Raw genomic sequence first — 72089 nt, 5'->3', positions numbered from 1 at the left:
TTTATTATTGCTTAAAATTGATTAGAAAAAATTTTACAGTCTTCTGAACTTTTTACATTCAAAAACACCTATGCTTGCTTTCGTCAATGTATAATCCATACGTTTTAGCACTCTTACACAAACAATTCTTGACTAAAACAGTTAAAACTTTGCAAACATGTTGTTTAATGTATTGGCTACGACACGCTTTTTTTATTTTTGCTTAAAATTGTTTATAAAAAATTTTACAGTCTTCTGAACTTCATACTAGTCAATGTATAAATCCTACGTTTTAGCACTCTTACACAAAAAATTCTTGACTAAAACAGTTAAAACTTTGCAAACATGTTGTTTAATGTATTGGCTACGACACGCTTTTTTTATTTTTGCTTAAAATTGTTTAAAAATATTTTACAGTCTTCTGAACTTTTTACTAGTCAATGTATAATCCATACGTTTTAGCACTCTTACACAAACAATTCTTGACTAAAACAGTTAAAACTTTGCAAATATGTTGTTTAATGTACTGGCTACGACACGCTTTTTTTATTTTTGCTTAAAATTGTTTAGAAAAAATTTTACAGTCTTCTGAACTTTTTACTAGTCAATGTATAATCCATACGTTTTAGCACTCTTACACAAACAATTCTTGACTAAAACAGTTAAAACTTTGCAAACATGTTGTTTAATGTATTGGCTACGACACGCTTTTTTTATTTTTGCTTAAAATTGTTTAGAAAAAATTTTACAGCCTTCTGAACTTTTTACATTAAAAAACACCTATGCTTGCTTTCGTCAATGTATAATCCATACGTTTTAGCACTCTTACACAAACAATTCTTGACTAAAACAGTTAAAACTTTGCAAACATGTTGTTTAATGTATTGGCTACGACACGCTTTTTTTATTTTTGCTTAAAATTTTTTATAAAAAATTTTACAGTCTTCTGAACTTTTTACTAGTCAATGTATAATCCATACGTTTTAGCACTCTTACACAAAAAATTCTTGACTAAAACAGTTAAAACTTTGCAAACATGTTGTTTAATGTATTGGCTACGACACGCTTTTTTTATTTTTGCTTAAAATTGATTAAAAATATTTTACAGTCTTCTGAACTTTTTACTAGTCAATGTATAATCCATACGTTTTAGCACTCTTACACAAACAATTCTTGACTAAAACAGTTAAAACTTTGCAAATATGTTGTTTAATGTATTGGCTAAGACACGCTTTTTTTATTTTTGCTTAAAATTGTTTAGAAAAAATTTTACAGTCTTCTGAACTTTTTACTAGTCAATGTATAATCCATACGTTTTAGCACTCTTACACAAACAATTCTTGACTAAAACAGTTAAAACTTTGCAAACATGTTGTTTAATGTATTGGCAACGACACGCTTTTTTTATTTTTGCTTAAAATTGATTAGAAAAAATTTTACAGCCTTCTGAACTTTTTACATTAAAAAACACCTATGCTTGCTTTCGTCAATGTATAATCCATACGTTTTAGCACTCTTACACAACAATTCTTGACTAAAACAGTTAAAACTTTGCAAACATGTTGTTTAATGTATTGGCTACGACACGCTTTTTTTATTTTTGCTTAAAATTGTTTAGAAAAAATTTTACAGTCTTCTGAACTTTTTACTAGTCAATGTATAATCCATACGTTTTAGCACTCTTACACAAACAATTCTTGACTAAAACAGTTAAAACTTTGCAAATATGTTGTTTAATGTATTGGCTACGACACGCTTTTTTTATTTTTGCTTAAAATTGTTTAGAAAAAATTTTACAGTCTTCTGAACTTTTTACATTAAAAAACACCTATGCAGGCTTTCGTCAATGTATAATCCATACGTTTTAGCACTCTTACACAAACAATTCTTGACTAAAACAGTTAAAACTTTGCAAATATGTTGTTTAATGTATTGGCTACGACACGCTTTTTTTATTTTTGCTTAAAATTGTTTAGAAAAAATTTTACAGTCTTCTGAACTTTTTACTAGTCAATGTATAATCCATACGTTTTAGCACTCTTACACAAACAATTCTTGACTAAAACAGTTAAAACTTTGCAAACATGTTGTTTAATGTATTGGCTACGACACGCTTTTTTTATTTTTGCTTAAAATTGTTTAGAAAAAATTTTACAGTCTTCTGAACTTTTTACTAGTCAATCTTTAATCCATACGTTTTAGCACTCTTACACAAACAATTCTTGACTAAAACAGTTAAAACTTTGCAAACATGTTGTTTAATGTATTGGCTTCGACACGCTTTTTTTATTTTTGCTTAAAATTGTTTAAAAAAAATTTTACAGTCTTCTGAACTTTTTACTAGTCAATGTATAATCCATACGTTTTAGCACTCTTACACAAACAATTCTTGACTAAAACAGTTAAAACTTTACAAATATGTTGTTTAATGTATTGGCTACGACACGCTTTTTTTATTTTTGCTTAAAATTGTTTAGAAAAAATTTTACAGTCTTCTGAACTTTTTACTAGTCAATCTTTAATCCATACGTTTTAGCACTCTTACACAAACAATTCTTGACTAAAACAGTTAAAACTTTGCAAACATGTTGTTTAATGTATTGGCTTCGACACGCTTTTTTTATTTTTGCTTAAAATTGTTTAAAAAAAATTTTACAGTCTTCTGAACTTTTTACTAGTCAATGTATAATCCATACGTTTTAGCACTCTTACACAAACAATTCTTGACTAAAACAGTTAAAACTTTGCAAATATGTTGTTTAATGTATTGGCTACGACACGCTTTTTTTATTTTTGCTTAAAATTGTTTAGAAAAAATTTTACAGTCTTCTGAACTTTTTACATTAAAAAACACCTATGCTTGCTTTCGTCAATGTATAATCCATACGTTTTAGCACTCTTACACAAACAATTCTTGACTAAAACAGTTAAAACTTTGCAAATATGTTGTTTAATGTATTGGCTACGACACGCTTTTTTTATTTTTGCTTAAAATTGTTTAGAAAAAATTTTACAGTCTTCTGAACTTTTTACTAGTCAATGTATAATCCATACGTTTTAGCACTCTTACACAAACAATTCTTGACTAAAACAGTTAAAACTTTGCAACTATGTTGTTTAATGTATTGGCTACGACATGCTTTTTTTATTTTTGCTTAAAATTGTTTAGAAAAAATATTACAGTCTTCTGAACTTTTTACATTAAAAAACACCTATTCTTGCTTTCGTCAATGTATAATCCATACGTTTTAGCACTCTTACACAAACAATTCTTGACTAAAACAGTTAAAACTTTGCAAACATGTTGTTTAATGTATTGGCTACGACATGCTTTTTTATTATTGCTTAAAATTGATTAGAAAAAATTTTACAGTCTTCTGAACTTTTTACATTCAAAAACACCTATGCTTGCTTTCGTCAATGTATAATCCATACGTTTTAGCACTCTTACACAAACAATTCTTGACTAAAACAGTTAAAACTTTGCAAACATGTTGTTTAATGTATTGGCTACGACACGCTTTTTTTATTTTTGCTTAAAATTGTTTATAAAAAATTTTACAGTCTTCTGAACTTCATACTAGTCAATGTATAAATCCTACGTTTTAGCACTCTTACACAAAAAATTCTTGACTAAAACAGTTAAAACTTTGCAAACATGTTGTTTAATGTATTGGCTACGACACGCTTTTTTTATTTTTGCTTAAAATTGTTTAAAAATATTTTACAGTCTTCTGAACTTTTTACTAGTCAATGTATAATCCATACGTTTTAGCACTCTTACACAAACAATTCTTGACTAAAACAGTTAAAACTTTGCAAATATGTTGTTTAATGTACTGGCTACGACACGCTTTTTTTATTTTTGCTTAAAATTGTTTAGAAAAAATTTTACAGTCTTCTGAACTTTTTACTAGTCAATGTATAATCCATACGTTTTAGCACTCTTACACAAACAATTCTTGACTAAAACAGTTAAAACTTTGCAAACATGTTGTTTAATGTATTGGCTACGACACGCTTTTTTTATTTTTGCTTAAAATTGTTTAGAAAAAATTTTACAGCCTTCTGAACTTTTTACATTAAAAAACACCTATGCTTGCTTTCGTCAATGTATAATCCATACGTTTTAGCACTCTTACACAAACAATTCTTGACTAAAACAGTTAAAACTTTGCAAACATGTTGTTTAATGTATTGGCTACGACACGCTTTTTTTATTTTTGCTTAAAATTTTTTATAAAAAATTTTACAGTCTTCTGAACTTTTTACTAGTCAATGTATAATCCATACGTTTTAGCACTCTTACACAAAAAATTCTTGACTAAAACAGTTAAAACTTTGCAAACATGTTGTTTAATGTATTGGCTACGACACGCTTTTTTTATTTTTGCTTAAAATTGATTAAAAATATTTTACAGTCTTCTGAACTTTTTACTAGTCAATGTATAATCCATACGTTTTAGCACTCTTACACAAACAATTCTTGACTAAAACAGTTAAAACTTTGCAAATATGTTGTTTAATGTATTGGCTAAGACACGCTTTTTTTATTTTTGCTTAAAATTGTTTAGAAAAAATTTTACAGTCTTCTGAACTTTTTACTAGTCAATGTATAATCCATACGTTTTAGCACTCTTACACAAACAATTCTTGACTAAAACAGTTAAAACTTTGCAAACATGTTGTTTAATGTATTGGCTACGACACGCTTTTTTTATTTTTGCTTAAAATTGTTTAGAAAAAAATTTTACAGCCTTCTGAACTTTTTACATTAAAAACACCTATGCTTGCTTTCGTCAATGTATAATCCATACGTTTTAGCACTCTTACACAAACAATTCTTGACTAAAACAGTTAAAACTTTGCAAACATGTTGTTTAATGTATTGGCTACGACACGCTTTTTTTATTTTTGCTTAAAATTGTTTAGAAAAAAATTTACAGTCTTCTGATTTTTTTACTAGTCAATGTATAATCCATACGTTTTAGCACTCTTACACAAACAATTCTTGACTAAAACAGTTAAAACTTTGCAAACATGTTGTTTAATGTATTGGCTACGACACGCTTTTTTTATTTTTGCTTAAAATTGATTAGAAAAAATTTTACAGTCTTCTGAACTTTTTACATTAAAAAACACCTATGCTTGCTTTCGTCAATGTATAATCCATACGTTTTAGCACTCTTACACAAACAATTCTTGACTAAAACAGTTAAAACTTTGCAAACATGTTGTTTAATGTATTGGCTACGACACGCTTTTTTTATTTTTGCTTAAAATTGTTTAGAAAAAATTTTACAGTCTTCTGAACTTTTTACTAGTCAATGTATAATCCATACGTTTTAGCACTCTTACACAAACAATTCTTGACTAAAACAGTTAAAACTTTGCAAACATGTTGTTTAATGTATTGGCTACGACACGCTTTTTTTATTTTTGCTAAATATTGTTTAAAAGAAATTTTACAGTCTTCTGAACTTTTTACTAGTCAATGTATAATCCATACGTTTTAGCACTCTTACACAAACAATTCTTGACTAAAACAGTTAAAACTTTGCAACTATGTTGTTTAATGTATTGGCTACGACACGCTTTTTTTATTTTTGCTTAAAATTGTTTAGAAAAAATTTTACAGTCTTCTGAGCTTTTTACATTAAAAAAACACCTATGCTTGCTTTCGTCAATGTATAATCCATACGTTTTAGCACTCTTACACAAACAATTCTTGACTAAAACAGTTAAAACTTTGCAAACATGTTGTTTAATGTATTGGCTACGACACGCTTTTTTTATTTTTGCTTTAAATTGTTTAGAAAAAATTTTACAGTCTTCTGAACTTTTTACTAGTCAATGTATAATCCATACGTTTTAGCACTCTTACACAAACAATTCTTGACTAAAACAGTTAAAACTTTGCAAACATGTTGTTTAATGTATTGGCAACGACACGCTTTTTTTATTTTTGCTTAAAATTGATTAGAAAAAATTTTACAGCCTTCTGAACTTTTTACATTAAAAAACACCTATGCTTGCTTTCGTCAATGTATAATCCATACGTTTTAGCACTCTTACACAACAATTCTTGACTAAAACAGTTAAAACTTTGCAAACATGTTGTTTAATGTATTGGCTACGACACGCTTTTTTTATTTTTGCTTAAAATTGTTTAGAAAAAATTTTACAGTCTTCTGAACTTTTTACTAGTCAATGTATAATCCATACGTTTTAGCACTCTTACACAAACAATTCTTGACTAAAACAGTTAAAACTTTGCAAATATGTTGTTTAATGTATTGGCTACGACACGCTTTTTTTATTTTTGCTTAAAATTGTTTAGAAAAAATTTTACAGTCTTCTGAACTTTTTACATTAAAAAACACCTATGCAGGCTTTCGTCAATGTATAATCCATACGTTTTAGCACTCTTACACAAACAATTCTTGACTAAAACAGTTAAAACTTTGCAAATATGTTGTTTAATGTATTGGCTACGACACGCTTTTTTTATTTTTGCTTAAAATTGTTTAGAAAAAATTTTACAGTCTTCTGAACTTTTTACTAGTCAATGTATAATCCATACGTTTTAGCACTCTTACACAAACAATTCTTGACTAAAACAGTTAAAACTTTGCAAACATGTTGTTTAATGTATTGGCTACGACACGCTTTTTTTATTTTTGCTTAAAATTGATTAGAAAAAATTTTACAGCCTTCTGAACTTTTTACATTAAAAAACACCTATGCTTGCTTTCGTCAATGTATAATCCATACGTTTTAGCACTCTTACACAAACAATTCTTGACTAAAACAGTTAAAACTTTGCAAACATGTTGTTTAATGTATTGGCTACGACACGCTTTTTTTATTTCTGCTTAAAATTGTTTAGAAAAAATTTTACAGTCTTCTGAACTTTTTACTAGTCAATGTATAATCCATACGTTTTAGCACTCTTACACAAACAATTCTTGACTAAAACAGTTAAAACTTTGCAAACATGTTGTTTAATGTATTGGCTTCGACACGCTTTTTTTATTTTTGCTTAAAATTGTTTAAAAAAAATTTTACAGTCTTCTGAACTTTTTACTAGTCAATGTATAATCCATACGTTTTAGCACTCTTACACAAACAATTCTTGACTAAAACAGTTAAAACTTTACAAATATGTTGTTTAATGTATTGGCTACGACACTCTTTTTTTATTTTTGCTTAAAATTGTTTAGAAAAAATTTTACAGTCTTCTGAACTTTTTACTAGTCAATCTTTAATCCATACGTTTTAGCACTCTTACACAAACAATTCTTGACTAAAACAGTTAAAACTTTGCAAACATGTTGTTTAATGTATTGGCTTCGACACGCTTTTTTTATTTTTGCTTAAAATTGTTTAAAAAAAATTTTACAGTCTTCTGAACTTTTTACTAGTCAATGTATAATCCATACGTTTTAGCACTCTTACACAAACAATTCTTGACTAAAACAGTTAAAACTTTGCAAATATGTTGTTTAATGTATTGGCTACGACACGCTTTTTTTATTTTTGCTTAAAATTGTTTAGAAAAAATTTTACAGTCTTCTGAACTTTTTACATTAAAAAACACCTATGCTTGCTTTCGTCAATGTATAATCCATACGTTTTAGCACTCTTACACAAACAATTCTTGACTAAAACAGTTAAAACTTTGCAAATATGTTGTTTAATGTATTGGCTACGACACGCTTTTTTTATTTTTGCTTAAAATTGTTTAGAAAAAATTTTACAGTCTTCTGAACTTTTTACTAGTCAATGTATAATCCATACGTTTTAGCACTCTTACACAAACAATTCTTGACTAAAACAGTTAAAACTTTGCAACTATGTTGTTTAATGTATTGGCTACGACACGCTTTTTTTATTTTTGCTTAAAATTGTTTAGAAAAAATTTTACAGTCTTCTGAACTTTTTACATTAAAAAACACCTATGCTTGCTTTCGTCAATGTGTAATCCATACGTTTTAGCACTCTTACACAAACAATTCTTGACTAAAACAGTTAAAACTTTGCAACTATGTTGTTTAATGTATTGGCTACGACACGCTTTTTTTATTTTTGCTTAAAATTGTTTAGAAAAATTTTACAGTCTTCTGAACTTTTTACATTAAAAAAACACCTATGCTTGCTTTCGTCAATGTATAATCCATACGTTTTAGCACTCTTACACAAACAATTCTTGACTAAAACAGTTAAAACTTTGCAAACATGTTGTTTAATGTATTGGCTACGACACGCTTTTTTTATTTTTGCTTAAAATTGTTTAAAAAAAATTTTACAGTCTTCTGAACTTTTTACTAGTCAATGTATAATCCATACGTTTTAGCACTCTTACACAAACAATTCTTGACTAAAACAGTTAAAACTTTGCAAATATGTTGTTTAATGTATTGGCTACGACACGCTTTTTTTATTTTTGCTTAAAATTGTTTAGAAAAAATTTTACAGTCTTCTGAACTTTTTACATTAAAAAACACCTATGCTTGCTTTCGTCAATGTATAATCCATACGTTTTAGCACTCTTACACAAACAATTCTTGACTAAAACAGTTAAAACTTTGCAAATATGTTGTTTAATGTATTGGCTACGACACGCTTTTTTTATTTTTGCTTAAAATTGTTTAGAAAAAATTTTACAGTCTTCTGAACTTTTTACTAGTCAATGTATAATCCATACGTTTTAGCACTCTTACACAAACAATTCTTAACTAAAACACGTAAAACTCTGCAAACATGTTGTTTAATGTATTGGCTACGACACGCTTTTTTTATTTTTGCTTAAAATTGTTTAAAAGAAATTTTACAGTCTTCTGAACTTTTTACTAGTCAATGTATAATCCATACGTTTTAGCACTCTTACACAAACAATTCTTGACTAAAACAGTTAAAACTCTGAACTATGTTGTTTAATGTATTGGCTACGACACGCTTTTTTTATTTTTGCTTAAAATTGTTTAGAAAAAATTTTACAGCCTTCTGAACTTTTTACATTAAAAAACACCTATGCTTGCTTTCGTCAATGTACAATCCATACGTTTTAGCACTCTTACACAAACAATTCTTGACTAAAACAGTTAAAACTTTGCAAACATGTTGTTTAATGTATTGGCTACGACACGCTTTTTTTATTTTTGCTTAAAATTGTTTAGAAAAAAATTTACAGTCTTCTGATTTTTTTACTAGTCAATGTATAATCCATACTTTTTAGCACTCTTACACAAACAATTCTTGACTAAAACAGTTAAAACTTTGCAAACATGTTGTTTAATGTATTGGCTACGACACGCTTTTTTTATTTTTGCTTAAAATTGATTAGAAAAAATTTTACAGTCTTCTGAACTTTTTACATTAAAAAACACCTATGCTTGCTTTCGTCAATGTATAATCCATACGTTTTAGCACTCTTACACAAACAATTCTTGACTAAAACAGTTAAAACTTTGCAAACATGTTGTTTAATGTATTGGCTACGACACGCTTTTTTTATTTTTGCTTAAAATTGTTTAGAAAAAATTTTACAGTCTTCTGAACTTTTTACATTAAAAAACACCTATGCTTGCTTTCGTCAATGTATAATCCATACGTTTTAGCACTCTTACACAAACAATTCTTGACTAAAACAGTTAAAACTTTGCAAATATGTTGTTTAATGTATTGGCTACGACACGCTTTTTTTATTTTTGCTTAAAATTGTTTAGAAAAAATTTTACAGTCTTCTGAACTTTTTACTAGTCAATGTATAATCCATACGTTTTAGCACTCTTACACAAACAATTCTTGACTAAAACAGTTAAAACTTTGCAACTATGTTGTTTAATGTATTGGCTACGACACGCTTTTTTTATTTTTGCTTAAAATTGTTTAGAAAAAATTTTACAGTCTTCTGAACTTTTTACATTAAAAAACACCTATGCTTGCTTTCGTCAATGTGTAATCCATACGTTTTAGCACTCTTACACAAACAATTCTTGACTAAAACAGTTAAAACTTTGCAAACATGTTGTTTAATGTATTGGCTACGACACGCTTTTTTTATTTTTGCTTAAAATTGTTTAGAAAAAATTTTACAGTCTTCTGAACTTTTTACTAGTCAATGTATAATCCATACGTTTTAGCACTCTTACACAAACAATTCTTGACTAAAACAGTTAAAACTTTGCAAATATGTTGTTTAATGTATTGGCTACGACACGCTTCTTTTATTTTTGCTTAAAATTGTTTAGAAAAAATTTTACAGTCTTCTGAACTTTTTACATTAAAAAACACCTATGCAGGCTTTCGTCAATGTATAATCCATACGTTTTAGCACTCTTACACAAACAATTCTTGACTAAAACAGTTAAAACTTTGCAAATATGTTGTTTAATGTATTGGCTACGACACGCTTTTTTTATTTTTGCTTAAAATTGTTAAGAAAAAATTTTACAGTCTTCTGAACTTTTTACATTAAAAAACACCTATGCTTGCTTTCGTCAATGTATAATCCATAAGTTTTAGCACTCTTACACAAACAATTCTTGACTAAAACAGTTAAAACTTTGCAAACATGTTGTTTAATGTATTGGCTACGACACGCTTTTTTTATTTTTGCTTAAAATTGTTTAGAAAAAATTTTACAGTCTTCTGAACTTTTTACTAGTCAATGTATAATCCATACGTTTTAGCACTCTTACACAAACAATTCTTGACTAAAACAGTTAAAACTTTGCAAACATGTTGTTTAATGTATTGGCTTCGACACGCTTTTTTTATTTTTGCTTAAAATTGTATAAAAAAATTTTACAGTCTTCTGAACTTTTTACTAGTCAATGTATAATCCATACGTTTTAGCACTCTTACACAAACAATTCTTGACTAAAACAGTTAAAACTTTACAAATATGTTGTTTAATGTATTGGCTACGACACGCTTTTTTTATTTTTGCTTAAAATTGTTTAGAAAAAATTTTACAGTCTTCTGAACTTTTTAAATTAAAAAACACCTATGCTTGCTTTCGTCAATATATAATCCATACGTTTTAGCACTCTTACACAAACAATTCTTGACTAAAACAGTTAAAACTTTGCAAAGATGTTGTTTAATGTATTGGCTACGACACGCTTTTTTATTTTTGCTTAAAATTGATTAGAAAAAATTTTACAGCCTTCTGAACTTTTTACATTAAAAAACACCTATGCTTGCTTTCGTCAATGTATAATCCATACGTTTTAGCACTCTTACACAAACAATTCTTGAACAAAACAGTTAAAACTTTGCAAACATGTTGTTTAATGTATTGGCTACGACACGCTGTTTTTATTTTTGCTTAAAATTGTTTAGAAAAAATTTTACAGTCTTCTGAACTTTTTACTAGTCAATGTATAATCCATACGTTTTAGCACTCTTACACAAACAATTCTTGACTAAAACAGTTAAAACTTTGCAAATATGTTGTTTAATGTATTGGCTACGACACGCTTTTTTTATTTTTGCTTAAAATTGTTTAGAAAAAAATTTACAGTCTTCTGAACTTTTTTCTATAAAAAACACCTATGCAGGCTTTCGTCAATGTATAATCCATACGTTTTAGCACTCTTACACAAACAATTCTTGACTAAAACAGTTAAAACTTTGCAAATATGTTGTTTAATGTATTGGCTACGATACGCTTTTTTTATTTTTGCTTAAAATTGTTTAGAAAAAATTTTACAGTCTTCTGAACTTTTTACTAGTCAATGTATAATCAATACGTTTTAGCACTTTTACACAAACAATTCTTGACTAAAACAGTTAAAACTTTGCAAACATGTTGTTTAATGTATTGGCTACGACACGCTTTTTTTATTTTTGCTTAAAATTGATTAGAAAAAATTTTACAGCCTTCTGAACTTTTTACATTAAAAAACACCTATGCTTGCTTTCGTCAATGTATAATCCATACGTTTTAGCACTCTTACACAAACAATTCTTGACTAAAACAGTTAAAACTTTGCAAACATGTTGTTTAATGTATTGGCTACGACACGCTTTTTTTATTTTTGCTTAAAATTGTTTAGAAAAAATTTTACAGTCTTCTGAACTTTTTACTAGTCAATGTATAATCCATACGTTTTAGCACTCTTACACAAACAATTCTTGACTAAAACAGTTAAAACTTTGCAAACATGTTGTTTAATGTATTGGCTACGACACGCTTTTTTTATTTTTGCTTAAAATTGATTAGAAAAAATTTTACAACCTTCTGAACTTTTTACATTAAAAAACACCTATGCTTGCTTTCGTCAATGTATAATCCATACGTTTTAGCACTCTTACACAAACAATTCTTGACTAAAACAGTTAAAACTTTGCTAACATGTTGTTTAATGTATTGGCTACGACACGCTTTTTTTATTTTTGCTTAAAATTGTTTAGAAAAAATTTTACAGTCTTCTGAACTTTTTACTAGTCAATGTATAATCCATACGTTTTAGCACTCTTACACAAACAATTCTTGACTAAAACAGTTAAAACTTTGCAAACATGTTGTTTAATGTATTGGCTACGACACGCTTTTTTTATTTTTGCTTAAAATTGTTTAGAAAAAATTTTACAGTCTTCTGAACTTTTTACTAGTCAATGTATAATCCATATGTTTTAGCACTCTTACACAAACAATTCTTGACTAAAACAGTTAAAACTTTGCAAACATGTTGTTTAATGTATTGGCTACGACACGCTTTTTTTATTTTTGCTTAAAATTGTTTAGAAAAAATTTTACAGTCTTCTGAACTTTTTACATTAAAAAACACCTATGCTTGCTTTCGTCAATGTATAATCCATACGTTTTAGCACTGTTACACAAACAATTCTTGACTTAAACAGTTAAAACTTTGCAAACATGTTGTTTAATGTATTGGCTACGACACGCTTTTTTTATTTTTGCTTAAAATTGTTTAGAAAAAATTTTACAGTCTTCTGAACTTTTTACTAGTCAATGTATAGTCCATACGTTTTAGCACTCTTACACAAACAATTCTTGACTAAAACAGTTAAAACTTTGCAAACATGTTGTTTAATGTATTGGCTACGACACGCTTTTTTTTATTTTTGCTTAAAATTGTTTAGAAAAAATTTTAGTCTTCTGAACTTTTTACTAGTCAATGTATAATCCATACGTTTTAGCACTCTTACACAAACAATTCTTGACTAAAACAGTTAAAACTTTGCAAACATGTTGTTTAATGTATTGGCTACGACACGCCTTTTTTATTTTTGCTTAAAATTGATTAGAAAAAATTTTACAGCCTTCTGAACTTTTTACATAAAAAAACACCTATGCTTGCTTTCGTCAATGTATAATCCATACGTTTTAGCACTCTTACACAAACAATTCTTGACTAAAACAGTTAAAACTTTGCAAACATGTTGTTTAATGTATTGGCTACGACACGCTTTTTTTATTTTTGCTTAAAATTGTTTAGAAAACATTTTACAGTCTTCTGAACTTTTTACTAGTCAATGTATAATCTATACGTTTTAGCACTCTTACACAAACAATTCTTGACTAAAACAGTTAAAACTTTGCAAACATGTTGTTTAATGTATTGGCTACGACACACTTTTTTTATTTTTGCATAAAATTGATTAGAAAAAATTTTACAGCCTTCTGAACTTTTTACATTAAAAAACACCTATGCTTGCTTTCGTCAATGTATAATCCATACGTTTTAGCACTCTTACACAAACAATTCTTGACTAAAACAGTTAAAACTTTGCAAATATGTTGTTTAATGTATTGGCTACGACACGCTTTTTTTATTTTTGCTTAAAATTGTTTAGAAAAAATTTTACAGTCTTCTGAACTTTTTACTAGTCAATGTATAATCCATACGTTTTAGCACTCTTACACAAACAATTCTTGACTAAAACAGTTAAAACTTTGCAAACATGTTGTTTAATGTATTGGCTACGACACGCTTTTTTTATTTTTGCTTAAAATTGTTTAAAAAAAATTTTACAGTCTTCTGAACTTTTTACTAGTCAATGTATAACCCATACGTTTTAGCACTCTTACACAAACAATTCTTGACTAAAACAGTTAAAACTTTGCAAATATGTTGTTTAATGTATTGGCTACGACACGCTTATTTTATTTTTGCTTAAATTTGTTTAGAAAAAATTTTACAGTCTTCTGAACTTTTTACATTAAAAAACACCTATGCTTGCTTTCGTCAATGTATAATCCATACGTTTTAGCACTCTTACAGAAACAATTCTTGACTAAAACAGTTAAAACTTTGCAAATATGTTGTTTAATGTATTGGCTACGACACGCTTTTTTTATTTTTGCTTAAAATTGTTTAGAAAAAATTTTACAGTCTTCTGAACTTTTTACTAGTCAATGTATAATCCATACGTTTTAGCACTCATACACAAACAATTCTTGACTAAAACAGTTAAAACTTTGCAAACATGTTGGTTAATGTATTGGCTACGACACGCTTTTTTTATTTTTGCTTAAAATTGATTAGAAAAAATTTTACAGCCTTCTGAACTTTTTACATTAAAAAACACCTATGCTTGCTTTCGTCAATGTATAATCCATACGTTTTAGCACTCTTACACAAACAATTCTTGACTAAAACAGTTAAAACTTTGCAAACATGTTGTTTAATGTATTGGCTACGACACGCTTTTTTTATTTTTGCTTAAAATTGTTTAGAAAAAATTTTACAGTCTTCTGAACTTTTTACTAGTCAATGTATAATCCATACGTTTTAGCACTCTTACACAAACAATTCTTGACTAAAACAGTTAAAACTTTGCAAACATGTTGTTTAATGTATTGGCTTCGACACGCTTTTTTTATTTTTGCTTAAAATTGTATAAAAAAATTTTACAGTCTTCTGAACTTTTTACTAGTCAATGTATAATCCATACGTTTTAGCACTCTTACACAAACAATTCTTGACTAAAACAGTTAAAACTTTGCAAACATGTTGTTTAATGTATTGTCTACGACACGCTTTTTTTATTTTTGCTTAAAATTGTTTAGAAAAAATTTTACAGTCTTCTGAACTTTTTACTAGTCAATGTATAATCCATACGTTTTAGCACTCTTACACAAACAATTCTTGACTAAAACAGTTAAAACTTTGCAAATATGTTGTTTAATGTATTGGCTACGACACGCTTTTTTTATTTTTGCTTAAAATTGTTAAGAAAAAATTTTACAGTCTTCTGAACTTTTTACTAGTCAATGTATAATCCATACGTTTTAGCACTCTTACACAAACAATTCTTGACTAAAACAGTTAAAACTTTGCAAACATGTTGTTTAATGTATTGGCTACGACACGCTTTTTTTATTTTTGCTTAAAATTGATTAGAAAAAATTTTACAGCCTTCTGAACTTTTTACATTAAAAAACACCTATGCTTGCTTTCGTCAATGTATAATCCATACGTTTTAGCACTCTTACACAAACAATTCTTGACTAAAACAGTTAAAACTTTGCAAACATGTTGTTTAATGTATTGGCTACGACACGCTTTTTTTATTTTTGCTTAAAATTGTTTAGAAAAAATTTTACAGTCTTCTGAACTTTTTACTAGTCAATGTATAATCCATACGTTTTAGCACTCTTACACAAACAATTCTTGACTAAAACAGTTAAAACTTTGCAAACATGTTGTTTAATGTATTGGCTTCGACACGCTTTTTTTATTTTTGCTTAAAATTGTATAAAAAAATTTTACAGTCTTCTGAACTTTTTACTAGTCAATGTATAATCCATACGTTTTAGCACTCTTACACAAACAATTCTTGACTAAAACAGTTAAAACTTTACAAATATGTTGTTTAATGTATTGGCTACGACACGCTTATTTTATTTTTGCTTAAATTTGTTTAGAAAAAATTTTACAGTCTTCTGAACTTTTTACATTAAAAAACACCTATGCTTGCTTTCGTCAATGTATAATCCATACGTTTTAGCACTCTTACACAAACAATTCTTGACTAAAACAGTTAAAACTTTGCAAATATGTTGTTTAATGTATTGGCTACGACACGCTTTTTTTATTTTTGCTTAAAATTGTTTAGAAAAAATTTTACAGTCTTCTGAACTTTTTACTAGTCAATGTATAATCCATACGTTTTAGCACTCATACACAAACAATTCTTGACTAAAACAGTTAAAACTTTGCAAACATGTTGGTTAATGTATTGGCTACGACACGCTTTTTTTATTTTTGCTTAAAATTGATTAGAAAAAATTTTACAGCCTTCTGAACTTTTTACATTAAAAAACACCTATGCTTGCTTTCGTCAAAGTATAATCCATACGTTTTAGCACTCTTACACAAACAATTCTTGACTAAAACAGTTAAAACTTTGCAAACATGTTGTTTAATGTATTGGCTACGACACGTTTTTTTTATTTTTGCTTAAAATTGTTTAGAAAAAATTTTACAGTCTTCTGAACTTTTTACTAGTCAATGTATAATCCATACGTTTTAGCACTCTTACACAAACAATTCTTGACTAAAACAGTTAAAACTTTGCAAACATGTTGTTTAATGTATTGGCTACGACACGCTTTTTTTATTTTTGCTTAGAATTGTTTAAAAAAAATTTTACAGTCTTCTGAACTTTTTACTAGTCAATGTATAATCCATACGTTTTAGCACTCTTACACAAACAATTCTTGACTAATACAGTTAAAACTTTGCAAACATGTTGTTTAATGTATTAGCTACGACACGCTTTTTTTATTTTTGCTTAAAATTGTTTAGAAAAAATTTTACAGTCTTCTGAACTTTTTACATTAAAAAACACCTATGCTTGCTTTCGTCAATGTATAATCCATAAGTTTTAGCACTCTTACACAAACAATTCTTGACTAAAACAGTTAAAACTTTGCAAACATGTTGTTTAATGTATTGGCTACGACACGCTTTTTTTATTTTTGCTTAAAATTGTTTAGAAAAAATTTTACAGTCTTCTGAACTTTTTACTAGTCAATGTATAATCCATACGTTTTAGCACTCTTACACAAACAATTCTTGACTAAAACAGTTAAAACTTTGCAAACATGTTGTTTAATGTATTGGCTACGACACGCTTTTTTTATTTTTGCTTAAAATTGATTAGAAAAAATTTTACAGCCTTCTGAACTTTTTACATTAAAAAACACCTATGATTGCTTTCGTCAATGTATAATCCATACGTTTTAGCACTCTTACACAAACAATTCTTGACTAAAACAGTTAAAACTTTGCAAATATGTTGTTTAATGTATTGGCTACGACACGCTTTTTTTATTTTTGCTTAAAATTGTTAAGAAAAAATTTTACAGTCTTCTGAACTTTTTACTAGTCAATGTATAATCCATACGTTTTAGCACTCTTACACAAACAATTCTTGACTAAAACAGTTAAAACTTTGCAAACATGTTGTTTAATGTATTGGCTACGACACGCTTTTTTTATTTTTGCTTAAAATTGATTAGAAAAAATTTTACAGCCTTCTGAACTTTTTACATTAAAAAACACCTATGCTTGCTTTCGTCAATGTATAATCCATACGTTTTAGCACTCTTACACAAACAATTCTTGACTAAAACAGTTAAAACTTTGCAAACATGTTGTTTAATGTATTGGCTACGACACGCTTTTTTTATTTTTGCTTAAAATTGTTTAGAAAAAATTTTACAGTCTTCTGAACTTTTTACTAGTCAATGTATAATCCATACGTTTTAGCACTCTTACACAAACAATTCTTGACTAAGCAGTTAAAACTTTGCAAATATGTTGTTTAATGTATTGGCTACGACACGCTTTTTTTATTTTTGCTTAAAATTGTTTAGAAAAAATTTTACAGTCTTCTGAACTTTTTACATTAAAAAACACCTATGCAGGCTTTCGTCAATGTATAATCCATACGTTTTAGCACTCTTACACAAACAATTCTTGACTAAAACAGTTAAAACTTTGCAAATATGTTGTTTAATGTATTGGCTACGACACGCTTTTTTTATTTTTGCTTAAAATTGTTAAGAAAAAATTTTACAGTCTTCTGAACTTTTTACTAGTCAATGTATAATCCATACGTTTTAGCACTCTTACACAAACAATTCTTGACTAAAACAGTTAAAACTTTGCAAACATGTTGTTTAATGTATTGGCTACGACACGCTTTTTTTATTTTTGCTTAAAATTGATTAGAAAAAATTTTACAGCCTTCTGAACTTTTTACATTAAAAAACACCTATGCTTGCTTTCGTCAATGTATAATCCATACGTTTTAGCACTCTTACACAAACAATTCTTGACTAAAACAGTTAAAACTTTGCAAACATGTTGTTTAATGTATTGGCTACGACACGCTTTTTTTATTTTTGCTTAAAATTGTTTAGAAAAAATTTTACAGTCTTCTGAACTTTTTACTAGTCAATGTATAATCCATACGTTTTAGCACTCTTACACAAACAATTCTTGACTAAAACAGTTAAAACTTTGCAAATATGTTGTTTAATGTATTAGCTACGACACGCTTTTTTTATTTTTGCTTAAAATTGTATAAAAAAATTTTACAGTCTTCTGAACTTTTTACTAGTCAATGTATAATCCATACGTTTTAGCACTCTTACACAAACAATTCTTGACTAAAACAGTTAAAACTTTACAAATATGTTGTTTAATGTATTGGCTACGACACGCTTTTTTTATTTTTGCTTAAAATTGTTTAGAAAAAATTTTACAGTCTTCTGAACTTTTTAACTTAAAATACACCTATGCTTGCTTTCGTCAATGTATAATCCATACGTTTTAGCACTCTTACACAAACAATTCTTGACTAAAACAGTTAAAACTTTGCAAACATGTTGTTTAATGTATTGGCTACGACACGCTTTTTTATTTTTGCTTAGAATTGTTTAAAAAAAATTTTACAGTCTTCTGAACTTTTTACTAGTCAATGTATAATCCATACGTTTTAGCACTCTTACACAAACAATTCTTGACTAATACAGTTAAAACTTTGCAAACATGTTGTTTAATGTATTGGCTACGACACGCTTTTTTTATTTTTGCTTAAAATTGTTTAGAAAAAATTTTACAGTCTTCTGAACTTTTTACATTAAAAAACACCTATGCTTGCTTTCGTCAATGTATAATCCATACGTTTTAGCACTCTTACACAAACAATTCTTGACTAAAACAGTTAAAACTTTGCAAACATGTTGTTTAATGTATTGGCTACGACACGCTTTTTTTATTTTTCTTAAAATTGTTTAGAAAAAATTTTACAGTCTTCTGAACTTTTTACTAGTCAATGTATAATCCATACGTTTTAGCACTCTTACACAAACAATTCTTGACTAAAACAGTTAAAACTTTGCAAACATGTTGTTTAATGTATTGGCTACGACACGCTTTTTTTATTTTTGCTTAAAATTGATTAGAAAAAATTTTACAGCCTTCTGAACTTTTTACATTAAAAAACACCTATGATTGCTTTCGTCAATGTATAATCCATACGTTTTAGCACTCTTACACAAACAATTCTTGACTAAAACAGTTAAAACTTTGCAAACATGTTGTTTAATGTATTGGCTACGACACGCTTTTTTTATTTTTGCTTAAAATTGTTTAGAAAAAATTTTACAGTCTTCTGAACTTTTTACTAGTCAATGTATAATCCATACGTTTTAGCACTCTTACACAAACAATTCTTGACTAAAACAGTTAAAACTTTGCAAATATGTTGTTTAATGTATTGGCTACGACACGCTTTTTTTATTTTTGCTTAAAATTGTTTAGAAAAAATTTTACAGTCTTCTGAACTTTTTACATTAAAAAACACCTATGCAGGCTTTCGTCAATGTATAATCCATACGTTTTAGCACTCTTACACAAACAATTCTTGACTAAAACAGTTAAAACTTTGCAAATATGTTGTTTAATGTATTGGCTACGACACGCTTTTTTTATTTTTGCTTAAAATTGTTAGGAAAAAATTTTACAGTCTTCTGAACTTTTTACTAGTCAATGTATAATCCATACGTTTTAGCACTCTTACACAAACAATTCTTGACTAAAACAGTTAAAACTTTGCAAACATGTTGTTTAATGTATTGGCTACGACACGCTTTTTTTATTTTTGCTTAAAATTGATTAGAAAAAATTTTACAGCCTTCTGAACTTTTTACATTAAAAAACACCTATGCTTGCTTTCGTCAATGTATAATCCATACGTTTTAGCACTCTTACACAACCAATTCTTGACTAAAACAGTTAAAACTTTGCAAACATGTTGTTTAATGTATTGGCTACGACACGCTTTTTTTATTTTTGCTTAAAATTGTTTAGAAAAAATTTTACAGTCTTCTGAACTTTTTACTAGTCAATGTATAATCCATACGTTTTAGCACTCTTACACAAACAATTCTTGACTAAAACAGTTAAAACTTTGCAAACATGTTGTTTAATGTATTGGCTACGACACGCTTTTTTTATTTTTGCTTAAAATTGTTTAGAAAAAATTTTACAGTCTTCTGAACTTTTTACTAGTCAATGTATAATCCATACGTTTTAGCACTCTTACACAAACAATTCTTGACTAAAACAGTTAAAACTTTGCAAACATGTTGTTTAATGTATTGGCTACGACACGCTTTTTTTATTTTTGCTTAAAATTGTTTAGAAAAAATTTTACAGTCTTCTGAACTTTTTAAATTAAAAAACACCTATGCTTGCTTTCGTCAATGTATAATCCATACGTTTTAGCACTCTTACACAAACAATTCTTGACTAAAACAGTTAAAACTTTGCAAACATGTTGTTTAATGTATTGGCTACGACACGCTTTTTTTATTTTTGCTTAAAATTGATCAGAAAAAATTTTACAGCCTTCTGAACTTTTTACATTAAAAAACACCTATGCTTGCTTTCGTCAATGTATAATCCATACGTTTTAGCACTCTTACACAAACAATTCTTGACTAAAACAGTTAAAACTTTGCAAACATGTTGTTTAATGTATTGGCTACGACACGCTTTTTTTATTTTTGCTTAAAATTGTTTAGAAAAAATTTTACAGTCTTCTGAACTTTTTACTAGTCAATCTTTAATCCATACGTTTTAGCACTCTTACACAAACAATTCTTGACTAAAACAGTTAAAACTTTGCAAACATGTTGTTTAATGTATTGGCTTCGACACGCTTTTTTTATTTTTGCTTAAAATTGTTTAAAAAAAATTTTACAGTCTTCTGAACTTTTTCCTAGTCAATGTATAATCCATACGTTTTAGCACTCTTACACAAACAATTCTTAACTAAAACAGTTAAAACTTTGCAAACATGTTGTTAAATGTATTGGCTACGACACGCTTTTTTTTATTTTTGCTTAAAATTGATTAGAAAAAATTTTACAGCCTTCTGAACTTTTTACATTAAAAAACACCTATGCTTGCTTTCGTCAATGTACAATCCATACGTTTTAGCACTCTTACACAAACAATTCTTGACTAAAACAGTTAAAACTTTGCAAACATGTTGTTTAATGTATTGGCTACGACACGCTTTTTTTATTTTTGCTTAAAATTGTTTAAAAGAAATTTTACAGTCTTCTGAACTTTTTACTAGTCAATGTATAATCCATACGTTTTAGCACTCTTACACAAACAATTCTTGACTAAAACAGTTAAAACTTTGCAACTATGTTGTTTAATGTATTGGCTACGACACGCTTTTTTTATTTTTGCTTAAAATTGTTTAGAAAAAATTTTACAGTCTTCTGAACTTTTTACATTAAAAAACACCTATGCTTGCTTTCGTCAATGTATAATCCATACGTTTTAGCACTCTTACACAAACAATTCTTGACTAAAACAGTTAAAACTTTGCAAACATGTTGTTTAATGTATTGGCTATGACACGCTTTTTTTATTTTTGCTTAAAATTGTTTAGAAAAAATTTTACAGTCTTCTGAACTTTTTACTAGTCAATGTATAATCCATACGTTTTAGCACTCTTACACAAACAATTCTTGACTAAAACAGTTAAAACTTTGCAAACATGTTGTTTAATGTATTGGCTACGACACGCTTTTTTTATTTTTGCTTAAAATTGTTTAGAAAAAATTTTACAGTCTTCTGAACTTTTTACTAGTCAATGTATAATCCATACGTTTTAGCACTCTTACACAAACAATTCTTGACTAAAACAGTTAAAACTTTGCAAACATGTTGTTTAATGTATTGGCTAAGACACGCTTTTTTTATTTTTGCTTAAAATTGTTTAAAAGAAATTTTACAGTCTTCTGAACTTTTTACTAGTCAATGTATAATCCATACGTTTTAGCACTCTTACACAAACAATTCTTGACTAAAACAGTTAAAACTTTGCAAACATGTTGTTTAATGTATTGGCTACGACACGCTTTTTTTATTTTTGCTTAAAATTGTTTAGAAAAAATTTTACAGTCTTCTGAACTTTTTACTAGTCAATCTTTAATCCATATGTTTTAGCACTCTTACACAAACAATTCTTGACTAAAACAGTTAAAACTTTGCAAACATGTTGTTTAATGTATTGGCTACGACACGCTTTTTTTATTTTTGCTTAAAATTGTTTAGAAAAAATTTTACAGTCTTCTGAACTTTTTACTAGTCAATCTTTAATCCATACGTTTTAGCACTCTTACACAAACAATTCTTGACTAAAACAGTTAAAATTTTGCAAACATGTTGTTTAACGTATTGGCTACGACACGCTTTTTTTATTTTTGCTTAAAATTGTTTAAAAAAAATTTTACAGTCTTCTGAACTTTTTACTAGTCAATGTATAATCCATACGTTTTAGCACTCTTACACAAACAATTCTTGACTAAAACAGTTAAAACTTTACAAATATGTTGTTTAATGTATTGGCTACGACACGCTTTTTATATTTTTGCTTAAAATTGTTTAGAAAAAATTTTACAGTCTTCTGAACTTTTTAAATTAAAAAACACCTATGCTTGCTTTCGTCAATGTATAATCCATACGTTTTAGCACTCTTACACAAACAATTCTTGACTAAAACAGTTAAAACTTTGCAAACATGTTGTTTAATGTATTGGCTACGACACGCTTTTTTTATTTTTGCTTAAAATTGTTTAGAAAAAATTTTACAGTATTCTGAACTTTTTACTAGTCAATGTATAATCCATACGTTTTAGCACTCTTACACAAACAATTCTTGACTAAAACAGTTAAAACTTTGCAAACATGTTGTTAAATGTATTGGCTACGACACGCTTTTTTTATTTTTGCTTAAAATTGATTAGAAAAAATTTTACAGCCTTCTGAACTTTTTACATTAAAAAACACCTATGCTTGCTTTCGTCAATGTACAATCCATACGTTTTAGCACTCTTACACAAACAATTCTTGACTAAAACAGTTAAAACTTTGCAAACATGTTGTTTAATGTATTGGCTACGACACGCTTTTTTTATTTTTGCTTAAAATTGTTTAAAAGAAATTTTACAGTCTTCTAAACTTTTTACTAGTCAATGTATAATCCATACGTTTTAGCACTCTTACACAAACAATTCTTGACTAAAACAGTAAAAACTTTGCAACTATGTTGTTTAATGTATTGGCTACGACACGCTTTTTTTATTTTTGCTTAAAATTGTTTAGAAAAAATTTTACAGTATTCTGAACTTTTTACATTAAAAAACACCTATGCTTGCTTTCGTCAATGTATAATCCATACGTTTTAGCACTTTTACACAAACAATTCTTGACTAAAACAGTTAAAACTTTGCAAACATGTTGTTTAATGTATTGGCTACGACACGCTTTTTTTATTTTTGCTTAAAATTGTTTATAAAAAATTTTACAGTCTTCTGAACTTTTTACTAGTCAATGTATAATCCATACGTTTTAGCACTCTTACACAAACAATTCTTGACTAAAACAGTTAAAACTTTGCAAACATGTTGTTTAATGTATTGGCTACGACACGCTTTTTTTATTTTTGCTTAAAATTGTTTATAAAAAATTTTACAGTCTTCTGAACTTTTTACTAGTGGATGTATAATCCATACGTTTTAGCACTCTTACACAAACAATTCTTGACTAAAACAGTTAAAACTTTGCAAACATGTTGTTTAATGTATTGGCTACGACACGCTTTTTTTATTTTTGCTTAAAATTGATTAGAAAAAATTTTACAGCCTTCTGAACTTTTTACATTAAAAAACACCTATGCTTGCTTTCGTCAATGTATAATCCATACGTTTTAGCACTCTTACACAAACAATTCTTGACTAAAACAGTTAAAACTTTGCAAACATGTTGTTTAATGTATTGGCTACGACACGCTTTTTTTATTTTTGCTTAAAATTGTTTAGAAAAAATTTTACAGTCTTCTAAACTTTTTACTAGTCAATGTATAATCCATACGTTTTAGCACTCTTACGCAAACAATTCTTGACTAAAACAGTTAAAACTTTGCAAACATGTTGTTTAATGTATTGGCTACGACACGCTTTTTTTATTTTTGCTTAAAATTGTTTAGAAAAAATTTTACAGTCTTCTGAACTTTTTACTAGTCAATCTTTAATCCATACGTTTTAGCACTCTTACACAAACAATTCTTGACTAAAACAGTTAAAATTTTGCAAACATGTTGTTTAACGTATTGGCTACGACACGCTTTTTTTATTTTTGCTTAAAATTGTTTAAAAAAAATTTTACAGTCTTCTGAACTTTTTACTAGTCAATGTATAATCCATACGTTTTAGCACTCTTACACAAACAATTCTTGACTAAAACAGTTAAAACTTTACAAATATGTTGTTTAATGTATTGGCTACGACACGCTTTTTATATTTTTGCTTAAAATTGTTTAGAAAAAATTTTACAGTCTTCTGAACTTTTTAAATTAAAAAACACCTATGCTTGCTTTCGTCAATGTATAATCAATACGTTTTAGCACTCTTACACAAACAATTCTTGACTAAAACAGTTAAAACTTTGCAAACATGTTGTTTAATGTATTGGCTACGACACGCTTTTTTTATTTTTGCTTAAAATTGTTTAGAAAAAATTTTACAGTATTCTGAACTTTTTACTAGTCAATGTATAATCCATACGTTTTAGCACTCTTACACAAACAATTCTTGACTAAAACAGTTAAAACTTTGCAAACATGTTGTTAAATGTATTGGCTACGACACGCTTTTTTTATTTTTGCTTAAAATTGATTAGAAAAAATTTTACAGCCTTCTGAACTTTTTACATTAAAAAACACCTATGCTTGCTTTCGTCAATGTACAATCCATACGTTTTAGCACTCTTACACAAACAATTCTTGACTAAAACAGTTAAAACTTTGCAAACATGTTGTTTAATGTATTGGCTACGACACGCTTTTTTTATTTTTGCTTAAAATTGTTTAAAAGAAATTTTACAGTCTTCTAAACTTTTTACTAGTCAATGTATAATCCATACGTTTTAGCACTCTTACACAAACAATTCTTGACTAAAACAGTAAAAACTTTGCAACTATGTTGTTTAATGTATTGGCTACGACACGCTTTTTTTATTTTTGCTTAAAATTGTTTAGAAAAAATTTTACAGTATTCTGAACTTTTTACATTAAAAAACACCTATGCTTGCTTTCGTCAATGTATAATCCATACGTTTTAGCACTTTTACACAAACAATTCTTGACTAAAACAGTTAAAACTTTGCAAACATGTTGTTTAATGTATTGGCTACGACACGCTTTTTTTATTTTTGCTTAAAATTGTTTATAAAAAATTTTACAGTCTTCTGAACTTTTTACTAGTCAATGTATAATCCATACGTTTTAGCACTCTTACACAAACAATTCTTGACTAAAACAGTTAAAACTTTGCAAACATGTTGTTTAATGTATTGGCTACGACACGCTTTTTTTATTTTTGCTTAAAATTGTTTATAAAAAATTTTACAGTCTTCTGAACTTTTTACTAGTGGATGTATAATCCATACGTTTTAGCACTCTTACACAAACAATTCTTGACTAAAACAGTTAAAACTTTGCAAACATGTTGTTTAATGTATTGGCTACGACACGCTTTTTTTATTTTTGCTTAAAATTGATTAGAAAAAATTTTACAGCCTTCTGAACTTTTTACATTAAAAAACACCTATGCTTGCTTTCGTCAATGTATAATCCATACGTTTTAGCACTCTTACACAAACAATTCTTGACTAAAACAGTTAAAACTTTGCAAACATGTTGTTTAATGTATTGGCTACGACACGCTTTTTTTATTTTTGCTTAAAATTGTTTAGAAAAAATTTTACAGTCTTCTAAACTTTTTACTAGTCAATGTATAATCCATACGTTTTAGCACTCTTACGCAAACAATTCTTGACTAAAACAGTTAAAACTTTGCAAACATGTTGTTTAATGTATTGGCTACGACACGCTTTTTTTATTTTTGCTTAAAATTGTTTAGAAAAAATTTTACAGTCTTCTGAACTTTTTACTAGTCAATATATAATCCATATGTTTTAGCACTCTTACACAAACAATTCTTGACTAAAACAGTTAAAACTTTGCAAACATGTTGTTTAATGTATTGGCTACGACACGCTTTTTTTATTTTTGCTTAAAATTGTTTAGAAAAAATTTTACAGTCTTCTGAACTTTTTACATTAAAAAACACCTATGCTTGCTTTCGTCAATGTATAATCCATACGTTTTAGCACTCTTACACAAACAATTCTTGACTAAAACAGTTAAAACTTTGCAAACATGTTGTTTAATGTATTGGCTACGACACGCTTTTTTTTATTTTTGCTTAAAATTGTTTAGAAAAAACTTTACAGTCTTCTGAACTTTTTACTAGTCAATGTATAATCCATACGTTTTAGCACTCTTACACAAACAATTCTTGACTAAAACAGTTAAAACTTTGCAAACATGTTGTTTGATGTATTGGCTAGACACGCTTTTTTTATTTTTGCTTAAAATTGTTTAGAAAAAATTTTACAGTCTTCTGAACTTTTTACTAGTCAATGTATAATCCATACGTTTTAGCACTCTTACACAAACAATTCTTGACTAAAACAGTAAAAACTTTGCAAACATGGTGTTTAATGTATTGGCTACGACACACTTTTTTTATTTTTGCTTAAAATTGATTAAAAAAAATTTTACAGCCTTCTGAACTTTTTACATTAAAAAACACCTATGCTTGCTTTCGTCAATGTATAATCCATACGTCTTAGCACTCTTACACAAACAATTCTTGACTAAAACAGTTAGAACTTTGCAAACATGTTGTTTAATGTATTGGCTACACACTCTTTTTTTATTTTTGCTTAAAATTGTTTAGAAAAAATTTTACAGTCTTCTGAACTTTTTACTAGTCAATGTATAATCCATACGTTTTAGCACTCTTACACAAACAATTCTTGACTAAAACAGTTAAAACTTTGCAAACATGTTGTTTAATGTATTGGCTACGACACGCTTTTTTTATTTTTGCTTAAAATTGTTTAAAAAAATTTTTACAGTCTTCTGAACTTTTTACTAGTCAATGTATAATCCATACGTTTTAGCACTCTTACACAAACAATTCTTGACTAAAACAGTTAAAACTTTGCAAACATGTTGTTTAATGTATTGGCTACGACACGCTTTTTTTATTTTTGCTTAAAATTGTTTAAAAAAAATTTTACAGTCTTCTGAACTTTTTACTAGTCAATGTATAATCCATATGTTTTAGCACTCTTACACAAACAATTCTTGACTAAAACAGTTAAAACTTTGCAAACATGTTGTTTAATGTATTGGCTACGACACACTTTTTTTATTTTTGCTTAAAATTGTTTAAAAAAAATTTTACAGCCTTCTGAACTTTTTACATTAAAAAACACCTATGCTTGCTTTCGTCAATGTATAATCCATACGTCTTAGCACTCTTACACAAACAATTCTTGACTAAAACAGTTAGAACTTTGCAAACATGTTGTTTAATGTATTGGCTACGACACGCTTTTTTTATTTTTGCTTAAAATTGTTTAGAAAAAATTTTACAGTCTTCTGAACTTTTTACTAGTCAATGTATAATCCATACGTTTTAGCACTCTTACACAAACAATTCTTGACTAAAACAGTTAAAACTTTGCAAACATGTTGTTTAATGTATTGGCTACGACACGCTTTTTTTATTTTTGCTTAAAATTGTTTAAAAAAAATTTTACAGTCTTCTGAACTTTTTACTAGTCAATGTATAATCCATACGTTTTAGCACTCTTACACAAACAATTCTTGACTAAAACAGTTAAAACTTTGCAAACATGTTGTTTAATGTATTGGCTACGACACGCTTTTTTTATTTTTGCTTAAAATTGTTTATAAAAAATTTTACAGTCTTCTGAACTTTTTACTAGTGGATGTATAATCCATACGTTTTAGCACTCTTACACAAACAATTCTTGACTAAAACAGTTAAAACTTTGCAAACATGTTGTTTAATGTATTGGCTACGACACGCTTTTTTTATTTTTGCTTAAAATTGTTTAAAAAAATTTTTACAGTCTTCTGAACTTTTTACTAGTCAATGTATAATCCATACGTTTTAGCACTCTTACACAAACAATTCTTGACTAAAACAGTTAAAACTTTGCAAACATGTTGTTTAATGTATTGGCTACGACACGCTTTTTTTATTTTTGCTTAAAATTGTTTAAAAAAAATTTTACAGTCTTCTGAACTTTTTACTAGTCAATGTATAATCCATATGTTTTAGCACTCTTACACAAACAATTCTTGACTAAAACAGTTAAAACTTTGCAAACATGTTGTTTAATGTATTGGCTACGACACACTTTTTTTATTTTTGCTTAAAATTGTTTAAAAAAAATTTTACAGCCTTCTGAACTTTTTACATTAAAAAACACCTATGCTTGCTTTCGTCAATGTATAATCCATACGTCTTAGCACTCTTACACAAACAATTCTTGACTAAAACAGTTAGAACTTTGCAAACATGTTGTTTAATGTATTGGCTACGACACGCTTTTTTTATTTTTGCTTAAAATTGTTTAGAAAAAATTTTACAGTCTTCTGAACTTTTTACTAGTCAATGTATAATCCATACGTTTTAGCACTCTTACACAAACAATTCTTGACTAAAACAGTTAAAACTTTGCAAACATGTTGTTTAATGTATTGGCTACGACACGCTTTTTTTATTTTTGCTTAAAATTGTTTAAAAAAAATTTTACAGTCTTCTGAACTTTTTACTAGTCAATGTATAATCCATACGTTTTAGCACTCTTACACAAACAATTCTTGACTAAAACAGTTAAAACTTTGCAAACATGTTGTTTAATGTATTGGCTACGACACGCTTTTTTTATTTTTGCTTAAAATTGTTTATAAAAAATTTTACAGTCTTCTGAACTTTTTACTAGTGGATGTATAATCCATACGTTTTAGCACTCTTACACAAACAATTCTTGACTAAAACAGTTAAAACTTTGCAAACATGTTGTTTAATGTATTGGCTACGACACGCTTTTTTTATTTTTGCTTAAAATTGATTAGAAAAAATTTTACAGCCTTCTGAACTTTTTACATTAAAAAACACCTATGCTTGCTTTCGTCAATGTATAATCCATACGTTTTAGCACTCTTACACAAACAATTCTTGACTAAAACAGTTAAAACTTTGCAAACATGTTGTTTAATGTATTAGCTACGACACGCTTTTTTTATTTTTGCTTAAAATTGTTTAGAAAAAATTTTACAGTCTTCTGAACTTTTTACTAGTCAATATATAATCCATATGTTTTAGCACTCTTACACAAACAATTCTTGACTAAAACAGTTAAAACTTTGCAAACATGTTGTTTAATGTATTGGCTACGACACGCTTTTTTTATTTTTGCTTAAAATTGTTTAGAAAAAATTTTACAGTCTTCTGAACTTTTTACATTAAAAAACACCTATGCTTGCTTTCGTCAATGTATAATCCATACGTTTTAGCACTCTTACACAAACAATTCTTGACTAAAACAGTTAAAACTTTGCAAACATGTTGTTTAATGTATTGGCTACGACACGCTTTTTTTATTTTTGCTTAAAATTGTTTAGAAAAAATTTTACAGTCTTCTGAACTTTTTACTAGTCAATGTATAATCCATACGTTTTAGCACTCTTACACAAACAATTCTTGACTAAAACAGTTAAAACTTTGCAAACATGTTGTTTGATGTATTGGCTAGACACGCTTTTTTTATTTTTGCTTAAAATTGTTTAGAAAAAATTTTACAGCCTTCTGAACTTTTTACTAGTCAATGTATAATCCATACGTTTTAGCACTCTTACACAAACAATTCTTGACTAAAACAGTTAAAACTTTGCAAACATGTTGTTTAATGTATTGGCTACGACACACCTTTTTTATTTTTGCTTAAAATTGATTAAAAAAAATTTTACAGCCTTCTGAACTTTTTACATTAAAAAACACCTATGCTTGCTTTCGTCAATGTATAATCCATACGTCTTAGCACTCTTACACAAACAATTCTTGACTAAAACAGTTAGAACTTTGCAAACATGTTGTTTAATGTATTGGCTACACACGCTTTTTTTATTTTTGCTTAAAATTGTTTAGAAAAAATTTTACAGTCTTCTGAACTTTTTACTAGTCAATGTATAATCCATACGTTTTAGCACTCTTACACAAACAATTCTTGACTAAAACAGTTAAAACTTTGCAAACATGTTGTTTAATGTATTGGCTACGACACGCTTTTTTTATTTTTGCTTAAAATTGTTTAAAAAAATTTTTACAGTCTTCTGAACTTTTTACTAGTCAATGTATAATCCATACGTTTTAGCACTCTTACACAAACAATTCTTGACTAAAACAGTTAAAACTTTGCAAACATGTTGTTTAATGTATTGGCTACGACACGCTTTTTTTATTTTTGCTTAAAATTGTTTAAAAAAAATTTTACAGTCTTCTGAACTTTTTACTAGTCAATGTATAATCCATATGTTTTAGCACTCTTACACAAACAATTCTTGACTAAAACAGTTAAAACTTTGCAAACATGTTGTTTAATGTATTGGCTACGACACACTTTTTTTATTTTTGCTTAAAATTGTTTAAAAAAAATTTTACAGCCTTCTGAACTTTTTACATTAAAAAACACCTATGCTTGCTTTCGTCAATGTATAATCCATACGTCTTAGCACTCTTACACAAACAATTCTTGACTAAAACAGTTAGAACTTTGCAAACATGTTGTTTAATGTATTGGCTACGACACGCTTTTTTTATTTTTGCTTAAAATTGTTTAGAAAAAATTTTACAGTCTTCTGAACTTTTTACTAGTCAATGTATAATCCATACGTTTTAGCACTCTTACACAAACAATTCTTGACTAAAACAGTTAAAACTTTGCAAACATGTTGTTTAATGTATTGGCTACGACACGCTTTTTTTATTTTTGCTTAAAATTGTTTAAAAAAAATTTTACAGTCTTCTGAACTTTTTACTAGTCAATGTATAATCCATACGTTTTAGCACTCTTACACAAACAATTCTTGACTAAAACAGTTAAAACTTTGCAAACATGTTGTTTAATGTATTGGCTACGACACGCTTTTTTTATTTTTGCTTAAAATTGATTAGAAAAAATTTTACAGCCTTCTGAACTTTTTACATTAAAAAACACCTATGCTTGCTTTCGTCAATGTATAATCCATACGTTTTAGCACTCTTACACAAACAATTCTTGACTAAAACAGTTAAAACTTTGCAAACATGTTGTTTAATGTATTGGCTACGACACGCTTTTTTTATTTTTGCTTAAAATTGTTTAGAAAAAATTTTACAGTCTTCTGAACTTTTTACTAGTCAATGTATAATCCATACGTTTTAGCACTCTTACACAAACAATTCTTGACTAAAACAGTTAAAACTTTGCAAACATGTTGTTTAATGTATTGGCTACGACACGCTTTTTTTATTTTTGCTTAAAATTGTTTAGAAAAAATTTTACAGTCTTCTGAACTTTTTACTAGTCAATATATAATCCATATGTTTTAGCACTCTTACACAAACAATTCTTGACTAAAACAGTTAAAACTTTGCAAACATGTTGTTTAATGTATTGGCTACGACACGCTTTTTTTATTTTTGCTTAAAATTGTTTAGAAAAAATTTTACAGTCTTCTGAACTTTTTACATTAAAAAACACCTATGCTTGCTTTCGTCAATGTATAATCCATACGTTTTAGCACTCTTACACAAACAATTCTTGACTAAAACAGTTAAAACTTTGCAAACATGTTGTTTAATGTATTGGCTACGACACGCTTTTTTTATTTTTGCTTAAAATTGTTTAGAAAAAATTTTACAGTCTTCTGAACTTTTTACTAGTCAATGTATAATCCATACGTTTTAGCACTCTTACACAAACAATTCTTGACTAAAACAGTTAAATCTTTGCAAACATGTTGTTTGATGTATTGGCTAGACACGCTTTTTTTATTTTTGCTTAAAATTGTTTAGAAAAAATTTTACAGTCTTCTGAACTTTTTACTAGTCAATGTATAATCCATACGTTTTAGCACTCTTACACAAACAATTCTTGACTAAAACAGTTAAAACTTTGCAAACATGTTGTTTAATGTATTGGCTACGACACACTTTTTTTATTTTTGCTTAAAATTGATTAAAAAAAATTTTACAGCCTTCTGAACTTTTTACATTAAAAAACACCTATGCTTGCTTTCGTCAATGTATAATCCATACGTCTTAGCACTCTTACACAAACAATTCTTGACTAAAACAGTTAGAACTTTGCAAACATGTTGTTTAATGTATTGGCTACGACACGCTTTTTTTATTTTTGCTTAAAATTGTTTAGAAAAAATTTTACAGTCTTCTGAACTTTTTACTAGTCAATGTATAATCCATACGTTTTAGCACTCTTACACAAACAATTCTTGACTAAAACAGTTAAAACTTTGCAAACATGTTGTTAAATGTATTGGCTACGACACGCTTTTTTTATTTTTGCTTAAAATTGTTTAAAAAAATTTTTACAGTCTTCTGAACTTTTTACTAGTCAATGTATAATCAATACGTTTTAGCACTCTTACACAAACAATTCTTGACTAAAACAGTTAAAACTTTGCAAACATGTTGTTTAATGTATTGGCTACGACACGCTTTTTTTATTTTTGCTTAAAATTGTTTAAAAAAATTTTTACAGTCTTCTGAACTTTTTACTAGTCAATGTATAATCCATATGTTTTAGCACTCTTACACAAACAATTCTTGACTAAAACAGTTAAAACTTTGCAAACATGTTGTTTAATGTATTGGCTACGACACACTTTTTTTATTTTTGCTTAAAATTGTTTAAAAAAAATTTTACAGCCTTCTGAACTTTTTACATTAAAAAACACCTATGCTTGCTTTCGTCAATGTATAATCCATACGTCTTAGCACTCTTACACAAACAATTCTTGACTAAAACAGTTAGAACTTTGCAAACATGTTGTTTAATGTATTGGCTACGACACGCTTTTTTTATTTTTGCTTAAAATTGTTTAGAAAAAATTTTACAGTCTTCTGAACTTTTTACTAGTCAATGTATAATCCATACGTTTTAGCACTCTTACACAAACAATTCTTGACTAAAACAGTTAAAACTTTGCAAACATGTTGTTTAATGTATTGGCTACGACACGCTTTTTTTATTTTTGCTTAAAATTGTTTAAAAAAAATTTTACAGTCTTCTGAACTTTTTACTAGTCAATGTATAATCCATACGTTTTAGCACTCTTACACAAACAATTCTTGACTAAAACAGTTAAAACTTTGCAAACATGTTGTTTAATGTATTGGCTACGACACGCTTTTTTTATTTTTGCTTAAAATTGATTAGAAAAAATTTTACAGCCTTCTGAACTTTTTACATTAAAAAACACCTATGCTTGCTTTCGTCAATGTATAATCCATACGTTTTAGCACTCTTACACAAACAATTCTTGACTAAAACAGTTAAAACTTTGCAAACATGTTGTTTAATGTATTGGCTACGACACGCTTTTTTTATTTTTGCTTAAAATTGTTTAGAAAAAATTTTACAGTCTTCTGAACTTTTTACTAGTCAATGTATAATCCATACGTTTTAGCACTCTTACACAAACAATTCTTGACTAAAACAGTTAAAACTTTGCAAACATGTTGTTTAATGTATTGGCTACGACACGCTTTTTTTATTTTTGCTTAAAATTGTTTAAAAAAAATTTTACAGTCTTCTGAACTTTTTACTAGTCAATATATAATCCATATGTTTTAGCACTCTTACACAAACAATTCTTGACTAAAACAGTTAAAACTTTGCAAACATGTTGTTTAATGTATTGGCTACGACACGCTTTTTTTATTTTTGCTTAAAATTGTTTAGAAAAAATTTTACAGTCTTCTGAACTTTTTACATTAAAAAACACCTATGCTTGCTTTCGTCAATGTATAATCCATACGTTTTAGCACTCTTACACAAACAATTCTTGACTAAAACAGTTAAAACTTTGCAAACATGTTGTTTAATGTATTGGCTACGACACGCTTTTTTTATTTTTGCTTAAAATTGTTTAGAAAAAATTTTACAGTCTTCTGAACTTTTTACTAGTCAATGTATAATCCATACGTTTTAGCACTCTTACACAAACAATTCTTGACTAAAACAGTTAAAACTTTGCAAACATGTTGTTTGATGTATTGGCTAGACACGCTTTTTTTATTTTTGCTTAAAATTGATTAAAAAAAATTTTACAGCCTTCTGAACTTTTTACATTAAAAAACACCTATGCTTGCTTTCGTCAATGTACAATCCATACGTCTTAGCACTCTTACACAAACAATTCTTGACTAAAACAGTTAGAACTTTGCAAACATGTTGTTTAATGTATTGGCTACGACACGCTTTTTTTATTTTTGCTTAAAATTGTTTAGAAAAAATTTTACAGTCTTCTGAACTTTTTACTAGTCAATGTATAATCCATACGTTTTAGCACTCTTACACAAACAATTCTTGACTAAAACAGTTAAAACTTTGCAAACATGTTGTTTAATGTATTGGCTACGACACGCTTTTTTTATTTTTGCTTAAAATTGTTTAAAAAAATTTTTACAGTCTTCTGAACTTTTTACTAGTCAATGTATAATCCATACGTTTTAGCACTCTTACACAAACAATTCTTGACAAAAACAGTTAAAACTTTGCAAACATGTTGTTTAATGTATTGGCTACGACACGCTTTTTTTATTTTTGCTTAAAATTGTTTAAAAAAAATTTTACAGTCTTCTGAACTTTTTACTAGTCAATGTATAATCCATATGTTTTAGCACTCTTACACAAACAATTCTTGACTAAAACAGTTAAAACTTTGCAAACATGTTGTTTAATGTATTGGCTACGACACACTTTTTTTATTTTTGCTTAAAATTGTTTAAAAAAAATTTTACAGCCTTCTGAACTTTTTACATTAAAAAACACCTATGCTTGCTTTCGTCAATGTATAATCCATACGTCTTAGCACTCTTACACAAACAATTCTTGACTAAAACAGTTAGAACTTTGCAAACATGTTGTTTAATGTATTGGCTACGACACGCTTTTTTTATTTTTGCTTAAAATTGTTTAGAAAAAATTTTACAGTCTTCTGAACTTTTTACTAGTCAATGTATAATCCATACGTTTTAGCACTCTTACACAAACAATTCTTGACTAAAACAGTTAAAACTTTGCAAACATGTTGTTTAATGTATTGGCTACGACACGCTTTTTTTATTTTTGCTTAAAATTGTTTAAAAAAATTTTTACAGTCTTCTGAACTTTTTACTAGTCAATGTATAATCCATACGTTTTAGCACTCTTACACAAACAATTCTTGACTAAAACAGTTAAAACTTTGCAAACATGTTGTTTAATGTATTGGCTACGACACGCTTTTTTTATTTTTGCTTAAAATTGTTTAAAAAAAATTTTACAGTCTTCTGAACTTTTTACTAGTCAATGTATAATCCATATGTTTTAGCACTCTTACACAAACAATTCTTGACTAAAACAGTTAAAACTTTGCAAACATGTTGTTTAATGTATTGGCTACGACACGCTTTTTTTATTTTTGCTTAAAATTGATTAGAAAAAATTTTACAGCCTTCTGAACTTTTTACATTAAAAAACACCTATGCTTGCTTTCGTCAATGTATAATCCATACGTTTTAGCACTCTTACACAAACAATTCTTGACTAAAACAGTTAAAACTTTGCAAACATGTTGTTTTTTGCAAAAACACGAAAGCAAGCATAGGTGTTTTTTAATGTAAAAAGTTCAGAAGACTGTAAAATTTTTTCTGAACAAATTTAAGCAAAAATAAAATAAGCGTGTCGTAGCCAATACATTAAACAACATATTCTTGACTAAAACAGTTAAAACTTTGCAAACATGTTGTTTAATGTATTGGCTACGACAAGCTTTTTTTATTTTTGCTTAAAATTGATTAGAAAAAATTTTACAGCCTTCTGAACTTTTTACATTAAAAAACACCTATGCTTGCTTTCGTCAATGTATAATCCATACGTTTTAGCACTCTTACACAAACAATTCTTGACTAAAACAGTTAAAACTTTGCAAACATGTTGTTTAATGTATTGGCTACGACACGCTTTTTTTATTTTTGCTTAAAATTGTTTAGAAAAAATTTTACAGTCTTCTGAACTTTTTACTAGTCAATGTATAATCCATACGTTTTAGCACTCTTACACAAACAATTCTTTACTAAAACAGTTAAAACTTTGCAAACATGTTGTTTAATGTATTGGCTACGACACGCTTTTTTTATTTTTGCTTAAAATTGTTTAAAAAAAATTTTACAGTCTTCTGAACTTTTTACTAGTCAATGTATAATCCATACGTTTTAGCACTCTTACACAAACAATTCTTGACTAAAACAGTTAAAACTTTGCAAACATGTTGTTTAATGTATTGGCTACGACACGTTTTTTTTATTTTTGCTTAAAATTGTTTAGAAAAAATTTTACAGTCTTCTGAACTTTTTACATTAAAAAACACCTATGCTTGCTTTCGTCAATGTATAATCCATACGTTTTAGCACTCTTACACAAACAATTCTTGACTAAAACAGTTAAAACTTTGCAAACATGTTGTTTAATGTATTGGCTACGACACGCTTTTTTTATTTTTGCTTAAAATTGTTCAAAAAAAATTTTACAGTCTTCTGAACTTTTTACTAGTCAATGTATAATCCATACGTTTTAGCACTCTTACACAAACAATTCTTGACTAAAACAGTTAAAACTTTGCAAACATGTTGTTTAATGTATTGGCTACGACACGCTTTTTTTATTTTTGCTTAATATTGATTAGAAAAAATTTTACAGCCTACTGAACTTTTTACATTAAAAAACACCTATGCTTGCTTTCGTCAATGTATAATCCATACGTTTTAGCACTCTTACACAAACAATTCTTGACTAAAACAGTTAAAACTTTGCAAACATGTTGTTTAATGTATTGGCTACGACACGCTTTTTTTATTTTTGCTTAAAATTGTTTAGAAAAAATTTTACAGTCTTCTGAACTTTTTACATTAAAAAACACCTATGCTTGCTTTCGTCAATGTATAATCCATACGTTTTAGCACTCTTACACAAACAATTCTTGACTAAAACAGTTAAAACTTTGCAAACATGTTGTTTAATGTATTGGCTACGACACGCTTTTTTTATTTTTGCTTAAAATTGTTTAGAAAAATTTTACAGTCTTCTGAACTTTTTACTAGTCAATGTATAATCCATACGTTTTAGCACTCTTACACAAACAATTCTTGACTAAAACAGTTAAAACTTTGCAAACATGTTGTTTAATGTATTGGCTACAACACGCTTTTTTTATTTTTGCTTAAAATTGATTAGAAAAAATTTTACAGCCTTCTGAACTTTTTACATTAAAAAACACCTATGCTTGCTTTCGTCAATGTATAATCCATACGTTTTAGCACTCTTACACAAACAATTCTTGACTAAAACAGTTAAAACTTTGCAAACATGTTGTTTACTGTATTGGCTACGACACGCTTTTTTTATTTTTGCTTAAAATTGTTTAAAAAAAATTTTACAGTCTTCTGAACTTTTTACTAGTCAATGTATAATCCATACGTTTTAGCACTCTTACACAAACAATTCTTGACTAAAACAGTTAAAACTTTGCAAACATGTTGTTTAATGTATTGGCTACGACACACTTTTTTTATTTTTGCTTAAAATTGATTAAAAAAAATTTTACAGTCTTCTGAACTTTTTACTAGTCAATGTATAATCCATACGTTTTAGCACTCTTACACAAACAATTCTTGACTAAAACAGTTAAAACTTTGCAAACATGTTGTTTAATGTATTGGCTACGACACGCTTTTTTTATTTTTGCTTAAAATTGTTTAAAAAAAATTTTACAGTCTTCTGAACTTTTTACTAGTCAATGTATAATCCACATGTTTTAGCACTCTTACACAAACAATTCTTGACTAAAACAGTTAAAACTTTGCAAACATGTTGTTTAATGTATTGGCTACGACACGCTTTTTTTATTTTTGCTTAAAATTGATTAGAAAAAATTTTACAGCCTTCTGAACTTTTTACATTAAAAAACACCTATGCTTGCTTTCGTCAATGTATAATCCATACGTTTTAGCACTCTTACACAAACAATTCTTGACTAAAACAGTTAAAACTTTGCAAACATGTTGTTTTTTGCAAAAACACGAAAGCAAGCATAGGTGTTTTTTAATGTAAAAAGTTCAGAAGACTGTAAAATTTTTTCTAAACAAATTTAAGCAAAAATAAAATAAGCGTGTCGTAGCCAATACATTAAACAACATATTCTTGACTAAAACAGTTAAAACTTTGCAAACATGTTGTTTAATGTATTGGCTACGACACGCTTTTTTTATTTTTGCTTAAAATTGATTAGAAAAAATTTTACAGCCTTCTGAACTTTTTACATTAAAAAACACCTATGCTTGCTTTCGTCAATGTATAATCCATACGTTTTAGCACTCTTACACAAACAATTCTTGACTAAAACAGTTAAAACTTTGCAAACATGTTGTTTAATGTATTGGCTACGACACGCTTTTTTTATTTTTGCTTAAAATTGTTTAGAAAAAATTTTACAGTCTTCTGAACTTTTTACTAGTCAATGTATAATCCATACGTTTTAGCACTCTTACACAAACAATTCTTTACTAAAACAGTTAAAACTTTGCAAACATGTTGTTTAATGTATTGGCTACGACACGCTTTTTTTATTTTTGCTTAAAATTGTTTAAAAAAAATTTTACAGTCTTCTGAACTTTTTACTAGTCAATGTATAATCCATACGTTTTAGCACTCTTACACAAACAATTCTTGACTAAAACAGTTAAAACTTTGCAAACATGTTGTTTAATGTATTGGCTACGACACGTTTTTTTTATTTTTGCTTAAAATTGTTTAGAAAAAATTTTACAGTCTTCTGAACTTTTTACATTAAAAAACACCTATGCTTGCTTTCGTCAATGTATAATCCATACGTTTTAGCACTCTTACACAAACAATTCTTGACTAAAACAGTTAAAACTTTGCAAACATGTTGTTTAATGTATTGGCTACGACACGCTTTTTTTATTTTTGCTTAAAATTGTTCAAAAAAAATTTTACAGTCTTCTGAACTTTTTACTAGTCAATGTATAATCCATACGTTTTAGCACTCTTACACAAACAATTCTTGACTAAAACAGTTAAAACTTTGCAAACATGTTGTTTAATGTATTGGCTACGACACGCTTTTTTTATTTTTGCTTAAAATTGATTAGAAAAAATTTTACAGTCTTCTGAACTTTTTACATTAAAAAACACCTATGCTTGCTTTCGTCAATGTATAATCCATACGTTTTAGCACTCTTACACAAACAATTCTTGACTAAAACAGTTAAAACTTTGCAAACATGTTGTTTAATGTATTGGCTACGACACGCTTTTTTTATTTTTGCTTAAAATTGTTTAGAAAAAATTTTACAGTCTTCTGAACTTTTTACATTAAAAAACACCTATGCTTGCTTTCGTCAATGTATAATCCATACGTTTTAGCACTCTTACACAAACAATTCTTGACTAAAACAGTTAAAACTTTGCAAACATGTTGTTTAATGTATTGGCTACGACACGCTTTTTTTATTTTTGCTTAAAATTGTTTAGAAAAATTTTACAGTCTTCTGAACTTTTTACTAGTCAATGTATAATCCATACGTTTTAGCACTCTTACACAAACAATTCTTGACTAAAACAGTTAAAACTTTGCAAACATGTTGTTTAATGTATTGGCTACGACACGCCTTTTTATTTTTGCTTAAAATTGATTAGAAAAAATTTTACAGCCTTCTGAACTTTTTACATTAAAAAACACCTATGCTTGCTTTCGTCAATGTATAATCCATACGTTTTAGCACTGTTACACAAACAATTCTTGACTTAAACAGTTAAAACTTTGCAAACATGTTGTTTAATGTATTGGCTACGACACGCTTTTTTTATTTTTGCTTAAAATTGTTTAGAAAAAATTTTAGTCTTCTGAACTTTTTACTAGTCAATGTATAATCCATACGTTTTAGCACTCTTACACAAACAATTCTTGACTAAAACAGTTAAAACTTTGCAAACATGTTGTTTAATGTATTGGCTACGACACGCTTTTTTTATTTTTGCTTAAAATTGATTAGAAAAAATTTTACAGCCTTCTGAACTTTTTACATTAAAAAACACCTATGCTTGCTTTCGTCAATGTATAATCCATACGTTTTAGCACTCTTACACAAACAATTCTTGACTAAAACAGTTAAAACTTTGCAAACATGTTGTTTAATGTATTGGCTACGACACGCTTTTTTTATTTTTGCTTAAAATTGTTTAGAAAAAATTTTACAGTCTTCTGAACTTTTTACATTAAAAAACACCTATGCTTGCTTTCGTCAATGTATAATCCATACGTTTTAGCACTCTTACACAAACAATTCTTGACTAAAACAGTTAAAACTTTGAAAACATGTTGTTTAATGTATTGGCTACGACACGCTTTTTTTATTTTTGCTTAAAATTGTTTAGAAAAATTTTACAGTCTTCTGAACTTTTTACTAGTCAATGTATAATCCATACGTTTTAGCACTCTTACACAAACAATTCTTGACTAAAACAGTTAAAACTTTGCAAACATGTTGTTTAATGTATTGGCTACGACACGCTTTTTTTATTTTTGCTTAAAATTGATTAGAAAAAATTTTACAGCCTTCTGAACTTTTTACATTAAAAAACACCTATGCTTGCTTTCGTCAATGTATAATCCATACGTTTTAGCACTGTTACACAAACAATTCTTGACTTAAACAGTTAAAACTTTGCAAACATGTTGTTTAATGTATTGGCTACGACACGCTTTTTTTATTTTTGCTTAAAATTGTTTAGAAAAAATTTTACAGTCTTCTGAACTTTTTACTAGTCAATGTATAATCCATACGTTTTAGCACTCTTACACAAACAATTCTTGACTAAAACAGTTAAAACTTTGCAAACATGTTGTTTAATGTATTGGCTACGACACGCTTTTTTTATTTTTGCTTAAAATTGTTTAGAAAAAATTTTAGTCTTCTGAACTTTTTGCTAGTCAATGTATAATCCATACGTTTTAGCACTCTTACACAAACAATTCTTGACTAAAACAGTTAAAACTTTGCAAACATGTTGTTTAATGTATTGGCTACGACACGCTTTTTTTATTTTTGCTTAAAATTGATTAGAAAAAATTTTACAGCCTTCTGAACTTTTTACATTAAAAAACACCTATGCTTGCTTTAGTCAATGTATAATCCATACGTTTTAGCACTCTTACACAAACAATTCTTGACTAAAACAGTTAAAACTTTGCAAACATGTTGTTTAATGTATAGGCTACGACACGCTTTTTTTATTTTTGCTTAAAATTGTTTAGAAAAATTTTTACAGTCTTCTGAACTTTTTACTAGTCAATGTATAATCTATACGTTTTAGCACTCTTACACAAACAATTCTTGACTAAAACAGTTAAAACTTTGCAAACATGTTGTTTAATGTATTGGCTACGACACGCTTTTTTTTATTTTTGCTTAAAATTGTTTAAAAAAAATTTTACAGTCTTCTGAACTTTTTACATTAAAAAACACCTATGCTTGCTTTCGTCAATGTATAATCCATACGTTTTAGCACTCTTACAGAAACAATTCTTGACTAAAACAGTTAAAACTTTGCAAACATGTTGTTTAATGTATTGGCTACGACACGCTTTTTTTATTTTTGCTTAAAATTGTTTAAAAAAAATTTTACAGTCTTCTGAACTTTTTACTAGTCAATGTATAATCCATACGTTTTAGCACTCATACACAAACAATTCTTGACTAAAACAGTTAAAACTTTGCAAACATGTTGGTTAATGTATTGGCTACGACACGCTTTTTTTATTTTTGCTTAAAATTGATTAGAAAAAATTTTACAGCCTTCTGAACTTTTTACATTAAAAAACACCTATGCTTGCTTTCGTCAATGTATAATCCATACGTTTTAGCACTCTTACACAAACAATTCTTGACTAAAACAGTTAAAACTTTGCAAATATGTTGTTTAATGTATTGGCTACGACACGCTTTTTTTATTTTTGCTTAAAATTGTTTAGAAAAAATTTTACAGTCTTCTGAACTTTTTACTAGTCAATGTATAATCCATACGTTTTAGCACTCTTACACAAACAATTCTTGACTAAAACAGTTAAAACTTTGCAAACATGTTGTTTAATGTATTGGCTACGACACGCTTTTTTTATTTTTGCTTAAAATTGTTTAAAAAAAATTTTACAGTCTTCTGAACTTTTTACTAGTCAATGTATAACCCATACGTTTTAGCACTCTTACACAAACAATTCTTGACTAAAACAGTTAAAACTTTGCAAATATGTTGTTTAATGTATTGGCTACGACACGCTTATTTTATTTTTGCTTAAATTTGTTTAGAAAAAATTTTACAGTTTTCTGAACTTTTTACATTAAAAAACACCTATGCTTGCTTTCGTCAATGTATAATCCATACGTTTTAGCACTCTTACAGAAACAATTCTTGACTAAAACAGTTAAAACTTTGCAAACATGTTGTTTAATGTAAAGGCTACGACACGCTTTTTTTATTTTTGCTTAAAATTGTTTAAAAAAAATTTTACAGTCTTCTGAACTTTTTACTAGTCAATGTATAATCCATACGTTTTAGCACTCATACACAAACAATTCTTGACTAAAACAGTTAAAACTTTGCAAACATGTTGGTTAATGTATTGGCTACGACACGCTTTTTTTATTTTTGCTTAAAATTGATTAGAAAAAATTTTACAGCCTTCTGAACTTTTTACATTAAAAAACACCTATGCTTGCTTTCGTCAATGTATAATCCATACGTTTTAGCACTCTTACACAAACAATTCTTGACTAAAACAGTTAAAACTTTGCAAACATGTTGTTTAATGTATTGGCTACGACACGCTTTTTTTATTTTTGCTTAAAATTGTTTAGAAAAAATTTTACAGTCTTCTGAACTTTTTACTAGTCAATGTATAATCCATACGTTTTAGCACTCTTACACAAACAATTCTTGACTAAAACAGTTAAAACTTTGCAAACATGTTGTTTAATGTATTGGCTACGACACGCTTTTTTTATTTTTGCTTAAAATTGTTTAAAAAAATTTTACAGTCTTCTGAACTTTTTACTAGTCAATGTATAATCCATACGTTTTAGCACTCTTACACAAACAATTCTTGACTAAAACAGTTAAAACTTTGCAAACATGTTGTTTAATGTATTGGCTACGACACGTTTTTTTTGTTTTGGCTTAAAATTCTTTAGAAAAAATTTTACAGTCTTCTGAACTTTTTACATTAAAAAACACCTATGCTTGCTTTCGTCAATGTATAGTCCATACGTTTTAGCACTCTTACACAAACATTTCTTGACTAAAACAGTTAAAACTTTGCAAACATGTTGTTTAATGTATTGGCTACGACACGCTTTTTTTATTTTTGCTTAAAATTGTTTAAAAAAATTTTACAGTCTTCTGAACTTTTTACTAGTCAATGTATAATCCATACGTTTTAGCACTCTTACACAAACAATTCTTGACTAAAACAGTTAAAACTTTGCAAACATGTTGTTTAATGTATTGGCTACGACACGGTTTTTTTATTTTTGCTTAAAATTGATTAAAAAAAATTTTACAGCCTTCTGAACTTTTTACATTAAAAAACACCTATGATTGCTTTCGTCAATGTATAATCCATACGTTTTAGCACTCTTACACAAACAATTCTTGACTAAAACAGTTAAAACTTTGCAAACATGTTGTTTAATGTATTGGCTACGACACGCTTTTTTTATTTTTGCTTAAAATTGTTTAGAAAAAATTTTAGTCTTCTGAATTTTTTACTAGTCAATGTATAATTCATAGTTTTAGCACTCTTACACAAACAATTCTTGACTAAAACAGTTAAAACTTTGCAAACATGTTGTTTAATGTATTGGCTACGACACGCTTTTTTTATTTTTGCTTAAAATTGTTTAGAAAAAATTTTACAGTCTTCTGAACTTTTTACTTTTCAATGTATAATCCATACGTTTTAGCACTCTTACACAAACAATTCTTGACTAAAACAGTTAAAACTTTGCAAACATGTTGTTTAATGTATTGGCTACGACACGCTTTTTTTATTTTTGCTTAAAATTGTTTAAAAAAATTTTACAGTCTTCTGAACTTTTTACTAGTCAATGTATAATCCATACGTTTTAGCACTCTTACACAAACAATTCTTGACTAAAACAGTTAAAACTTTGCAAACATGTTGTTTAATGTATTGGCTACGACACGCTTTTTTTGTTTTGGCTTAAAATTCTTTAGAAAAAATTTTACAGTCTTCTGAACTTTTTACTAGTCAATGTATAATCCATACGTTTTAGCACTCTTACACAAACAATTCTTGACTAAAACAGTTAAAACTTTGCAAACATGTTGTTTAATGTATTGGCTACGACACGCTTTTTTTATTTTTGCTTAAAATTGTTTAAAAAAATTTTACAGTCTTCTGAACTTTTTACATTAAAAAAACACCTATGCTTGCTTTCGTCAATGTATAATCCATACGTTTTAGCACTCTTACACTTACAATTCTTGACTAAAACAGTTAAAACTTTGCAAACATGTTGTTTAATGTATTGGCTACGACACGCTTTTTTATTTTTGCTTAAAATTGTTTAGAAAAAATTTTACAGTCTTCTGAACTTTTTACTAGTCAATGTATAATCCATACGTTTTAGCACTCTTACACAAACAATTCTTGACTAAAACAGTTAAAACTTTGCAAACATGTTGTTTAATGTATTGGCTACGACACGCTTTTTTTATTTTTGCTTAAAATTGTTTAGAAAAAATTTTACAGTCTTCTGAACTTTTTACTAGTCAATGTTAATCCATACGTTTTAGCACTCTTACACAAACAATTCTTGACTAAAACAGTTAAAACTTTGCAAACATGTTGTTTAATGTATTGGCTACGACACGCTTTTTTTATTTTTGCTTAAAATTGTTTAGAAAAAATTTTACAGTCTTCTGAACTTTTTACTAGTCAATGTATAATCCATACGTTTTAGCACTCTTACACAAACAATTCTTGACTAAAACAGTTAAAACTTTGCAAACATGTTGTTTAATGTATTGGCTACGACACACTTTTTTTATTTTTGCTTAAAATTGATTAGAAAAAATTTTACAGTCTTCTGAACTTTTTACTAGTCAATGTATAATCCATAAGTTTTAGCACTCTTACACAAACAATTCTTGACTAAAACAGTTAAAACTTTGCAAACATGTTGTTTAATGTATTGGCTACGACACGCTTTTTTTATTTTTGCTTAAAATTGATTAGAAAAAATTTTACAGCCTTCTGAACTTTTTACATTAAAAAACACCTATGCTTGCTTTCGTCAATGTATAATCCATACGTTTTAGCACTCTTACACAAACAATTCTTGACTAAAACAGTTAAAACTTTGCAAACATGTTGTTTAATGTATTGGCTACGACACGCTTATTTTATTTTTGCTTAAATTTGTTTAGAAAAAATTTTACAGTCTTCTGAACTTTTTACATTAAAAAACACCTATGCTTGTTTTCGTCAATGTATAATCCATACGTTTTAGCACTCTTACAGAAACAATTCTTGACTAAAACAGTTAAAACTTTGCAAACATGTTGTTTAATGTGTTGGCTACGACACGCTTTTTTTATTTTTGCTTAAAATTGTTTAAAAAAAATTTTACAGTCTTCTGAACTTTTTACTAGTCAATGTATAATCCATACGTTTTAGCACTCATACACAAACAATTCTTGACTAAAACAGTTAAAACTTTGCAAACATGTTGGTTAATGTATTGGCTACGACACGCTTTTTTTATTTTTGCTTAAAATTGATTAGAAAAAATTTTACAGCCTTCTGAACTTTTTACATTAAAAAACACCTATGCTTGCTTTCGTCAATGTATAATCCATACGTTTTAGCACTCTTACACAAACAATTCTTGACTAAAACAGTTAAAACTTTGCAAACATGTTGTTTAATGTATTGGCTACGACACGCTTTTTTTATTTTTGCTTAAAATTGTTTAGAAAAAATTTTACAGTCTTCTGAACTTTTTACTAGTCAATGTATAATCCATACGTTTTAGCACTCTTACACAAACAATTCTTGACTAAAACAGTTAAAACTTTGCAAACATGTTGTTTAATGTATTGGCTACGACACGCTTTTTTTATTTTTGCTTAAAATTGTTTAAAAAAATTTTACAGTCTTCTGAACTTTTTACTAGTCAATGTATAATCCATACGTTTTAGCACTCTTACACAAACAATTCTTGACTAAAACAGTTAAAACTTTGCAAACATGTTGTTTAATGTATTGGCTACGACACAATTTTTTTGTTTTGGCTTAAAATTCTTTAGAAAAAATTTTACAGTCTTCTGAACTTTTTACATTAAAAAACACCTATGCTTGCTTTCGTCAATGTATAGTCCATACGTTTTAGCACTCTTACACAAACATTTCTTGACTAAAACAGTTAAAACTTTGCAAACATGTTGTTTAATGTATTGGCTACGACACGCTTTTTTTATTTTTGCTTAAAATTGTTTAAAAAAATTTTACAGTCTTCTGAACTTTTTACTAGTCAATGTATAATCCATACGTTTTAGCACTCTTACACAAACAATTCTTGACTAAAACAGTTAAAACTTTGCAAACATGTTGTTTAATGTATTGGCTACGACACGCTTTTTTTATTTTTGCTTAAAATTGATTAGAAAAAATTTTACAGCCTTCTGAACTTTTTACATTAAAAAACACCTATGATTGCTTTCGTCAATGTATAATCCATACGTTTTAGCACTCTTACACAAACAATTCTTGACTAAAACAGTTAAAACTTTGCAAACATGTTGTTTAATGTATTGGCTACGACACGCTTTTTTTATTTTTGCTTAAAATTGTTTAGAAAAAATTTTAGTCTTCTGAACTTTTTACTAGTCAATGTATAATTCATACGTTTTAGCACTCTTACACAAACAATTCTTGACTAAAACAGTTAAAACTTTGCAAACATGTTGTTTAATGTATTGGCTACGACACGCTTTTTTTATTTTTGCTTAAAATTGTTTAGAAAAAATTTTACAGTCTTCTGAACTTTTTACTAGTCAATGTATAATCCATACGTTTTAGCACTCTTACACAAACAATTCTTGACTAAAACAGTTAAAACTTTGCAAACATGTTGTTTAATGTATTGGCTACGACACGCTTTTTTTATTTTTGCTTAAAATTGTTTAAAAAAATTTTACAGTCTTCTGAACTTTTTACTAGTCAATGTATAATCCATACGTTTTAGCACTCTTACACAAACAATTCTTGACTAAAACAGTTAAAACTTTGCAAACATGTTGTTTAATGTATTGGCTACGACACGCTTTTTTTGTTTTGGCTTAAAATTCTTTAGAAAAAATTTTACAGTCTTCTGAACTTTTTACTAGTCAATGTATAATCCATACGTTTTAGCACTCTTACACAAACAATTCTTGACTAAAACAGTTAAAACTTTGCAAACATGTTGTTTAATGTATTGGCTACGACACGCTTTTTTTATTTTTGCTTAAAATTGTTTAAAAAAATTTTACAGTCTTCTGAACTTTTTACATTAAAAAAACACCTATGCTTGCTTTCGTCAATGTATAATCCATACGTTTTAGCACTCTTACACAAACAATTCTTGACTAAAACAGTTAAAACTTTGCAAACATGTTGTTTAATGTATTGGCTACGACACGCTTTTTTATTTTTGCTTAAAATTGTTTAGAAAAAATTTTACAGTCTTCTGAACTTTTTACTAGTCAATGTATAATCCATACGTTTTAGCACTCTTACACAAACAATTCTTGACTAAAACAGTTAAAACTTTGCAAACATGTTGTTTAATGTATTGGCTACGACACGCTTTTTTTATTTTTGCTTAAAATTGTTTAGAAAAAAATTTTACAGTCTTCTGAACTTTTTACTAGTCAATGTTAATCCATACGTTTTAGCACTCTTACACAAACAATTCTTGACTAAAACAGTTAAAACTTTGCAAACATGTTGTTTAATGTATTGGCTACGACACGCTTTTTTTATTTTTGCTTAAAATTGTTTAGAAAAAATTTTACAGTCTTCTGAACTTTTTACTAGTCAATGTATAATCCATACGTTTTAGCACTCTTACACAAACAATTCTTGACTAAAACAGTTAAAACTTTGCAAACATGTTGTTTAATGTATTGGCTACGACACACTTTTTTTATTTTTGCTTAAAATTGATTAGAAAAAATTTTACAGTCTTCTGAACTTTTTACTAGTCAATGTATAATCCATAAGTTTTAGCACTCTTACACAAACAATTCTTGACTAAAACAGTTAAAACTTTGCAAACATGTTGTTTAATGTATTGGCTACGACACGCTTTTTTTATTTTTGCTTAAAATTGATTAGAAAAAATTTTACAGCCTTCTGAACTTTTTACATTAAAAAACACCTATGCTTGCTTTCGTCAATGTATAATCCATACGTTTTAGCACTCTTACACAAACAATTCTTGACTAAAACAGTTAAAACTTTGCAAACATGTTGTTTAATGTATTGGCTACGACACGCTTTTTTTATTTTTGCTTAAAATTGTTTAGAAAAAATTTTACAGTCTTCTGAACTTTTTACATTAAAAAACACCTATGCTTGCTTTCGTCAATAAATAATCCATACGTTTTAGCACTCTTACACAAACAATTCTTGACTAAAACAGTTAAAACTTTGCAAACATGTTGTTTAATGTATTGGCTACGACACGCTTTTTTTATTTTTGCTTAAAATTGTTTAGAAAAAATTTTACAGTCTTCTGAACTTTTTACTAGTCAATGTATAATCCATACGTTTTAGCACTCTTACACAAACAATTCTTGACTAAAACAGTTAAAACTTTGCAAACATGTTGTTTAATGTAAAGGCTACGACACGCTTTTTTTATTTTTGCTTAAAATTGATTAGAAAAAATTTTACAGCCTTCTGAACTTTTTACATTAAAAAACACCTATGCTTGCTTTCGTCAATGTATAATCCATACGTTTTAGCACTCTTACACAAACAATTCTTGACTAAAACAGTTAAAACTTTGCAAACATGTTGTTTAATGTATTGGCTACGACACGCTTTTTTTATTTTTGCTTAAAATTGTTTAGAAAAAATTTTACAGTCTTCTGAACTTTTTAGTAGTCAATGTATAATCCATACGTTTTAGCACTCTTACACAAACAATTCTTGACTAAAACAGTTAAAACTTTGCAAACATGTTGTTTAATGTATTGGCTATGACACGCTTTTTTTATTTTTGCTTAAAATTGTTTAAAAAAATTTTACGGTCTTCTGAACTTTTTACTAGTCAATGTATAATCCATACGTTTTAGCACTCTTACACAAACAATTCTTGACTAAAACAGTTAAAACTTTGCAAACATGTTGTTTAATGTATTGGCTACGACACGCTTTTTTTGTTTTGGCTTAAAATTCTTTAGAAAAAATTTTACAGTCTTCTGAACTTTTTACTAGTCAATGTATAATCCATACGTTTTAGCACTCTTACACAAACAATTCTTGACTAAAACAGTTAAAACTTTGCAAACATGTTGTTTAATGTATTGGCTACGACACGCTTTTTTTATTTTTGCTTAAAATTGTTTAGAAAAAATTTTACAGTCTTCTGAACTTTTTACATTAAAAAACACCTATGATTGCTTTCGTCAATGTATAATCCATACGTTTTAGCACTCTTACACAAACAATTCTTGACTAAAACAGTTAAAACTTTGCAAACATGTTGTTTAATGTATTGGCTACGACACGCTTTCTTATTTTTGCTTAAAATTGTTTAGAAAAAATTTTAGTCTTCTGAACTTTTTACTAGTCAATGTATAATTCATACGTTTTAGCACTCTTACACAAACAATTCTTGACTAAAACAGTTAAAACTTTGCAAACATGTTGTTTAATGTATTGGCTACGACACGCTTTTTTTATTTTTGCTTAAAATTGTTTAGAAAAAATTTTACAGTCTTCTGAACTTTTTACTAGTCAATGTATAATCCATACGTTTAAGCACTCTTACACAAACAATTCTTGACTAAAACAGTTAAAACTTTGCAAACATGTTGTTTAATGTATTGGCTACGACACGCTTTTTTTATTTTTGCTTAAAATTGTTTAAAAAAATTTTACAGTCTTCTGAACTTTTTACTAGTCAATGTATAATCCATACGTTTTAGCACTCTTACACAAACAATTCTTGACTAAAACAGTTAAAACTTTGCAAACATGTTGTTTAATGTATTGGCTACGACACGCTTTTTTTGTTTTGGCTTAAAATTCTTTAGAAAAAATTTTACAGTCTTCTGAACTTTTTACTAGTCAATGTATAATCCATACGTTTTAGCACTCTTACACAAACAATTCTTGACTAAAACAGTTAAAACTTTGCAAACATGTTGTTTAATGTATTGGCTACGACACGCTTTTTTTATTTTTGCTTAAAATTGTTTAAAAAAATTTTACAGTCTTCTGAACTTTTTACATTAAAAAAACACCTATGCTTGCTTTCGTCAATGTATAATCCATACGTTTTAGCACTCTTACACAAACAATTCTTGACTAAAACAGTTAAAACTTTGCAAACATGTTGTTTAATGTATTGGCTACGACACGCTTTTTTATTTTTGCTTAAAATTGTTTAGAAAAAATTTTACAGTCTTCTGAACTTTTTACTAGTCAATGTATAATCCATACGTTTTAGCACTCTTACACAAACAATTCTTGACTAAAACAGTTAAAACTTTGCAAACATGTTGTTTAATGTATTGGCTACGACACGCTTTTTTTATTTTTGCTTAAAATTGTTTAGAAAAAATTTTACAGTCTTCTGAACTTTTTACTAGTCAATGTTAATCCATACGTTTTAGCACTCTTACACAAACAATTCTTGACTAAAACAGTTAAAACTTTGCAAACATGTTGTTTAATGTATTGGCTACGACACGCTTTTTTTATTTTTGCTTAAAATTGTTTAGAAAAAATTTTACAGTCTTCTGAACTTTTTACTAGTCAATGTATAATCCATACGTTTTAGCACTCTTACACAAACAATTCTTGACTAAAACAGTTAAAACTTTGCAAACATGTTGTTTAATGTATTGGCTACGACACACTTTTTTTATTTTTGCTTAAAATTGATTAGAAAAAATTTTACAGTCTTCTGAACTTTTTACTAGTCAATGTATAATCCATAAGTTTTAGCACTCTTACACAAACAATTCTTGACTAAAACAGTTAAAACTTTGCAAACATGTTGTTTAATGTATTGGCTACGACACGCTTTTTTATTTTTGCTTAAAATTGATTAGAAAAAATTTTACAGCCTTCTGAACTTTTTACATTAAAAAACACCTATGCTTGCTTTCGTCAATGTATAATCCATACGTTTTAGCACTCTTACACAAACAATTCTTGACTAAAACAGTTAAAACTTTGCAAACATGTTGTTTAATGTATTGGCTACGACACGCTTTTTTTATTTTTGCTTAAAATTGTTTAGAAAAAATTTTACAGTCTTCTGAACTTTTTACATTAAAAAACACCTATGCTTGCTTTCGTCAATGTATAATCCATACGTTTTAGCACTCTTACACAAACAATTCTTGACTAAAACAGTTAAAACTTTGCAAACATGTTGTTTAATGTATTGGCTACGACACGCTTTTTTTATTTTTGCTTAAAATTGTTTAGAAAAAATTTTACAGTCTTCTGAACTTTTTACTAGTCAATGTATAATCCATACGTTTTAGCACTCTTACACAAACAATTCTTGACTAAAACAGTTAAAACTTTGCAAACATGTTGTTTAATGTAAAGGCTACGACACGCTTTTTTTATTTTTGCTTAAAATTGATTAGAAAAAATTTTACAGCCTTCTGAACTTTTTACATTAAAAAACACCTATGCTTGCTTTTGTCAATGTATAATCCATACGTTTTAGCACTCTTACACAAACAATTCTTGACTAAAACAGTTAAAACTTTGCAAACATGTTGTTTAATGTATTGGCTACGACACGCTTTTTTTATTTTTGCTTAAAATTGTTTAGAAAAAATTTTACAGTCTTCTGAACTTTTTACTAGTCAATGTATAATCCATACGTTTTAGCACTCTTACACAAACAATTCTTGACTAAAACAGTTAAAACTTTGCAAACATGTTGTTTAATGTATTGGCTACGACACGCTTTTTTTATTTTTGCTTAAAATTGTTTAAAAAAATTTTACAGTCTTCTGAACTTTTTACTAGTCAATGTATAATCCATACGTTTTAGCACTCTTACACAAACAATTCTTGACTAAAACAGTTAAAACTTTGCAAACATGTTGTTTAATGTATTGGCTACGACACGCTTTTTTTGTTTTGGCTTAAAATTCTTTAGAAAAAATTTTACAGTCTTCTGAACTTTTTACTAGTCAAGGTATAATCCATACGTTTTAGCACTCTTACACAAACAATTCTTGACTAAAACAGTTAAAACTTTGCAAACATGTTGTTTAATGTATTGGCTACGACACGCTTTTTTTATTTTTGCTTAAAATTGTTTAGAAAAAATTTTACAGTCTTCTGAACTTTTTACATTAAAAAAACACCTATGCTTGCTTTCGTCAATGTATAATCCATACGTTTTAGCACTCTTACACAAACAATTCTTGACTAAAACAGTTAAAACTTTGCAAATATGTTGTTTAATGTATTGGCTACGACACGCTTTTTTATTTTTGCTTAAAATTGTTTAGAAAAAGTTTTACAGTCTTCTGAACTTTTTACTAGTCAATGTATAATCCATACGTTTTAGCACTCTTACACAAACAATTCTTGACTAAAACAGTTAAAACTTTGCAAACATGTTGTTTAATGTATTGGCTACGACACGCTTTTTTTATTTTTGCTTAAAATTGTTTAGAAAAAATTTTACAGCCTTCTGAACTTTTTACATTAAAAAACACCTATGCTTGCTTTCGTCAATGTATAATCCATACGTTTTAGCACTCTTACACAAACAATTCTTGACTAAAACAGTTAAAACTTTGCAAACATGTTGTTTAATGTATTGGCTACGACACGCTTTTTTTATTTTTGCTTAAAATTGTTTAAAAAAATTTTACAGTCTTCTGAACTTTTTACTAGTCAATGTATAATCCATACGTTTTAGCACTCTTACACAAACAATTCTTTACTAAAACAGTTAAAACTTTGCAACTATGTTGTTTAATGTATTGGCTACGACACGCTTTTTTTATTTTTGCTTAAAATTGTTTAAAAAAAATTTTACAGTCTTCTGAACTTTTTACTAGTCAATGTATAATCCAAACGTTTTAGCACTCTTACACAAACAATTCTTGACTAAAACAGTTAAAACTTTGCAAACATGTTGTTTAATGTATTGGCTACGACACGCTTTTTTTATTTTTGCTTAAAATTGTTTAGAAAAAATTTTACAGTCTTCTGAACTTTTTACTAGTCAATGTATAATCCATACGTTTTAGCACTCTTACACAAACAATTCTTGACTAAAACAGTTAAAACTTTGCAAACATGTTGTTTAATGTATTGTCTACGACACACTTTTTTTATTTTTGCTTAAAATTGATTAGAAAAAAATTTACAGCCTTCTGAACTTTTTACATTAAAAAACACCTATGCTTGCTTTCGTCAATGTATAATCCATACGTTTTAGCACTCTTACACAAACAATTCTTGACTAAAACAGTTAAAACTTTGCAAACATGTTGTTTAATGTATTGGCTACGACACGCTTTTTTATTTTTGCTTAAAATTGTTTAAGAAAATTTTACAGTCTTCTGAACTTTTTACTAGTCAATGTATAATCCATACGTTTTAGCACTCTTACACAAACAATTCTTTACTAAAACAGTTAAAACTTTGCAAACATGTTGTTTAATGTATTGGCTACGACACGCTTTTTTTATTTTTGCTTAAAATTGTTTAAAAAAAATTTTACAGTCTTCTGAACTTTTTACTAGTCAATGTATAATCCAAACGTTTTAGCACTCTTACACAAACAATTCTTGACTAAAACAGTTAAAACTTTGCAAACATGTTGTTTAATGTATTGGCTACGACACGCTTTTTTTATTTTTGCTTAAAATTGTTTAGAAAAAATTTTACAGTCTTCTGAACTTTTTACATTAAAAAACACCTATGCTTGCTTTCGTCAATGTATAATCCATACGTTTTAGCACTCTTACACAAACAATTCTTCACTAAAACAGTTAAAACTTTGCAAACATGTTGTTTAATGTATTGGCTACGACACGCTTTTTTTATTTTTGCTTAAAATTGTTTAGAAAAAATTTTACAGTCTTCTGAACTTTTTACTAGTCAATGTATAATCCATACGTTTTAGCACTCTTACACAAACAATTCTTGACTAAAACAGTTAAAACTTTGCAAACATGTTGTTTAATGTATTGGCTACGACACGCTTTTTTTATTTTTGCTTAAAATTTATTAGAAAAAATTTTACAGCCTTCTGAACTTTTTACATTAAAAAACACCTATGCTTGCTTTCGTCAATGTATAATCCATACGTTTTAGCACTCTTACACAAACAATTCTTGACTAAAACAGTTAAAACTTTGCAAACATGTTGTTTAATGTATTGGCTACGACACGCTTTTTTTATTTTTGCTTAAAATTGTTTAGAAAAAATTTTACAGTCTTCTGAACTTTTTACATTAAAAAACACCTATGCTTGCTTTCGTCAATGTATAATCCATACGTTTTAGCACTCTTACACAAACAATTCTTGACTAAAACAGTTAAAACTTTGCAAACATGTTGTTTAATGTATTGGCTACGACACGCTTTTTTTTTTTTTTGCTTAAAATTGTTTAGAAAAAATTTTACAGTCTTCTGAACTTTTTACTAGTCAATATATAATCCATACGTTTTAGCACTCTTACACAAACAATTCTTGACTAAAACAGTTAAAACTTTGCAAACATGTTGTTTAATGTATTGGCTACGACACGCTTTTTTTATTTTTGCTTAAAATTGGTTAGAAAAAATTTTACAGCCTTCTGAACTTTTTACATTAAAAAACACCTATGCTTGCTTTCGTCAATGTATAATCCATACGTTTTAGCACTCTTACACAAACAATTCTTGACTAAAACAGTTAAAACTTTGCAAACATGTTGTTTAATGTATTGGCTACGACACGCTTTTTTTATTTTTGCTTAAAATTGTTTAGAAAAAATTTTACAGTCTTCTGAACTTTTTACTAGTCAATGTATAATCCATACGTTTTAGCACTCTTACACAAACAATTCTTGACTAAAACAGTTAAAACTTTGCAAACATGTTGTTTAATGTATTGGCTACGACACGCTTTTTTTTATTTTTGCTTAAAATTGTTTAAAAAAAATTTTAAAGTCTTCTGAACTTTTTACTAGTCAATGTATAATCCATACGTTTTAGCACTCTTACACAAACAATTCTTGACTAAAACAGTTAAAACTTTGCAAAAATGTTGTTTAATATATTGGCTACGACACGCTTTTTTTAATTTTGCTTAAAATTGTTTAGAAAAAATTTTACAGTCTTCTCAACTTTTTACATTAAAAAACACCTATGCTTGCTTTCGTCAATGTATAATCCATACGTTTTAGCACTCTTACACAAACAATTCTTGACTAAAACAGTTAAAACTTTGCAAATATGTTGTTTAATGTATTGGCTACGACACGCTTTTTTTATTTTTGCTTAAAATTGTTTATAAAAAATTTTACAGTCTTCTGAACTTTTTACTAGTCAATGTATAATCCATACGTTTTAGCACTCTTACACAAACAATTCTTAACTAAAACAGTTAAAACTTTGCAAACATGTTGTTTAATGTATTGGCTACGACACGCTTTTTTTATTTTTGCTTAAAATTGTTTAAAAGAAATTTTACAGTCTTCTGAACTTTTTACTAGTCAATGTATAATCCATACGTTTTAGCACTCTTACACAAACAATTCTTGACTAAAACAGTTAAAACTTTGCAACTATGTTGTTTAATGTATTGGCTACGACACGCTTTTTTTATTTTTGCTTAAAATTGTTTAGAAAAAAATTTACAGTCTTCTGAACTTTTTACATTAAAAAACACCTATGCTTGCTTTCGTCAATGTATAATCCATACGTTTTAGCACTCTTACACAAACAATTCTTGACTAAAACAGTTAAAACTTTGCAAACATGTTGTTTAATGTATTGGCTACGACACGCTTTTTTTATTTTTGCTTAAAATTGTTTAGAAAAAATTTTACAGTCTTCTGAACTTTTTACTAGTCAATGTATAATCCATACGTTTTAGCACTCTTACACAAACAATTCTTGACTAAAACAGTTAAAACTTTGCAAACATGTTGTTTAATGTATTGGCTACGACACGCTTTTTTTATTTTTGCTTAAAATTGATTAGAAAAAATTTTACAGCCTTCTGAACTTTTTACATTAAAAAACACCTATGCTTGCTTTCGTCAATGTATAATCCATACGTTTTAGCACTCTTACACAAACAATTCTTGACTAAAACAGTTAAAACTTTGCAAACATGTTGTTTAATGTATTGGCTACGACACGCTTTTTTTATTTTTGCTTAAAATTGATTAGAAAAAATTTTACAGTCTTCTGAACTTTTTACTAGTCAATATATAATCCATACGTTTTAGCACTCTTACACAAACAATTCTTGACTAAAACAGTTAAAACTTTGCAAACATGTTGTTTAATGTATTGGCTACGACACGCTTTTTTTATTTTTGCTTAAAATTGATTAGAAAAAATTTTACAGCCTTCTGAACTTTTTACATTAAAAAACACCTATGCTTGCTTTCGTCAATGTATAATCCATACGTTTTAGCACTCTTACACAAACAATTCTTGACTAAAACAGTTAAAACTTTGCAAACATGTTGTTTAATGTATTGGCTACGACACGCTTTTTTTATTTTTGCTTAAAATTGTTTAGAAAAAATTTTACAGTCTTCTGAACTTTTTACTAGTCAATGTATAATCCATACGTTTTAGCACTCTTACACAAACAATTCTTGACTAAAACAGTTAAAACTTTGCAAACATGTTGTTTAATGTATTGGCTACGACACGCTTTTTTTTATTTTTGCTTAAAATTGTTTAAAAAAAATTTTAAAGTCTTCTGAACTTTTTACTATTCAATGTATAATCCATACGTTTTAGCACTCTTACACAAACAATTCTTGACTAAAACAGTTAAAACTTTGCAAAAATGTTGTTTAATATATTGGCTACGACACGCTTTTTTTAATTTTGCTTAAAATTGTTTAGAAAAAATTTTACAGTCTTCTCAACTTTTTACATTAAAATACACCTATGCTTGCTTTCGTCAATGTATAATCCATACGTTTTAGCACTCTTACACAAACAATTCTTGACTAAAACAGTTAAAACTTTGCAAATATGTTGTTTAATGTATTGGCTACGACACGCTTTTTTTATTTTTGCTTAAAATTGTTTATAAAAAATTTTACAGTCTTCTGAACTTTTTACTAGTCAATGTATAATCCATACGTTTTAGCACTCTTACACAAACAATTCTTAACTAAATCAGTTAAAACTTTGCAAACATGTTGTTTAATGTATTGGCTACGACACGCTTTATTTATTTTTGCTTAAAATTGTTTAAAAGAAATTTTACAGTCTTCTGAACTTTTTACTAGTCAATGTATAATCCATACGTTTTAGCACTCTTACACAAACAATTCTTGACTAAAACAGTTAAAACTTTGCAACTATGTTGTTTAATGTATTGGCTACGACACGCTTTTTATATTTTTGCTTAAAATTGTTTAGAAAAAATTTTACAGTCTTCTGAACTTTTTACATTAAAAAACACCTATGCTTGCTTTCGTCAATGTATAATCCATACGTTTTAGCACTCTTACACAAACAATTCTTGACTAAAACAGTTAAAACTTTGCAAACATGTTGTTTAATGTATTGGCTACGACACGCTTTTTTTATTTTTGCTTAAAATTGTTTAGAAAAAATTTTACAGTCTTCTGAACTTTTTACTAGTCAATGTATAATCCATACGTTTTAGCACTCTTACACAAACAATTCTTGACTAAAACAGTTAAAACTTTGCAAACATGTTGTTTAATGTATTGGCTACGACACGCTTTTTTTATTTTTGCTTAAAATTGATTAGAAAAATTTTACAGCCTTCTGAACTTTTTACATTAAAAAACACCTATGCTTGCTTTCGTCAATGTATAATCCATACGTTTTAGCACTCTTACACAAACAATTCTTGACTAAAACAGTTAAAACTTTGCAAACATGTTGTTTAATGTATTGGTCACGACACGCTTTTTTTATTTTTGCTTAAAATTGTTTAGAAAAAATTTTACAGTCTTCTGAACTTTTTACATTAAAAAACACCTATGCTTGCTTTCGTCAATGTATAATCCATACGTTTTAGCACTCTTACACAAACAATTCTTGACTAAAACAGTTAAAACTTTGCAAACATGTTGTTTAATGTAATGGCTACGACACGCTTTTTTTATTTTTGCTTAAAATTGTTTAGAAAAAATTTTACAGTCTTCTGAACTTTTTACTAGTCAATGTATAATCCATACGTTTTAGCACTCTTACACAAACAATTCTTGACTAAAACAGTTAAAACTTTGCAAACATGTTGTTTAATGTATTGGCTACGACACGCTTTTTTTATTTTTGCTTAAAATTGATTAGAAAAAATTTTACAGCCTTCTGAACTTTTTACATTAAAAAACACCTATGCTTGCTTTCGTCAATGTATAATCCATACGTTTTGGCACTCTTACACAAACAATTCTTGACTAAAACAGTTAAAACTTTGCAAACATCTTGTTTAATGTATTGGCTACGACACGCTTTTTTTATTTTTGCTTAAAATTGTTTAGAAAAAATTTTACAGTCTTCTGAACTTTTTACTAGTCAATGTATAATCCATACGTTTTAGCACTCTTACACAAACAATTCTTGACTAAAACAGTTAAAACTTTGCAAACATGTTGTTTAATGTATTGGCTACGACACGCTTTTTTTTATTTTTGCTTAAAATTGTTTAAAAAAAATTTTACAGTCTTCTGAACTTTTTACTAGTCAATGTATAATCCATACGTTTTAGCACTCTTACACAAACAATTCTTGACTAAAACAGTTAAAACTTTGCAAATATGTTGTTTAATGTATTGGCTACGACACGCTTATTTTATTTTTGCTTAAATTTGTTTAGAAAAAATTTTACAGTCTTCTGAACTTTTTACATTAAAAAACACCTATGCTTGCTTTCGTCAATGTATAATCCATACGTTTTAGCACTCTTACAGAAACAATTCTTGACTAAAACAGTTAAAACTTTGCAAACATGTTGTTTAATGTATTGGCTACGACACGCTTTTTTTATTTTTGCTTAAAATTGTTTAGAAAAAATTTTACAGTCTTCTGAACTTTTTACTAGTCAATGTATAATCCATACGTTTTAGCACTCATACACAAACAATTCTTGACTAAAACAGTTAAAACTTTGCAAACATGTTGTTTAATGTATTGGCTACGACACGCTTTTTTTATTTTTGCTTAAAATTGATTAGAATAAATTTTACAGCCTTCTGAACTTTTTACATTAAAAAACACCTATGCTTGCTTTCGTCAATGTATAATCCATACGTTTTAGCACTCTTACACAAACAATTCTTGACTAAAACAGTTAAAACTTTGCAAACATGTTGTTTAATGTATTGGCTACGACACGCTTTTTTTATTTTTGCTTAGAATTGTTTAAAAAAAATTTTACAGTCTTCTGAACTTTTTACTAGTCAATGTATAATCCATACGTTTTAGCACTCTTACACAAACAATTCTTGACTAAAACAGTTAAAACTTTGCAAACATGTTGTTTAATGTATTGGCTACGACACGCTTTTTTTATTTTTGCTTAAAATTTATTAGAAAAAATTTTACAGCCTTCTGAACTTTTTACATTAAAAAACACCTATGCTTGCTTTCGTCAATGTATAATCCATACGTTTTAGCACTCTTACACAAACAATTCTTGACTAAAACAGTTAAAACTTTGCAAACATGTTGTTTAATGTATTGGCTACGACACGCTTTTTTTATTTTTGCTTAAAATTGTTTAGAAAAAATTTTACAGTCTTCTGAACTTTTTACATTAAAAAACACCTATGCTTGCTTTCGTCAATGTATAATCCATACGTTTTAGCACTCTTACACAAACAATTCTTGACTAAAACAGTTAAAACTTTGCAAACATGTTGTTTAATGTATTGGCTACGACACGCTTTTTTTATTTTTGCTTAAAATTGTTTAAAAAAAATTTTACAGTCTTCTGAACTTTTTACTAGTCAATGTATAATCCATACGTTTTAGCACTCTTACACAAACAATTCTTGACTAAAACAGTTAAAACTTTGCAAACATGTTGTTTAATGTATTGGCTACGACACGCTTTTTTTATTTTTGCTTAAAATTGTTTAGAAAAAATTTTACAGTCTTCTGAACTTTTTACTAGTCAATATATAATCCATACGTTTTAGCACTCTTACACAAACAATTCTTGACTAAAACAGTTAAAACTTTGCAAACATGTTGTTTAATGTATTGGCTACGACACGCTTTTTTTATTTTTGCTTAAAATTGATTAGAAAAAATTTTACAGCCTTCTGAACTTTTTACATTAAAAAACACCTATGCTTGCTTTCGTCAATGTATAATCCATACGTTTTAGCACTCTTACACAAACAATTCTTGACTAAAACAGTTAAAACTTTGCAAACATGTTGTTTAATGTATTGGCTACGACACGCTTTTTTTATTTTTGCTTAAAATTGTTTAGAAAAAATTTTACAGTCTTCTGAACTTTTTACTAGTCAATGTATAATCCATACGTTTTAGCACTCTTACACAAACAATTCTTGACTAAAACAGTTAAAACTTTGCAAACATGTTGTTTAATGTATTGGCTACGACACGCTTTTTTTTATTTTTGCTTAAAATTGTTTAAAAAAAATTTTAAAGTCTTCTGAACTTTTTACTAGTCAATGTATAATCCATACGTTTTAGCACTCTTACACAAACAATTCTTGACTAAAACAGTTAAAACTTTGCAAAAATGTTGTTTAATATATTGGCTATGACACGCTTTTTTTAATTTTGCTTAAAATTGTTTAGAAAAAATTTTACAGTCTTCTCAACTTTTTACATTAAAAAACACCTATGCTTGCTTTCGTCAATGTATAATCCATACGTTTTAGCACTCTTACACAAACAATTCTTGACTAAAACAGTTAAAACTTTGCAAATATGTTGTTTAATGTATTGGCTACGACACGCTTTTTTTATTTTTGCTTAAAATTGTTTATAAAAAATTTTACAGTCTTCTGAACTTTTTACTAGTCAATGTATAATCCATACGTTTTAGCACTCTTACACAAACAATTCTTAACTAAAACAGTTAAAACTTTGCAAACATGTTGTTTAATGTATTGGCTACGACACGCTTTTTTTATTTTTGCTTAAAATTGTTTAAAAGAAATTTTACAGTCTTCTGAACTTTTTACTAGTCAATGTATAATCCATACGTTTTAGCACTCTTACACAAACAATTCTTGACTAAAACAGTTAAAACTTTGCAACTATGTTGTTTAATGTATTGGCTACGACACGCTTTTTTTATTTTTGCTTAAAATTGTTTAGAAAAAATTTTACAGTCTTCTGAACTTTTTACATTAAAAAACACCTATGCTTGCTTTCGTCAATGTATAATCCATACGTTTTAGCACTCTTACACAAACAATTTTTGACTAAAACAGTTAAAACTTTGCAAACATGTTGTTTAATGTATTGGCTACGACACGCTTTTTTTATTTTTGCTTAAAATTGTTTAGAAAAAATTTTACAGTCTTCTGAACTTTTTACTAGTCAATGTATAATCCATACGTTTTAGCACTCGTACACAAACAATTCTTGACTAAAACAGTTAAAACTTTGCAAACATGTTGTTTAATGTATTGGCTACGACACGCTTTTTTTATTTTTGCTTAAAATTGATTAGAAAACATTTTACAGCCTTCTGAACTTTTTACATTAAAAAACACCTATGCTTGCTTTCGTCAATGTATAATCCATACGTTTTAGCACTCTTACACAAACAATTCTTGACTAAAACAGTTAAAACTTTGCAAACATGTTGTTTAATGTATTGGCTACGACACGCTTTTTTTATTTTTGCTTAAAATTGTTTAGAAAAAATTTTACAGTCTTCTGAACTTTTTACATTAAAAAACACCTATGCTTGCTTTCGTCAATGTATAATCCATACGTTTTAGCACTCTTACACAAACAATTCTTGACTAAAACAGTTAAAACTTTGCAAACATGTTGTTTAATGTATTGGCTACGACACGCTTTTTTTATATTTGCTTAAAATTGTTTAGAAAAAATTTTACAGTCTTCTGAACTTTTTACTAGTCAATGTATAATCCATACGTTTTAGCACTCTTACACAAACAATTCTTGACTAAAACAGTTAAAACTTTGCAAACATGTTGTTTAATGTATTGGCTACGACATGCTTTTTTTTTTTTTGCTTAAAATTGATTAGAAAAAATTTTACAGCCTTCTGAACTTTTTACATTAAAAAACACCTATGCTTGCTTTCGTCAATGTATAATCCATACGTTTTAGCACTCTTACACAAACAATTCTTGACTAAAACAGTTAAAACTTTGCAAACATGTTGTTTAATGTATTGGCTACGACACGCTTTTTTTATTTTTGCTTAAAATTGTTTAGAAAAAATTTTACAGTCTTCTGAACTTTTTACTAGTCAATGTATAATCCATACGTTTTAGCACTCTTACACAAACAATTCTTGACTAAAACAGTTAAAACTTTGCAAACATGTTGTTTAATGTATTGGCTACGACACGCTTTTTTTTATTTTTGCTTAAAATTGTTTAAAAAAAATTTTACAGTCTTCTGAACTTTTTACTAGTCAATGTATAATCCATACGTTTTAGCACTCTTACACAAACAATTCTTGACTAAAACAGTTAAAACTTTGCAAATATGTTGTTTAATGTATTGGCTACGACAAGCTTTTTTATTTTTGCTTAAATTTGTTTAGAAAAAATTTTACAGTCTTCTGAACTTTTAACATTAAAAAACACCTATGCTTGCTTTCGTCAATGTATAATCCATACGTTTTAGCACTCTTACAGAAACAATTCTTGACTAAAACAGTTAAAACTTTGCAAACATGTTGTTTAATGTATTGGCTACGACACGCTTTTTTTATTTTTGCTTAAAATTGTTTAGAAAAAATTTTACAGTCTTCTGAACTTTTTACTAGTCAATGTATAATCCATACGTTTTAGCACTCATACACAAACAATTCTTGACTAAAACAGTTAAAACTTTGCAAACATGTTGTTTAATGTATTGGCTACGACACGCTTTTTTTATTTTTGCTTAAAATTGATTAGAAAAAATTTTACAGCCTTCTGAACTTTTTACATTAAAAAACACCTATGCTTGCTTTCGTCAATGTATAATCCATACGTTTTAGCACTCTTACACAAACAATTCTTGACTAAAACAGTTAAAACTTTGCAAACATGTTGTTTAATGTATTGGCTACGACACGCTTTTTTTATTTTTGCTTAGAATTGTTTAAAAAAAATTTTACAGTCTTCTGAACTTTTTACTAGTCAATGTATAATCCATACGTTTTAGCACTCTTACACAAACAATTCTTGACTAATACAGTTAAAACTTTGCAAACATGTTGTTTAATGTATTGGCTACGACACGCTTTTTTTGTTTTGGCTTAAAATTGTTTACAAAAAATTTTACAGTCTTCTGAACTTTTTACTAGTCAATGTATAATCCATACGTTTTAGCACTCTTACACAAACAATTCTTGACTAAAACAGTTAAAACTTTGCAAACATGTTGTTTAATGTATTGGCTACGACACGCTTTTTTTATTTTTGCTTAAAATTGTTTAAAAAAATTTTACAGTCTTCTGAACTTTTTACATTAAAAAAACACCTATACTTGCTTTCGTCAATGTATAATCCATACGTTTTAGCACTCTTACACAAACAATTCTTGACTAAAACAGTTAAAACTTTGCAAATATGTTGTTTAATGTATTGGCTACGACACGCTTTTTTATTTTTGCTTAAAATTGTTTAGAAAAAATTTTACAGTCTTCTGAACTTTTTACTAGTCAATGTATAATCCATACGTTTTAGCACTCTTACACAAACAATTCTTGACTAAAACAGTTAAAACTTTGCAAACATGTTGTTTAATGTATTGGCTACGACACGCTTTTTTTATTTTTGCTTAAAATTGTTTAGAAAAAATTTTACAGCCTTCTGAACTTTTTACATTAAAAAACACCTATGCTTGCTTTCGTCAATGTATAATCCATACGTTTTAGCACTCTTACACAAACAATTCTTGACTAAAACAGTTAAAACTTTTTAAACATGTTGTTTAATGTATTGGCTAGACACGCTTTTTTAATTTTTGCTTAAAATTGTTTAGAAAAAATTTTACAGTCTTCTAAACTTTTTACTAGTCAATGTATAATCCATACGTTTTAGCACTCTTACACAAACAATTCTTTACGAAAACATTTAAAACTTTGCAAACATGTTGTTTAATGTATTGGCTACGACACGCTTTTTTTATTTTTGCTTAAAATTGTTTAAAAAAAATTTTACAGTCTTCTGAACTTTTTACTAGTCAATGTATAATCCATACGTTTTAGCACTCTTACACAAACAATTCTTGACTAAAACAGTTAAAACTTTGCAAACATGTTGTTTAATGTATTGGCTACGACACGCTTTTGTTATTTTTGCTTAAAATTGTTTAGAAAAAATTTTACAGTCTTCTGAACTTCTTACATTAAAAAACACCTATGCTTGCTTTCGTCAATGTATAATCCATACGTTTTAGCACTCTTACACAAACAATTCTCGACTAAAACAGTTAAAACTTTGCAAACATGTTGTTTAATGTATTGGCTACGACACGCTTTTTTTATTTTTGCTTAAAATTGTTTAGAAAAAATTTTACAGCCTTCTGAACTTTTTACATTAAAAAACACCTATGATTGCTTTCGTCAATGTATAATCCATACGTTTTAGCACTCTTACACAAACAATTCTTGACTAAAACAGTTAAAACTTTGCAAACATGTTGTTTAATGTATTGGCTACGACACGCTTTTTTTATTTTTGCTTAAAATTGTTTAGAAAAAATTTTAGTCTTCTGAACTTTTTACTAGTCAATGTATAATCCATACGTTTTAGCACTCTTACACAAACAATTCTTGACTAAAACAGTTAAAACTTTGCAAACATGTTGTTTAATGTATTGGCTACGACACGCTTTTTTTATTTTTGCTTAAAATTGTTTAGAAAAAATTTTACAGTCTTCTGAACTTTTTACTAGTCAATGTATAATCCATACGTTTTAGCACTCTTACACAAACAATTCTTGACTAAAACAGTTAAAACTTTGCAAATATGTTGTTTAATGTATTGGCTACGACAAGCTTTTTTATTTTTGCTTAAATTTGTTTAGAAAAAATTTTACAGTCTTCTGAACTTTTAACATTAAAAAACACCTATGCTTGCTTTCGTCAATGTATAATCCATACGTTTTAGCACTCTTACAGAAACAATTCTTGACTAAAACAGTTAAAACTTTGCAAACATGTTGTTTAATGTATTGGCTACGACACGCTTTTTTTATTTTTGCTTAAAATTGTTTAGAAAAAATTTTACAGTCTTCTGAACTTTTTACTAGTCAATGTATAATCCATACGTTTTAGCACTCATACACAAACAATTCTTGACTAAAACAGTTAAAACTTTGCAAACATGTTGTTTAATGTATTGGCTACGACACGCTTTTTTTATTTTTGCTTAAAATTGATTAGAAAAAATTTTACAGCCTTCTGAACTTTTTACATTAAAAAACACCTATGCTTGCTTTCGTCAATGTATAATCCATACGTTTTAGCACTCTTACACAAACAATTCTTGACTAAAACAGTTAAAACTTTGCAAACATGTTGTTTAATGTATTGGCTACGACACGCTTTTTTTATTTTTGCTTAGAATTGTTTAAAAAAAATTTTACAGTCTTCTGAACTTTTTACTAGTCAATGTATAATCCATACGTTTTAGCACTCTTACACAAACAATTCTTGACTAATACAGTTAAAACTTTGCAAACATGTTGTTTAATGTATTGGCTACGACACGCTTTTTTTGTTTTGGCTTAAAATTGTTTACAAAAAATTTTACAGTCTTCTGAACTTTTTACTAGTCAATGTATAATCCATACGTTTTAGCACTCTTACACAAACAATTCTTGACTAAAACAGTTAAAACTTTGCAAACATGTTGTTTAATGTATTGGCTACGACACGCTTTTTTTATTTTTGCTTAAAATTGTTTAAAAAAATTTTACAGTCTTCTGAACTTTTTACATTAAAAAAACACCTATACTTGCTTTCGTCAATGTATAATCCATACGTTTTAGCACTCTTACACAAACAATTCTTGACTAAAACAGTTAAAACTTTGCAAATATGTTGTTTAATGTATTGGCTACGACACGCTTTTTTATTTTTGCTTAAAATTGTTTAGAAAAAATTTTACAGTCTTCTGAACTTTTTACTAGTCAATGTATAATCCATACGTTTTAGCACTCTTACACAAACAATTCTTGACTAAAACAGTTAAAACTTTGCAAACATGTTGTTTAATGTATTGGCTACGACACGCTTTTTTTATTTTTGCTTAAAATTGTTTAGAAAAAATTTTACAGCCTTCTGAACTTTTTACATTAAAAAACACCTATGCTTGCTTTCGTCAATGTATAATCCATACGTTTTAGCACTCTTACACAAACAATTCTTGACTAAAACAGTTAAAACTTTTTAAACATGTTGTTTAATGTATTGGCTAGACACGCTTTTTTAATTTTTGCTTAAAATTGTTTAGAAAAAATTTTACAGTCTTCTAAACTTTTTACTAGTCAATGTATAATCCATACGTTTTAGCACTCTTACACAAACAATTCTTTACGAAAACATTTAAAACTTTGCAAACATGTTGTTTAATGTATTGGCTACGACACGCTTTTTTTATTTTTGCTTAAAATTGTTTAAAAAAAATTTTACAGTCTTCTGAACTTTTTACTAGTCAATGTATAATCCATACGTTTTAGCACTCTTACACAAACAATTCTTGACTAAAACAGTTAAAACTTTGCAAACATGTTGTTTAATGTATTGGCTACGACACGCTTTTGTTATTTTTGCTTAAAATTGTTTAGAAAAAATTTTACAGTCTTCTGAACTTCTTACATTAAAAAACACCTATGCTTGCTTTCGTCAATGTATAATCCATACGTTTTAGCACTCTTACACAAACAATTCTCGACTAAAACAGTTAAAACTTTGCAAACATGTTGTTTAATGTATTGGCTACGACACGCTTTTTTTATTTTTGCTTAAAATTGTTTAGAAAAAATTTTACAGCCTTCTGAACTTTTTACATTAAAAAACACCTATGATTGCTTTCGTCAATGTATAATCCATACGTTTTAGCACTCTTACACAAACAATTCTTGACTAAAACAGTTAAAACTTTGCAAACATGTTGTTTAATGTATTGGCTACGACACGCTTTTTTTATTTTTGCTTAAAATTGTTTAGAAAAAATTTTAGTCTTCTGAACTTTTTACTAGTCAATGTATAATCCATACGTTTTAGCACTCTTACACAAACAATTCTTGACTAAAACAGTTAAAACTTTGCAAACATGTTGTTTAATGTATTGGCTACGACACGCTTTTTTTATTTTTGCTTAAAATTGTTTAGAAAAAATTTTACAGTCTTCTGAACTTTTTACTAGTCAATGTATAATCCATACGTTTTAGCACTCTTACACAAACAATTCTTGACTAAAACAGTTAAAACTTTGCAAACATGTTGTTTAATGTATTGGCTACGACACGCTTTTTTTATTTTTGCTTAAAATTGTTTAAAAAAATTTTACAGTCTTCTGAACTTTTTACTAGTCAATGTATAATCCATACGTTTTAGCACTCTTACACAAACAATTCTTGACTAAAACAGTTAAAACTTTGCAAACATGTTGTTTAATGTATTGGCTACGACACGCTTTATTTGTTTTGGCTTAAAATTGTTTAGAAAAAATTTTACAGTCTTCTGAACTTTTTACTAGTCAATGTATAATCCATACGTTTTAGCACTCTTACACAAACAATTCTTGACTAAAACAGTTAAAACTTTGCAAACATGTTGTTTAATGTATTGGCTACGACACGCTTTTTTTATTTTTGCTTAAAATTGTTAAAAAAAAATTTTACAGCCTTCTTAACTTTTTACATTAAAAAAACACCTATGCTTGCTTTCGTCAATGTATAATCCATACGTTTTAGCACTCTTACACAAACAATTCTTGACTAAAACAGTTAAAACTTTGCAAATATGTTGTTTAATGTATTGGCTACAACACGCTTTTTTATTTTTGCTTAAAATTGTTTAGAAAAAATTTTACAGTCTTCTGAACTTTTTACTAGTCAATGTATAATCCATACGTTTTAGCACTCTTACACAAACAATTCTTGACTAAAACAGTTAAAACTTTGCAAACATGTTGTTTAATGTATTGGCTACGACACGCTTTTTTATTTTTGCTTAAAATTGTTTAAAAAAATTTTACAGTCTTCTGAACTTTTTACATTAAAAAAACACCTATGCTTGCTTTCGTCAATGTATAATCCATACGTTTTAGCACTCTTACACAAACAATTCTTGACTAAAACAGTTAAAACTTTGCAAATATGTTGTTTAATGTATTGGCTACGACACGCTTTTTTTATTTTTGCTTAAAATTGTTTAGAAAAAATTTTACAGTCTTCTGAACTTTTTACTAGTCAATGTATAATCCATACGTTTTAGCACTCTTACACAAACAATTCTTGACTAAAACAGTTAAAACTTTGCAAACATGTTGTTTAATGTATTGGCTACGACACGCTTTTTTTATTTTTGCTTAAAATTGTTTAGAAAAAATTTTACAGCCTTCTGAACTTTTTACATTAAAAAACACCTATGCTTGCTTTCGTCAATGTATAATCCATACGTTTTAGCACTCTTACACAAACAATTCTTGACTAAAACAGTTAAAACTTTGCAAACATGTTGTTTAATGTATTGGCTACGACACGCTTTTTTTATTTTTGCTTAAAATTGTTTAAAAAAAATTTTACAGTCTTCTGAACTTTTTACTAGTCAATGTATAATCCATATGTTTTAGCACTCTTACACAAACAATTCTTGACTAAAACAGTTAAAACTTTTCAAACATGTTGTTTGATGTATTGGCTAGACACGCTTTTTAAATTTTTGCTTAAAATTGTTTAGAAAAAATTTTACAGTCTTCTAAACTTTTTACTAGTCAATGTATAATCCATACGTTTTAGCACTCTTACAAAAACAATTCTTGACTAAAACAGTTAAAACTTTGCAAACATGTTGTTTAATGTATTGGCTACGACACGCTTTTTTTATTTTTGCTTAAAATTGTTTAAAAAAATTTTACAGTCTTCTGAACTTTTTACTAGTCAATGTATAATCCATACGTTTTAGCACTCTTACACAAACAATTCTTGACTAAAACAGTTAAAACTTTGCAAACATGTTGTTTAATGTGTTGGCTACGACACCCTTTTTTTGTTTTGGCTTAAAATTGTTTAGAAAAAATTTTACAGTCTTCTGAACTTTTTACTAGTCAATGTATAATCCATACGTTTTAGCACTCTTACACAAACAATTCTTGACTAAAACAGTTAAAACTTTGCAAACATGTTGTTTAATGTATTGGCTACGACACGCTTTTTTTATTTTTGCTTAAAATTGTTTAAAAAAATTTTACAGTCTTCTGAACTTTTTACATTAAAAAAACACCTATGCTTGCTTTCGTCAATGTATAATCCATACGTTTTAGCACTCTTACACAAACAATTCTTGACTAAAACAGTTAAAACTTTGCAAATATGTTGTTTAATGTATTGGCTACGACACGCTTTTTTATTTTTGCTTAAAATTGTTTAGAAAAAATTTTACAGTCTTCTGAACTTTTTACTAGTCAATGTATAATCCATATGTTTTAGCACTCTTACACAAACAATTCTTGACTAAAACAGTTAAAACTTTTCAAACATGTTGTTTAATGTATTGGCTACGACACGCTTTTCAAATTTTTGCTTAAAATTGTTTAGAAAAAATTTTACAGTCTTCTAAACTTTTTACTAGTCAATGTATAATCCATACGTTTTAGCACTCTTACAAAAACAATTCTTGACTAAAACAGTTAAAACTTTGCAAACATGTTGTTTAATGTATTGGCTACGACACGCTTTTTTTATTTTTGCTTAAAATTGTTTAAAAAAATTTTACAGTCTTCTGAACTTTTTACTAGTCAATGTATAATCCATACGTTTTAGCACTCTTACACAAACAATTCTTGACTAAAACAGTTAAAACTTTGCAAACATGTTGTTTAATGTATTGGCTACGACACGCTTTTTTTGTTTTGGCTTAAAATTGTTTAGAAAAAATTTTACAGTCTTCTGAACTTTTTACTAGTCAATGTATAATCCATACGTTTTAGCACTCTTACACAAACAATTCTTGACTAAAACAGTTAAAACTTTGCAAACATGTTGTTTAATGTATTGGCTACGACACGCTTTTTTTATTTTTGCTTTAAATTGTTTAAAAAAATTTTACAGTCTTCTGAACTTTTTACATTAAAAAAACACCTATGCTTGCTTTCGTCAATGTATAATCCATACGTTTTAGCACTCTTACACAAACAATTCTTGACTAAAACAGTTAAAACTTTGCAAATATGTTGTTTAATGTATTGGCTACGACACACTTTTTTATTTTTGCTTAAAATTGTTTAGAAAAAATTTTACAGTCTTCTGAACTTTTTACTAGTCAATGTATAATCCATACGTTTTAGCACTCTTACACAAACAATTCTTGACTAAAACAGTTAAAA

The sequence above is a fragment of the Thalia democratica genome, chromosome 2, assembly GCF_965202585.1.
Source record: "Thalia democratica chromosome 2, ktThaDemo2.hap1.1, whole genome shotgun sequence".
Lineage (NCBI taxonomy): Eukaryota > Metazoa > Chordata > Thaliacea > Salpida > Salpidae > Thalia > Thalia democratica.
Note: the sequence above shows the minus strand (reverse complement) of the source record.